The sequence below is a fragment of the Serpula lacrymans genome (genome assembly GCF_000218685.1).
Source record: "Serpula lacrymans var. lacrymans S7.9 unplaced genomic scaffold SERLAscaffold_1, whole genome shotgun sequence".
Taxonomy (NCBI): Eukaryota; Fungi; Basidiomycota; class Agaricomycetes; order Boletales; family Serpulaceae; genus Serpula; species Serpula lacrymans.
Window position 1 is genome coordinate 1,572,595 of NW_006763290.1, and position 71,067 is coordinate 1,643,661.

General features: G+C 42.6%; 13 protein-coding genes across 13 annotated transcripts in view; 5 read left to right on the forward strand and 8 right to left on the reverse strand.

Annotated features, from left to right (window-relative positions):
• SERLADRAFT_431918 (uncharacterized protein) overlaps positions 1–682 on the reverse strand; it is a gene marked incomplete at both ends in the record, with an annotated part of 878 nt that extends 196 nt beyond the window's left edge. The window contains one exon of the mRNA XM_007312205.1: positions 1–682. This exon is cut by the window's left edge and continues 111 nt beyond it. Within this exon, the coding sequence (XP_007312267.1) occupies positions 1–682 (682 nt within the window).
• A 2,556-nt stretch (positions 683–3,238) lies between these two features.
• On the reverse strand, positions 3,239–5,217 carry SERLADRAFT_431919 (uncharacterized protein; the record flags this gene model as incomplete). The annotated part of the gene is made up of 4 exons (XM_007312206.1): positions 3,239–3,380; positions 3,432–3,603; positions 3,658–3,749; positions 4,670–5,217. 4 exons carry the CDS (start codon positions 5,215–5,217, stop codon positions 3,239–3,241), a joined length of 954 nt encoding a protein of 317 aa, XP_007312268.1.
• A 1,363-nt stretch (positions 5,218–6,580) lies between these two features.
• On the reverse strand, positions 6,581–8,758 carry SERLADRAFT_404579 (uncharacterized protein; the record flags this gene model as incomplete). Its single annotated transcript, XM_007312207.1, has 10 exons — positions 6,581–6,674; positions 6,713–6,798; positions 6,854–6,877; positions 6,939–7,161; positions 7,336–7,380; positions 7,459–7,585; positions 8,088–8,274; positions 8,325–8,523; positions 8,575–8,669; positions 8,750–8,758. The coding sequence occupies 10 exons, from the start codon at positions 8,756–8,758 to the stop codon at positions 6,581–6,583; spliced, it is 1,089 nt and encodes a 362-aa protein (XP_007312269.1).
• A 1,508-nt stretch (positions 8,759–10,266) lies between these two features.
• On the reverse strand, positions 10,267–10,488 carry SERLADRAFT_345264 (uncharacterized protein; the record flags this gene model as incomplete). The annotated part of the gene is made up of 1 exon (XM_007312208.1): positions 10,267–10,488. A coding segment is annotated over one exon (222 nt), but the record flags the coding sequence as incomplete, so codon positions are not given.
• An 8,943-nt stretch (positions 10,489–19,431) lies between these two features.
• SERLADRAFT_345304 (uncharacterized protein) lies at positions 19,432–19,656 on the forward strand (the record flags this gene model as incomplete). The annotated part of the gene is made up of 1 exon (XM_007312209.1): positions 19,432–19,656. A coding segment is annotated over one exon (225 nt), but the record flags the coding sequence as incomplete, so codon positions are not given.
• A 3,699-nt stretch (positions 19,657–23,355) lies between these two features.
• On the forward strand, positions 23,356–23,823 carry SERLADRAFT_431923 (uncharacterized protein; the record flags this gene model as incomplete). Its single annotated transcript, XM_007312210.1, has 2 exons — positions 23,356–23,372; positions 23,544–23,823. 2 exons carry the CDS (start codon positions 23,356–23,358, stop codon positions 23,821–23,823), a joined length of 297 nt encoding a protein of 98 aa, XP_007312272.1.
• Positions 23,824–26,529: 2,706 nt separating this feature from the next.
• On the forward strand, positions 26,530–26,988 carry SERLADRAFT_338141 (uncharacterized protein; the record flags this gene model as incomplete). The annotated part of the gene is made up of 2 exons (XM_007312211.1): positions 26,530–26,659; positions 26,681–26,988. Coding segments are annotated over 2 exons (438 nt in total), but the record flags the coding sequence as incomplete, so codon positions are not given.
• A 3,614-nt stretch (positions 26,989–30,602) lies between these two features.
• SERLADRAFT_343542 (uncharacterized protein) lies at positions 30,603–30,809 on the reverse strand (the record flags this gene model as incomplete). Its single annotated transcript, XM_007312212.1, has 1 exon — positions 30,603–30,809. A coding segment is annotated over one exon (207 nt), but the record flags the coding sequence as incomplete, so codon positions are not given.
• A 601-nt stretch (positions 30,810–31,410) lies between these two features.
• On the reverse strand, positions 31,411–31,843 carry SERLADRAFT_431927 (uncharacterized protein; the record flags this gene model as incomplete). Its single annotated transcript, XM_007312213.1, has 2 exons — positions 31,411–31,575; positions 31,631–31,843. 2 exons carry the CDS (start codon positions 31,841–31,843, stop codon positions 31,411–31,413), a joined length of 378 nt encoding a protein of 125 aa, XP_007312275.1.
• A 116-nt stretch (positions 31,844–31,959) lies between these two features.
• On the reverse strand, positions 31,960–32,359 carry SERLADRAFT_431928 (uncharacterized protein; the record flags this gene model as incomplete). Its single annotated transcript, XM_007312214.1, has 2 exons — positions 31,960–32,177; positions 32,236–32,359. 2 exons carry the CDS (start codon positions 32,357–32,359, stop codon positions 31,960–31,962), a joined length of 342 nt encoding a protein of 113 aa, XP_007312276.1.
• A 6,161-nt stretch (positions 32,360–38,520) lies between these two features.
• Positions 38,521–39,081, forward strand: SERLADRAFT_431929 (uncharacterized protein; the record flags this gene model as incomplete). The annotated part of the gene is made up of 1 exon (XM_007312215.1): positions 38,521–39,081. One exon carries the CDS (start codon positions 38,521–38,523, stop codon positions 39,079–39,081), a length of 561 nt encoding a protein of 186 aa, XP_007312277.1.
• An 11,204-nt stretch (positions 39,082–50,285) lies between these two features.
• On the reverse strand, positions 50,286–51,044 carry SERLADRAFT_431931 (uncharacterized protein; the record flags this gene model as incomplete). Its single annotated transcript, XM_007312216.1, has 2 exons — positions 50,286–50,543; positions 50,625–51,044. 2 exons carry the CDS (start codon positions 51,042–51,044, stop codon positions 50,286–50,288), a joined length of 678 nt encoding a protein of 225 aa, XP_007312278.1.
• Positions 51,045–54,269: 3,225 nt separating this feature from the next.
• Positions 54,270–56,286, forward strand: SERLADRAFT_454714 (uncharacterized protein; the record flags this gene model as incomplete). Its single annotated transcript, XM_007312217.1, has 6 exons — positions 54,270–54,298; positions 54,360–54,776; positions 54,832–55,049; positions 55,104–55,224; positions 55,284–55,795; positions 55,846–56,286. 6 exons carry the CDS (start codon positions 54,296–54,298, stop codon positions 56,093–56,095), a joined length of 1,521 nt encoding a protein of 506 aa, XP_007312279.1.
• Positions 56,287–71,067: the final 14,781 nt, after the last annotated feature.

The following is a 71,067-nucleotide window of genomic DNA, read 5'->3' on the forward strand; positions in this document are numbered from 1 at the left end:
GTTTGGTGGACCCGCCACCTTGGTGCATAGCGTAGAGCTCCATGGCCCTACCGACTCGTCGGACTTCCTCGGCTGCCAGAGCCAGGTCGTCACTTCTTGTATCCTGCAGGTAGATCTGCTCTGCAATGCGAGGGTTCACATTGCGTTCCAACAGTTCTACTGCGTGTTCGTTACCTAACCCTCCTTGGATGGAGAGGGCCAGGAACCGGGTGACATAATCATCCGTCCTCATGTTTCCTTGTTTGAAGTAACGGATTTGCTGACGCGCCCAGTCTCGCTCAGCTTGCGGTTTGAAATATTTTTCGATCTCTTTCTTGAGATCGTCCCAGGTAGGCCACACACCCGCGGTGTAGCATTCCTGGAGTCTTACTTGGGTGTATCGACCCGCCACAGGTCCTTTTAGGCGAGATAGCACCGCAGTGGCTACCTCAAAATCGTCGGCGAAAGCGTCCCAGTTCGCCTTGACCCAAATCTGGAGTTTGATCCACCATTTGGCAAATCGCGCTCGGTCTCCTTCGAAGGCGCCAGGGTCAGCGACGACTTCGACTTTCTTGTTAAACTTTTTCTCTACCGAGGGGGTTGCTACAGGGGGGTTGGCCTGTATCTCGGCGAGCTGCGAGGTTAATTCCGCTATCTGCACACGCATTGCGTGCAGTAGCGCATTCATATCTTGCGACGACATGTCGACTTGTTCTCTTTGGGTAACGTAAAAATAGGTAACTGGGGGTCCCCGCTTGCTATCTGCGGATCAACCTCTTCCCAGCTGAGTATTGGATCTCAATCTCCGACTACCCACACTATAGTATTTGAAAAAGTATATAAAAATGTAAAAGTAATAAACCCTGGTCCGAACGGTTGTCAGGGGGTGGTCTGCTTGTTAAGCTGTCAACCCTTCTCCAGACTGGCGGAGGCAAGTGCCCGGCCTGGTCAGAGGTATTCGAAAGTGAAAGTTTGTATTTTAAATCTAATCAACAGTGGTTCCACACCGACTGCTGAGCTAAGGTACTCCCCTTAATGCTGGGGGCCGCGTATCAAAGGTTTTGGGTTCTTCTCCCAAAGCACTACAAGGCCGTCGCTAGGAGCGCACCTATCTGCTATGTGGGATATTCCTAACCGCTAACCAATCTCCTTCACCCTGGAGTCCGGGTGCCCAAATGATGGGACTTCTGCACACACGTGCGAGAGAGTAGAAAGAGCGAGTCCTAATGTAACAACCAAGAGTTAGTTACTCTGGCGCACACAGGAACACACTATAAAGGTAGTGGAAGATGGGGAGTGGGTACCCCTTGGGCTGCAGTGAGTTAGTTGGTATACAACAGGAGGACTCGCTGAGGAGTCTCCTGGATCTATTGGGGTATATATACTACTACAGGTTTGTTTGTACATGTGTACTATACAGTTGATGAAGGCAGTGGCTGATGATGTCATAGGGCCTAGCCCGTATGGCCAGCTCCACTGCGTGAGAGAGTTAAGTCTAAAAGTAAAAGAAAGGCAACGCGGCGCGAGAAAGGGAAATGCCGCGTGGCACTTAAAGTATAAAGTTAAAGCGGAGAATAAAAGGAAAGGAGATGTCTGGAAATTGTGTTATCGTAACAACGAGTGAGATCATTAGAAGATGAGAATACATGCTCACAACCCTTGCCTTGACTGTGTCCTGTGCCTTCAATGTACAGTGAATGCCAATCCAGCTGGCATTTGCGATTGTGAGTGTGGCCATGGAAAACACCAACCATCATTCGAAGGTTGTGATCCCGAGCTCTCAGTCCAAGGGAACTGTTTTGCAGAGTGGTAGAAAATGCACAACCTATATCATACGCACATCCACCATTTTTGCTGTACACAGATAATAATTTATGTATAATTGCCAGTGGATATTTTGCTCTAATAAATGTGTCACTATCCGACTCATATACAAAATGGGCACTCACAATTCACCGCTTGCAATTATATCTCAAACAGAAAGTATAATCCTGTGACAACATGTTGCAATGAATATGCCGGTCTCGTCAAATATACTGAACATTTTTTTCTTCTGTTCAGGACCGGCATTCCTCCATCAATTGATGCAAATGAATGATTCTGACTCGGGTTGTTTTTGTTCTATCCCAGCATCAACCCAGTTATCTGCTCCTTCACTCCCTTGCTTTGTTGTGTTACCTTTTACCTCATTCTGGAAAAGATTGACGCTTGACTCGTCAATCCAATAATCTGTTGGAGGTTTCCTTGTATCAGTGTAATCTGCTTTACCGTATACAGTAGACTTGAACCGCTTTAAGCTGCTGTTCCCATCCATAGTTGCAAGCCACTCAAAATTGAGTGCAGGTTCATCCCACAGCTTATAAAAGCATGCAGGACACGAGTGCAGCATGCGCCAGTTTGGTGTATCATGTTTAAAGGCCACTTGAAGGAGTTTGTCGACATGATGTAGTATTTCCAAATAAACGTCAAAGGCGGCAAAAAACTGCATTTCAAGATAAGGATAATAAGGAATCTATGATAAATGATTAAGCTCCGAGGATGTCTATCAGCTGTTATAACTTACATTATGTAGATGGCACATAGCTTTACATTGAGCCTGAATGGTGAACCGGGGACAAGCCCTGTGTGTTTGTTGATAGGCAGCAAGTGTGCAAATTGAGATAGCAACATTAGGATACAATGGGGAACAACCTAAATATCCATAATAGATTAGTGCCTCATTGGGATACTTGTGATAGGATTGTGGGGTTAAACAAGTATGTCAACGGACAAAAATGTCAACCATTTCAATACCCTCAAGTGAAGGGCAGGTTGTGTGGTCGGGAACATGCATATTGCTATCATCAATATGGGGAATTCCATCACCGCTGTGTTACGCACAAAGTGCTTAACAAAGTCTGAGGGTTCTTCGAGGTTTGTAAAGAGACTTATCCAAAGACAAGTTCGAGAACATAGTTCTGAGTGGAGTTCTTCCAACTAGAGTTGGTCTTCTTCTGAGTAGAAGTCTGATCTTAGGAGTCTAGCTTTGTAAGCGTAAACTGCGTAGAATTGTATTAGAGAATACTACTGCTGTTACATGGTATTTATAATGGAAAGGAATCAGTGATAGGAGTTAGGTCCTATCTAGGGCAAGTCCGTCCGTTGAGGACTAAGTACTATAATAGGTACTGCGAATGCAAGAGGAATGGAAGTGTATGTGAAGGAAATGAGTCATTGGTCTGATGGTATAACCGATGAGTAAAAAAGAAATGAGTAGTCCTTAAATGTCCAATAGAGATTGTAACATGCTGTCCATGTGCCTGTATGTTAGATAGGCCTGCACAAGATAATCCATCTGAAGATCCCATTGAGAATTTTGCACTTCCGTACAATCACGATGAGTGCACGGGTCCATGTATGCACTAATATTTATGAGTAATGAACGTAAAACAAATTTATAAAATTTTACATACTATCCTGTTGTATCCGCCATTTCATGTGCCAAATCCTCCAAATATTCCTCGTCATTTTCATCATAGTGCGCACTCAAATCTCTAGCAGGTTCTGACAGATTGGAATCAATGTCGGCCATGGCATGATCAGACAACATATTCTCTATCATTAGACCATCATCCTTCAAAAGATCTTTATGTATATTCCTGAGATACAATAAATATGATAATATAGAGAACAGCTCACCTCTGATTTGATGCAACCTTTTTTCATTAGCCTCTTTGACACGGTGCGCCTGTTTTCCAGCCTTCTGAACCTTGGAGGTACGCCCAAAACACCTATGGGTATGGGTGATAATAGACTTTGATAAACCACTGTGTTCCGTTGAAGTACTAGGCATTAGTAAAGTGATAGAATAAAACTTGAAAGGAAAAGCTTATCTTCCAATAAAAATTGAGGAGAGACAATTGTGAGATGACAACAATGATGGGGAGGCGACAACAATGATGGGGAGGCGACAACAATGACAGTGGGTAGGGAGGTGATGACAGCAACAATGGGGAGACGACAATGATAATGATGGTGGGGAGAAGACGACAACGAGAAACAAGGAAACAGCGTGGGAAGAGCTGGTCCTGAAAGTCGTCGTATATATTGTGTATGCGGAGGCCCTCAGAATCGATAAGCAAAACCCAAATAACTCTGCCAACGGCTAGTTCTGGATCTCGGGCAGGATTTAATGCTGGTGTCTGGAGCTCTCCATCTCCATACGAGAGCCTTGTAATAATCGGCCCAGTCAGTAACCATCCATTATTAGAAGGCTGACTAACTGGGAGGACCAGGTGTGTATAACAGTCAAATGAGTGTAATAGTCACTGAACGTCACACAAATGGAAATGGAAAGATGAGAGATGTCTCGAGCGCACCAGGGATCACAGTTTTAGGTCTGCTATTCCTAACAACACTGGGCTCCCTGGGATGAGTCAGAGAGCCCTTAGATACATGAACCGGTGTCGGAGTCTAAGGAAATCTAAATAAACTAATGAGCAACAGTAGTTCTACGAGCAATAAAAGAGTGTTAAAATTATGGTAAATAAACAAAAAAGGAAATGTGACGGTAACAAGTAACAAAGTAACACGTATCCGTTACAATAAGAGTACAGTACAGTAAAATATGCAGGCTCAAATGAGGTAATGAAAGGCGATGATGCTGTAGAAAACTAGTAAAGAACAGAACACAGGAAGTAAGAGAACATACGCAGGAACCAAGATATTCAAAAGGCCAATATCTCTTTGGGGGAGGTGTGTGGCGGTGGAAGGATCTGAATGGGAGTGCTTGATGATAACAATTCCACCACGCCATTTGCAATGGTCATGGTAAAAATGCAGGTGGGTGTCGAGCAGGTCATTTACGATTTTGTTCTTGATGGTAGATATGGTTGATTGCTTGTGAAACAACATAGTGAACTTATTGTTGAGGTAAATGATGGGAGTTGTAAAAGAAGGTACTCTGTCGAGAGTTATGGAGTGGATATGGGTGCTTGGCTCACGCTCAAAAGACAGAATGGGTAGGATGTCATCATTGTATTCAGGTATTGGAGTAGATGCTTCTTCATCTAGTGTGTCATGGATGTCCCAGTAAGTTTTATGTAGTTCTTCTCGTGCAGCAAGGATGGTGGGTGGAAAGAACAAGTGGTAATTGAGTTGAGTGATATGAGTGCAGGAGCATTCGTGATGCAACAAAGAAGGCACATTGATAATCACAGGGCAAGCACCATCTGTTGGGAAACAAGCGGCTTTGTACATGTGTGAGTAGCACTGGTAAGGGAGATGCCAGCGTTGTCAGTGTGAGCAAGACAAGATACAATAGACCTACATGCATGTGAGAATGTATAGTATGAGAAACATGAGTTGTGGCATCTGAGTCACTAGGAGGCATTGAGGTCAAAGTTTTGCAGTAAAGAGAGGATGGAGTGTTCTTGAGCAATAGAAGATGGGGAGTTTCCACTGTGAAAATACCACCAGATATTGTGCGTGATGTCCTGAGAAGTGATACATGCATTTTTAACCCAGTTGGATGAAATTGGTCCATTTTTCAGGATAAAGATTTTGCCTGTAAGTAAGGGCCTTTTTTTTTCATGCACAAATAAGAGATTGGCAATGTCATTTGGGATCTGTGGTGAAGTTGAAGAGGCAATCGACCCATATAACTGATAGTAGGAACAATCACACTGAGGGAATCAATCATAAAAACACCCCAAATCATGCACGGTAGATTTCCCTGGCAATGATTCCAAGTAGTGGAGCATGGCAGGATCATCGGGGGAGTAAGGCATGGAGATCCCCTGAATACCTCTTTCAAGACATTCACGTGTCATGTTTTGGATTTGCAATATGACCAGCTTCAGTCAGAAACAGGTAAATAATTGAGGCTTTTGTTGTTGTTGTTGGTCAATGTTGACCCAGAGTTTGCAAAATTGCTGTGTACATGTGGAAGTTCAGTGAGATGTGCAGATGCTGGAGGGTATGATGTTGGAGAGACTCACTCGCAAGCTGACCTTCCACAAAGGGTTCCATTCAAGTAACAGTTGATGCCCTCAATGTAATCCAATGCATGGTATAATCACATGTAGAAGTTGAGCTGCTTCTTGCACTTCCTGGTCGGAGGGGAGTTGATAGCGCATGGAGGTCAAGAGCAAGGAGTGAAATTTCAAGATTTGTAATGATGGTATCCAATGAAGGATATTTGAATAAGAGAGGCCAAGGGATTGGCAACTAACAAAGGACCATTCAAACAGAAGAGTGGCCAATGGGGGTGGCATCAGACAAAGGACCATTTAATATTGAAAAAAAGAGGTGTGGACAACAGATCACCATTGAATTAAGGACTGTTCAATATTGAAGAATGTGCGTTACATGGTCATATATACAATATATATATCAACGTGTATTTGCAACCATATCAGAAGGGAAAGGTGTGTGCAAAAGAATGAAACAGAGGAGGAATGGAAAGCAAAACACTGTCAAATGTTAATGCTGGCTGAACAAGAGTGGATGACAGACAGTTGTTGTAGTTCTAGGAAAACATTCCAACTTTGCCAATGGTTGGCAGTTTTGTCACGTTTGTAGTGTTTGATGTAGACTTCTATGAGGCCTACATCATTTATGCTCACACAGTGAGTGGGATAGGCCTCCATGTCGCATTTTTCAGTGAACGAGTTACGAGCATCGTAGCAGGCTGTGAAGGGGACAGCCTGAAACATCTGTGAGCCAAGAGGTTAAGCAGGTTATAGAAACTCACTGTTTGATGATTTCCTTGTCGGTAAAAAGGAGTTTGATGGTGCCAGGCCATGATGTTAGTATCACCCCAATCATTGGCTTCTGTACCTAGACAAAACACAATTAGAACATGTGAAGTTTCATGCGGACATTGAAAACTAACCTTCCTGAGGTTCTTGTAAGGAACCTATAAGAGCACGAGAAAGAGCAAGTGCAGTTGTGCTAAATGGCTCTATAGTGACATTTACTTGAGGGTGTGGGGCTCCGTTTGGCCCAGGCGCAAAGAACCAGACCTTGCTGATGAGACCAACTACCCATATTGTATAAGGTGTGTTACTTCTAGGGTGGCAAATGTAGTGTGACCAGTCCTTGTTGTGCTTCTTCACTCCCCAAGCGTTGATGGGAGGTAATTGTTTGATGCTGTAAGTGTAGTTTTCTGAGTTGGAGTAATTAACAAAGTTTCTGATGCGCCTGGAATGAAAGTATATAAAGAGTGTGGATAGTATAGATATTGTTTATGCACTGGATTAGTTTCTCATGATACATTGATATCACAGCATGGTACAAAGAGACAGTGACAGGATGTGCGCTGAAAAATTACATTCAGCGGGTGTAGCGCAAAGAAGGTGTTGCCAAACCCCTTACATGGCCTTTGAATGCACATTGTCTTCCTGCTTTTCTCGGTACAATCTGTTGAGCAGCGAGTTCACTTGTTGTACATTGTATCAGTTTCATTTTCAAAGGAGAACAATTAATAAGGTGGCACACCTGTCCGCAGATGTTGTAGCAACATGTTCTGAGCATGCCTGCTGATCTACACATCCACTTGTTTTACTTTTTTTGGCCAGGAGTTCGTCAGGAGCAGGAGAGTTGGTAGGCGCATTGCGTTTAGTTGCTGGGATTGTAGATTGACAAATGATAACTTCCGGTATGCAGACAGGGACATTTGGGAGCAACAAAGGGAAACAGAGTTAATAAGACAGAACTCGTTGCAGGGGATGGATGAATGATGGGTTTGCAGAGACTACTCAGATTTCAAGGGTTCAGATCAGAGCACAGCCTGCATTTCCAGAAAAGAAAGGGGGCACAACATATTTGAAATGTTGATAGGAGACAAGAAAGTTGGACAAAAATAAGTATTGTAGTGTATTTACAAATAAAAAACCTTCATTCAGTATCCAAGGCCAAAGATTGTACAGCAATTGATGAAGTATTGGAGGTGTTGGCTGCCAATTAGTGTTCCTTGGAGTCGGACTTTATGCCGAGCTTGATAACAAATTATTACAAAGTGGTGTATGCAGAAGAAGCAAGTTGCAAGGCATGTTTGAGGTTCAAGTGGGCACGAATAGAACACTTGCCTGTATGAGCTCTATAAACACTAATGTTGAGGGATACACCAACATCTACAAAATCCCCCTTCCAAAATAAAGTGTGTGAGCAGGAAACTACTTTTCCTTGCAAATCTTTGCGGGCAAGGGTGATTTTTTGCAGAACACGCCACTTATCATTTATGAGATCTGCTTTATGGGAAGGATTGTTTGTTGCATGTAGGGCCAATGACACTTTGCAATGAGTGGCCGTTATCTAGAACACCATCAGGAAAGGAGGCATATTCAGTAAGTAGAGTGACACACCTTAGAAAACACTTGGCGTTGCATGTACAAGCTGCACATAGCAGTGATAGGAGGCTCTGTGTAGCCATTCTCACCCAAGCTGATGTGTACTAGTTGACACAACTTGTGTATAGCCAGCAACAAGGATTCCCATTGGTCTTTGAAGGGTCCACTACCCAACATAATATTCTGTGTAGCAGATAGTGCAAAATGCAAAGTGCTGCAAAGTATGACATTAATTAGTGAGAGTGTGCTTAGTATTGTACCATACCCGTCCCAAGAACCAAGCGCTGACAACAAGCTCTTCTCTAGGATACCTTGAATCCGAATGCAGAGAGGGTATAATGTGTTATTGTTGATTTTATTCTGAGGATTTTTATAGAGCAAGAGGTGTGCGTGATTGCAATCTGATGACAAAGGATTTTTGGCCACATATGCCCACTCACAGACTTCATGGTAGGTGATAGGTACCAAAACTGAGTTGTCTGGTTCAGGCTCAATTGCTTTTGCAAGTGTCTCAGTGAGTTGATGAGGCGAGTTTTTTAATAGAACATTGTTGTTGCTATCTGCAAAGATGTGAAGTTGTGAACAGCAGAAAGACAATTGTAAGAAGAGTATACCTTAAATAAGAGACATTGGAGTGCAGTAATGAGAGGATAGATGCGTTGGGAAGAAGTTGAGGAGACAAGGGAGGAAAAGAGAGGGATGGATAGCCATTTGAAATACAGGTTGCAATTTAAAATAAATAAAAAAAGCAAGAGAGGCCAAGAGTGCTGATTAAAGTGTTTCAGGAACAGAGGATTTGTGGTCAGGTGGTTGTCATGCAGGAGCTCCCATAAAAAGTGAGCAGGAGTGGGCTATAGCGCACAACAAAGCAGAGATTTCATCCGTCAAACAATCCACCGCCCATGAATTAGATGCAGACCCATTGCAACGCAGCTCATGTGATGGGCGCCTTGTGGTGTCTTGTGCACCAGAGCTTGTTGAACGTGTATTGGCTTTGTTGTCTGTTGCAGATGCCATGTTATATGGAGGACTCTCTTGCACCAATTATTGTATTGTGAACACACACCTTAGGCATTGTTTATTCAAGATCCTGAGGTGGTTTGTGCGCTATCCCTGCCCATTTCTTGCTATCTTGCAGCAGTTCAAAAGTGTGGTGTCTGGATCTGTTGCTCTCAAGTTTTTTGCAGGAAGTAGTGGGTGGGAGCCGGATGATATGGATCTATACATGTCATTCATGTGGAGGAACAGAATGCTGCACTATCTACAGCATTCAGAAGGTTATGCTGTTGTGGACATGGAGTTGTGGAAAAGGGAAGTGTATGTGGCCGATGTGGAGATTCAAGAGGTAGTGAAGGTCTCAATGGTGATATGGCTATTGATGTTGTGATTGCTACATCCCACATCAGCGTAGCGCCAATCTTTTGCTTTCATTTGACAGCCATTATGAATTTTATCTTAGAAGATGGGTTCTTCAGCACATATCCAAAACTCACTTCTTGTGTGCAAGCACTTATCAACGCCAATCACTATAAGCCGTTTGAGTACACCACCCCTCACATGGCAACTGTACGGGCATATGTGAATTACATAGATCAAGGCTACAATTTACGCATTAGCCCTCAATTCTGGGAGAACAACGATCCGCATGAAATAGCGCACATCTGTTGCAAGGACAATATCTGTCCGCATACTCTGCGCAGTACAGCTGATTGAGGATATTTGTTTTGGCGCTTGCAAGATGGAGATGTTGGCGTGCAGAAAACAAAAAGTAATGAGGAGGTGCAATGTTATGACAGTGCATTAGTATGGTACTTGGGAGGACCAAGCTACACGGGGCATTATCAGATGTTACGCCCTTTTGCTATGTCTTGTGGGAGCTGCTCTCCGTATTGATAAAGGTCTGTGGGGTTGGGAGGTTGTTGTATGCTGCTTTTGTAGCGTTATCCAATTCCTTTAGTCATTGAAACTTGTCTTGGAATTCTTGTGTCATATGTTGATTGATTTTTTTGCCTGTAAAAGATCTTAAGATAGCAATACCAGTGAGAAAAGTGGCACAAGATAGCATGACGTAAACACTTTGCAGAGACCTGCAACCAGCAAGATCAAGTATTACTCTTTTTAGAGAACGACCTTGAACCTTATAATCAGTGTAAGCATAAGCTGGAAGAAGAGGTAGTTGTGTTTAAACAATATTACAACTCTTGAGAGGCATTGAAGAGCCATCCGTACTGGAAAGTTTGGGATTGTAAGTGAATCTCGTAGGAGTGGGCAAAATTGGTACAATGTCAGTAGGCAAACCGGACAATTGTAAGTTAGAGTCCTTAATTTTCCACTTCAGTCACCCCCAAAACATAAGCATTTAGCTTCAACTATCTGTGTAAATGTATAAAGCTAAGAGCTTGTTTTTCCTGGTATCATCCCAAGTGCTCCAGCAAGGATGGGATCATCCCAGAAGCGGAATAATACCACCCTTCTGGGATTTTCCCATGGTATCAGACCATGTACCATAGTGGGATTATCCCTCAGATGGGATAATCCCAATAACCTGTCACATGTCACATGGTATCAGGGGGATTGGTGCTAATACTAACATGTGAGAATGCTGGGCCAACTAGTGAAGATATTTCCAGTCTTTTCCACCTGAATAATGGTACTTTAGCCCAATATAATCAAGACTATTTTGAAATATATGAGTTACAAGTTCCTCATTGTAGCTTACTGCAAATTTGGGGAGAAGCATTCCCTTTTTTTTAAATGTGGAACATTATCAATTTCTAGATATAATCAATTGCAGGAACCATACACTAGAAAGATGCTGTTGTCCTTGCTGATAGATGTGATATGTGAGTTCTGCTTTTTTGCAAGGTTTATTATACCCTTAACTGAAGTAAAAACTAGGAAACACAACACAAATGCTGTGACAACAAAGTAATCTGCAGAAGGACATCGAATATTAGATTTACACTAGATCTGGCATATTCTGTGAGGAAAATCCTGACCTTGTAGAAAGTAAAACATAGTAAAAAGAAACATAAAGTCATGTTCTTGCAAAAACATGAATTTACCACTTTTGTGGCACTACCAAGGTATTTGATACCTTATATTGTACATTCTCTGAGAGTGGTTCCTGGGGGCTGCTGGCTGAAGGTCTATGGGGAGAGGGGGATGCTTGCTATGTACAGTATAATACACAAGATCTCCATTTTGATACTCCTACACTAGATGACTTGAGTGTGAGGATTAATTAGGCACTGCTTAGGTATTTAATACCTTGAGTTGTGCCATTTCTGGGAGCTACCAGCTGAAGGTCTAAGGGGTGACTGGTGCCTATATGCTGACTGTGTATAGTACAGTATCTAAGTCCACAAAGAATCTGAGTGCTGTAAAGGTATTCTTTTTTTAGATTCTTGAGAAATTGAAATGAATCCGGAAAATATTTTTTCATGCCAAGTAAGGTTTCTGCCAACATTCTCTGTCTCTCATATGATAGTGATGCTGTCTCACACCACTCTTTTTGGATTATCATTTTTATGGCAATATGTAGAACTCAGGTAATTTCCTTCAAAACTGATTCTGACCATTGACATTGCCCAACTTTTGATTTTTTTTACTGAGGATCATCCCACACTGATCTGGACAAATCCCTGAAATAGGGTGTGATCATCCCAGTTAAATCTGTACATGTCCCCACGTAACATGGGGTTACCCACTTCTCACATGGACAAATACCAGAAGGGGGTGGGATCATCCCAGTTCAATATGGACAAATACCATAAAGGGATGGGATGATCCCAGCTCAATGTGGACAAATACCAAAGAGGATGGGATGATCCCAATCCACTCTGGGAAAATCCCAGCCAGAGATGGGATGATACCAGTTTAACATGGGCAAATACCAAAAGAGGATGGGATGATCCCAATTGAATGTGGGAAAATCCCACCAAAGGATGGGATGATCCCAGTTAAGCATGGACAAATACTAAATAAGATGAGATGATCCCAGCTCAACATGGACTAATACCAAAAGAGGATGGGATGATCCCAAACCAATCTGGGAAAATCCCAGCCAGAGATGGGATGATCCCAGCTCAACATGGACAAATACCAAAAGAGGATGGGATGATCCCAAATCAATCTGGGAAAATCTCAGTTCAACATGGACAAATACCAAGGGGGGATAGGGTCATCTCAAACCAATCTGGGAAAATCCCAGCAAAAAAGGGGATGATCCCAGTTAAATGTGGACAAATACCAAATGGGATGGGATCATCACAATTTGATATGGACCAATGCCTGAAGGGTAAAGCATCATCCCAAACCAGCCAAGGAAAGTCTTGGAAAGAGATGGGATCATTCCAGTTCAATCTGATCTAGAAAAATCTCCAAATTACATAGGATCATCTCACTACATCACAGACAAATCCAAGCAGGGGACAAGATCACCCTGAGTCAGAATAGGACAGGGAGATCCCACAACAGGAACAGAATTATCGAATAGCATGCTTAGGCTGCTGGTGACTCAGCATGACAGGGGAAAATACTCCTGAAATGCACTAAGGTTATTCTGTAACATATAATCATAGGTAAGTTCCCAGCAGCTTAAAATATTATTGTCCTTTTCCAGCAGTTTCCATTTTTTACATGTTGCAGTATTTTGTTTGTAAACCAACTATTATGTTATGGTAGGACCTGGATGAACCTAAGGTTGAACTGGGACAGTGATTCAGAGTAGCCCTCACGTAGGTTCATCCCAAGTCACATGAAATTGCATAAGCATGCAGAGCACACCTTTCAGCCATTTTTGTTTTCACAAAAATTTATAATCAATTGTATGCGTGGGGACATATAGTGGATAAAATGGGTGTTGGCTTGTGGATGCTGGGCTGCCACAAAGAGCCAGCAATTTGTCTCATGCAAGACATGTTCTGCCTTTGACAATGATGCAGCAGAGGGAAGGATAATGAATATGTAGTACTTACTCGGACTGGTATCTTTGTGCATTTTTCAGTTCAGGCACTTGGATAAAGCTGCACAATTCAAAAAAATATCATATCTTTTGGATCAGCACATTAAATGGATTTGTGACATATCTTTGCCTGGTTGCAAGAGTGTTACATTATTTAAAGTTGGATGAGCCTGAATGAGAGGTATTGTAATCCTGCAGATGTATATGCTTGGTATTGTCAAACATCTTGTATTCCTTTGACTATAAGCCATTTTAAGTAACATTGATAGAAATCCAGGGTAGATAAATCTACTTTGTGATATGCAGTAAATTATATGATAAGTAGGAATGACAAAGTTATATAGTCAGTTAAGGAAAAGAGATATGGTTGAATTATCTCCTAATCAACTGAATTAAATCAGGTTAATTTGTAAATGGTTATATGTCACAATTAGTTACACTAACCTTTGGTCAAAGTCTCCTCCATCAATCTATAGTATATGATATTACACTAGAAGCTGGACAAATTAAGGTTCAATTGAGAGTAAACACCATTTGAAATTTGTATATATGTTATAAATGATGAAAGCAGGTAGTATTGTATTCTGCTTCATGGCTATTAGTACTATTGATAATGTATTGATGTTGGCTACATTTATGCAGGAACTATTTTTGCAGTAAAGCCCCCCTGACACCATGTGACATGTGGCAAATGTCTGGGATTATCCCACCATAACAAATGGTCTGATACCATGGGAAAATCCCAGAAGGGTGGTATTATCCCACTTCTGGGATGATCCCATCCTTGCTGGAGCACTTGGGATGATACCAGGAAAAACAAGCTCTTAGCTTTATACATTTACACAGATAGTTGAAGCTAAATGCTTATGTTTTGGGGGTGACTGAAGTGTAATTTTCACTTAAGCACATTCTGTGTAGCGTCAATCACTTTTGTCCACTGAAAATTTGATGTTTTCCAGCAAGCCCTTTGCTCCATTGACAACGTTACAGGAAATAACAATGTTTTCAGTAACCATGATGTGCATGCCTTGCACCAATGGCAATTTGCTTAAGCTGTTGTGTGTGATGCTTGATCCAATTTTGTCCCATGCAAAGTCTTGCATGTCTTGTGGCAGCTGTTGTTTTTTGACAAGGTCACTAGAATGATATATATGGCAAGCTTGGTTAGTTGAGCGAGCAAAGATCTGTACCTTCTTATCATTGATTGAATCTCTGAGTACCTTCTCACAGACGATTATTGGGGTGTTTTTGAAATCATCCAATGCTTTAGGCTGGTGTGTGGAAAGATATTACAAACAACAACTGTTGAGAGTGTCAAAGTCAAAAACAATGTAGTTAGAACCAGACCCTTTTTGTTGATAGGACAAGGGACTACTTGCATCCCAGGCAATACCTAGGTGAATGCAGTGCAAGAGATTTACAAATGCAGGATCACCATCAGCACACCAGTTCTTCTTCAATTCAACAACTTTGTTAACTTGCCGCCATAAAAAAGCTCTGTGCAGTGATGATTGGCCATATTCAGTTTGCGATGTGTTGGGTAATATGTGATTTACTAAGGAATACTGAACACCGCCGTCTCTTTTACGAGCTTCAGCTGACCAAAATCCCCTGTGAAAATGACGTTGATCCCTCCAAAAGGCTTGCTGGCATGAATAAGATTATACACTTTTGCAGAACATAAATGGTGTGAGATATTGCTCAACAGAGAGGTGGACACTATGGAGATCTTGTGAATGACAAGGTAATTAACATAACACTATATGTTTTCAAGTTCGGATTGATTTAGCTTATACTGAGACTCGGGTAAGAAGGTAAGAGTGTGGATGGTATAGCCACCAATCAGTACAGCAGCACATCCAGTAGGCGTGCTGAGTAGAATGTCATCAGCAGAGCCACATCTGTTAAAGAAGTCAATAATTGTTTTTATAACATGGCTTTTGCCTGATCCTCCAATTCCAGCAATATAAAGCATAAGTTGCTCTTCTTGCTTTGAAGTAAAATGCTTGCCAACCAAGGTCACAGTGTGCAACTGTTTTTTGTTACCGATTATGCCATTATCTACAATAATGTCCCAAAGAACATCATACAGAGTGCAAGGATTAATGTGCAGACTTTCTTCATTGTCAGAGCTTCCAGCAGCCCTGTTTGACATAACATTTATAGAGGTATTTGCAAAAGTTTCTCTTCTTTGTTTTTTGTGAACAGTGACATCTACTGATTTGGCAGTCAAATGATTTTTATCTGATACAACAGGTCTCTTTCTCTTTTTCATTCCCTTTATAAGCTCAGAATGGTGAGATATTAGTACCATGTCGTCAACAGTAGCTGCTGAAGGAGGACTATAGATAACTTTCAGATCGGCCATGTTGTGATCATCGAAGATACCAGCAAGTTTGAGAGCAGAAACAACCTGGCAGATATTATGATCTCACTTGCTTGGCAAACCGATACTTTCAAGAGTGGCAAGGGAGTCAAACGGTCCATCAATATGCATGGTTTGTTCATCTTGCATAGTAGCAAGTCACAAGATATCAATGTCATCCATGGTGTTCCATTCAGACTGTAAGGGCAAGGTTTGCTGTGACAAGGGATCATTGTGTCTTTTATCTTCATTCTTGTCACGGGAATCTTGGCACTCAAGTTTGACATTGATATTACAGATAATCTGTTGCAACTTTTCTTTGAATACATGTCAAACAAAAGCTGATTGCCATGTTTCGTTTTCATCCTTCAGATCAGACACTGACCGCCATGGCTTGAACAAAATCAACATCGCTCTACACCACAACTGAAACTCTACCTCGCCCCGGTCTTGTCTTGGTAGTGTGTTTCCCAATGACACAGGCACGAACAGGTTCTCTTGGATATGCACAAGGCAAGAATCTTTTTGTGGATGAGAAGGTAAAAAGTGGCCCCGCAGACAAGGGTGTTTTCCTCGTGATTGGTTCCCCATGATAGTATCAGTTTTGTTGTGCTCAGTATGTGCAGTGTATTTTTGTAACCTGGCATGCTCAGCACTGACAGAAATCTTTTGCACTTGCTTTGTATATTCCCACAATGACAAGTCCTGGAAGGGAACATCTTGACTTTGAAAACAATAATTGACAAGGTTGGAATTGGAAGTGAAACTTTGAACATTCCCCATCAAATTGACCAGTACATTGTCTTCATGGAATTCTTCTGTACTGGCATTGTTGCCTTCTTCCCCATCATCATCAGTGAGGTCATCTTCTTGTTCATAATTATTATCACTGTCCTCTGTACTAATGTTCTTTTCAACACTTTCTTCATTGCGCTCTTCCCTTAGTATGTATCAATCAAAATCACCCCATTGCAGCACTTTGAAAAAATGGCTTTTATAGCAACCACCTCCGCCTACCAAGTAGCTCATTACTTGTTGATGTGACAACTCTTGTTGTGCCATGATAGCATTGACAGCCTTGGTGAATAAACTATGATTTCTGAAGGTTGTCGACTCTTCTGATGACGCAAATTTTATCCCATTTTGCTTTACAGCATATCACAAGGCATCAAAACTGACATGTACTGGCAAAGTGCTTTTTGTCATGTAATCAGTTACATAATAGATGAGAGCCTTTGCGGCTTGGCCAGATCCAATATATTTGATGTCCATATTGCAGTGCATGAGGAAAAGAATAACTTCATTGAAGTCGTTGATCTGAGGATGCAATTGTTGAAGCAAGATGGACTCCGTTTCAGGATCAATTTCAGTGAGCAACCTTGTACTAGCATTGATACACATGCAGCGATGAGAATCATCCCTAGATTCCCCTACTTTGAGATGTTTCCAACAGGTATCTGTATGTTCATGCCAGTTGCACGCAATTGCCAACTCAGTAACAAGATCCTGGAAATCAGTCTGAAATTGACTATCATCAGAATCAGGGGAAAAACAAGGAGCATTTAGCATACGTGGGTCAATAGAATCAGGAGAACGAGGTGGTTTCTTCACTGGTGTCCCATCATCTGAAGTCAAAATGTTATTCATGCCAGGAAGCTCACACTTGATAATAGATTCCAACCATTCATTTGATCACAATAGACACTGTCAGCTCACATTTGATCACGCAACATTTGTGGATTGGGATTACCATGCAACCACAGCAATAGATGGCAATAAAGGGTGCCTTGCCCTTGGGCTTCAACCATAGTAGGTTTCACTGTGTCCAAACAAACCTGGAGAATCTGAGCCATGTTGAACAATAATTTGTAGAAAGCAAGTCATCATGACATGGAAAAACTGAGCAGTTGCTGCTGGGTTATTTGCTACAAATACACTACGCTCATACAATGACATAGCTTGCCAAGCTTCAGGGAGTAAACCACCGAGAATACCAACAAGGGGATGATGAAAATCAGAGGGATTAAGGGTAAGAAAAAGAGCAGGAGTTCTGAACCTCTTCAGTAGAGCACAAATCTCATTTCTGCAGCAGAGTTTGTAGCCAGTAGACCCTTTAACTTCTTTAGCAATAAGCTTGAGTTGATTTAACAAGTGTAACACTTTTTTTTGGTAGGCATTAGACACTTTTGCAGCAGGATTTTTCTCCCAGAGACAAATAAGATCAGTCAAACCAGGAGCATGTTCAGCAACCTGGGCACCAATTGACTCACATAAAAATGAGGATACACAAAAAAACACCTGCTGGTTGACCTCCTTCTTTTGCATAATGTTAAAACAGACCTAGGCAAAGTTGGCATCTGCTTGAAACCAACCATCATCCTGCATCAATAGATTATGGACTTGTCTTTGGAACAATATGTGTTGCTCTTCTGTGCAATCTGGGTGGTGAAAGCTGCCTATGCCCCATGGATCCAAATGGGGAAACAATAGCAATAACATTGAAGGATCTTCGTCATTCATCAACTTACTAGCACTCCGAACTTGTAGAAACCTATGGCCATCCAAACATGAAGTGAGCGCAGTGGCTTTCATCAATATGTAGCTTGCAGGTGAATGGTCGCCAGTAGTATAGCCAACTGCATCAAGTATATAGTCATCCTATGCAGGCGAGTTTGGTGAGTCAAGTTCTACTTGTGAACGATCTGTATAGTCTGAAGATGCAGAATTGCCATGAGATTCAGGAGCTACAAAATTCAAAGAGACAGCAGAGAGCAACTGATTGTTATTATTGCCACTATACAACTCATTCAAGTTGTGTTCACTAAACTGAACACCACTCCTTCGGTACCATGGATTATAAGAAAGCAAAAAGTCTAACCATGTTTTCACTGAAACCTTTATGTGCTTTTTCCTGGTGTGACTAGCCACAAAATGCTGAGTTCAAGCCAAATGTGCCCCTCATTGTGCCTTCTCTATTACTACCGAAGCGGGGGTTCCTGCCAAAGGTCCTTACTTCGGACCAGACTATCTGTATGGGAACAAAAATCTATTCTGATTTTTCTTAATTTGTGGCACCACAATAGATGCCATAGATCCTAGGTGGTGTTGTGCCAAATAATTAGAACTCAGATGATAACCTTGGCCTTACACTGGCAGTTGATAACATTGCAGCATATCACAGTACATTGCAGCACAATGGAGTCTGATCAGGATGGGGAACGGATGGATGAAGACCACCAAGAGAGTGAGGAGGGGGAGGATAGCGAGGCTACCAGGTTACATAGACATAGAGTTTTACTACTAACCTGTGCCCAACAGATATCATTCCTCATCGTCACGCTTCAGACTGTTATCCAGTTAGCCATTCTTGTCATCAATGACCGTGTAATTTCCAGTACTCCTATCCCATATCACACATTCATCCTGAGTGGTCACGGATGGGTCATGTGGCTTTTACATGGCCATCCTGATCAAAATCAATCTGAGCTAGGTGTTCAGCGACACATATTCCTCAGGCTAATCAAGCCCTTGTGGCGCCATCACTACACAAACTGGAGGCATGTTAACCTTGAGGATCAACTTGCCATATTCCTTTATGCATCCATCACTGGGCTTTCTGTCTGCCATCTTGGCAAGCATTTCCGGCGCTCAAATGATACAATCTTGCGGTGTGTGTCCCTCTGCTCTAATTTTTTTTGTTTTTATTTAGCTACTTCAAACAGATTTTATATGCAATCACGTCTCCTAAGATTTATGGGACCTATGTCTATCTACCAGGTGAGAACAACCCTTTCCCATTGTATATTATCAACAACCCCAAGTTCTGCCGCTTTGCTGGAGCAATTGAAGCTATCAATGGCATGCACATCGCGTGTATCCCATCTGCAGCTGAGCGTGATGCCTCTCAGAATTGCAAAGGTGGGCTATCACAACACTGCCTTGCCTGTTACAATTTTGACTTGAGGTTCACCCACATATTGAGTGGGTGGGAAGAGTCTGTAGCTGATGCAGTGTGATTTCATGACGCTCACTTGAGTAGTCTGTGTATTTTGCAAGGTAGATTCTACCTAGACAGGATCAGGAGCAGCCTTGGATTCCAGTGTAAGCCCAGTGACCAGATCTCTCTGTATCAGTCTCTTGACATCAGCATGATGGTGGTGAGCCAATCTGCGATGCCAGAGCATCAAATCAAGTGGTATAGTCGCAGTAAGATGTCCCAATTCAACACAAGCAGCAGTAGATCCATCAAGGAATGCTGCATTGTTGTCATTGATAGTTGCAGTGAACAAGAGAGTGTTGTCACGCATAAAGGACATGGAATGAGACGAAATAGTGACATTGAAACCACTTTGACGAGTTAAATACAAGACTGAGAGGAGATTATTTCGAAGATCTGGTACATGGAGCACTCTAGAGAATTCCACAGCCCTAGCCAATTTGCTATTCATCACAGGATTAAACACCACAGTACCAACACCAGCTGAATAGACAACAGTGTGATCAGCCAGCTTGATTGGCACACAATATGGGGTATAGTGGTGCATCCAATGACGATGAGGTGTCATATGAGAAGTGGCGCCTGTGTCTGCATTCCAATCAATGTCAGCATCAAGTTGGAGAGGGCAATGAGGATCAGAGGGATGAATGGAACAAAGACTTGCATTCCCAGCTGATTCAGTGACCACAGTAGATGAATTGGCATTGTTGGGCGAAGATTTGGGCTGCTGAGAGGTATTCTGAGAGTTGCTGGAGCCTGCCTAAGCCTTATTGCCACGCTTGTAGCGATTCTTAGCACCCTCCACTGCCTGTTGGCGACTAGCAATGTATCTGTGGCATTTGTCTTGGGTATGACCAAGTAAGCCACAGAAATCACACTGAACGCAAGTAGAGGTGGTGGATTGGTTGCAATGATGGCAGTTAGGATGGGTGCAGGTACTATTGGCAGTGGTAGACGAAGAATGCAAGGCAGAATCGACTTCAGCACAACGACGGCGATTGACTTCTTCAGCAAGGAAAGCATCCCTGAGCTGGGTCTTGTCCAAGGTGCCCAGAAGTAGTAGAGATGAAGTGAAGTGGGCATATTGATCAGGAAGCGCCCTAATCATGGCCATGCATGTCAATTCATCGTCCAATTCAGACAATGAGAAGCCAGTAGGACGAAGATTTTGAATTTGATGCATGCCTTTGTCAATTCTGGTCATGAGAGACTGTAGGGACTCGTCCTCCTTCTTTCTGATAGAGAAGAAGTTGTCATAGGCATTAAATCTCGTCCCAGGCTTTTTAGAGACGTGCACAATTGCCAGTTTCTCCCAGATCTTGACAGGATCATCAATGATGCCATCAAGATGGATGTGCTGCTCTTTGGTGACATTGAGGTATAATACACCAGCAGCCTTTTCAGCTCTCAACTCCCATTTCTCTATTGCTTCAGCGTCAGTCCCAGGACACTTTTCAGCGCCAGAGACGAGCCTCCACAGTCCCTTGGTCATCAACCAAGCTTGCATTTCACCACTCCACTGGGGGTAGTTAGTGCCAGACAAGGGATGGAACTTGGGATCAGAGTCAGACATGATGGGTGTTGTATAAGATAATAGAGCAATGATAAATGATGTAGGAGACAGCTATAGGCTATGGAATAGTGGCAAAGACAATGGGCAACAGTAGGAGGCGAGCAGATAAGATGGTGAGGCAGTAGAGAGAGGATATGGAGAGGGTCAGAAAGCGCAAGGATAGGTCCAAATAGGGCCCAAAAAGTGTCCAAAAGCAATCCAGGAGGGTGCTAAGGCTTCCTAGTGCTGCTACAGGGTTACGCCTGTGTTCCCCTTTCAATTCCACACTGATATTAACAGAGAAATCGCCTCGAGACAGTGTTGGTTAATAGGGCTTGTATATGAGTCAACAAAGTGCCTTAAGCTCCCCAAACACCGCAGACTGAGAGAGGCTCTAGGCAACAACAAACTGAGGCAATGCAGGCAAGCTTCACAGTCTATAGGCTTGTTCTATCTGATAATGGACAGAGTAGAGAAGATTGGAGCTTTATGCACACACCAGATATGCCAAAAAGCAAAAAATAGGGCAAAAAGTCGAAATTGATGCAGAGACAGATAAGATGGATGGATTGCCACCAAATCAGAGGTATAGGGAACATTTTTATAGAGTAATAGATGGCCCAAATATCACAAGAAGTGAAGCACAGGATGTGGAGATATGCAATAGGGGTCCAATAGGGGTGAAAGTGCCAAAAATGCGAACTTCACAGAGGATGATGGAGTGGATGGATTGCCCCCAAATTGAGGGTGTAAATTGCAATAGTATAGGGCAGTAGATGGCTCAAATAGGGCCAAGATCCGAGCACAGGATGTGGAGATATGGAATAGGGGGCCAAAAGGTGATCAAATGATGATGAAGGCTCACAGAAAGATCCAGCTCAAATCCAACCGCTCTGACAGGTCTCCTAGGGTTATTTAGGCCGTAGAAGACGATGGTAGAAGTTACAGGACAATCAGATAAGGATTGGGCGAGATATGGTGCAGATAAGACCAAAAAGCGTCCGAAATGGGGGTAACTGCAACAAGGAGTTGTTGTTGGAGATCAAGATGAGATCAGAGTAATCTGAGGTGATGGATGAGATAATAAGAGTCAGATATGAGGTCAGGAAGATGGCTAGAGCATAGGGCTCATAACCTTTTAATAACAAAGCTTGAAGGAAGTGTCTAGCCACTTGCTGAGAGCAATCAGGGACTGGAACTAGAGTCCAATGTGAGTAACTTTATTATTAGAGAGTATGACAGGTATACAGTACCTAGAGTCCAATGTGAGTAACTAGAGAATAGGAAGCATTGGACTCTGCAGTACTGTCCGAAGTTTTGTAAACAAAGGTAAACAAAGCAGCCACAAAGGCGAAATAATAGAGAACACAATCAATAGTGAATGATAGAAGAATAGATAGAGAAAGGAATGAAAATATATAGGTAGCACAAAGGTGCAGAATCACCAAAACTAACAATTGCTTCAATGCCTGATTGAGCCTCTCCGTTTGTCCATCAGTCTGCGGATGGAACACCGTCGATAATTTAGGTTTGATGTCCAGCATTTGGCATAACTCTTTTGTAAACTTGCTAGCAAATTGGGGTCCCCTATCAGAGATAACCATTTCCGGCAATCCATGCATAGACCATACAAAATCTTTAAATAGATCTGCCGTACCGGCGGCGGTAACAGTTTTGTTGGTGGGAATGAACACCACTTCTTTGGAGAAGCGATCTACTACCACTATTACTGAATCATACCTATTTGATTCAGGTAGATCCGTCGTGAAATCAACCGGTATATCTTGCCAGGGACCAGCTGGTATTGGATTTGGCATAAGTTTACCAGCCAGCGGTTGATGCGAATTCTTTGCCATGGCACATGTCAGACAGGATTTTACATACTCCTGTACGTCTTTGATCATGCCAGGCCACATGTAGTTTCTGGAGATCAACTCCATTGAGCATGACAGGATTGTGCAAGTGTAACAGGAACACACTATAAAGGTAGTGAATGGGGAGTGGTTACCCCTTAGGCTGCAGAGAGTTTGTTGGTTAACAACAGGAGGACTCGCTGAGGAGTCTCCTGGATCTATTGGGGTATATATACTAATACAGAGTATTTGTACTTATGTACTGTACAGTTGATAAAGTTAGTGGCTGATAATATCATGGGGCCTAGCCCGCATGACCAGCTCCACTGTGTGAGAGAGTTGTATCTAAAATAAGAATAAAACAATGCGGCGCGAAAAAGAGGAGTTTTGAATAAAAGGGGAAGTGCCGCGTGGCACTATGTGTGAAAGCTAAAGTGTACAAGGTTAAAGCGGAGAATGAAAAAGAAGGAAAGGTCCGAAAATTGTGTTACCGTTGTCTAGGTTTAATGATAAATTAATTCATAAGCCTGGAACTTTGATGGGGAAAGCGGACACTTTGTCCAGAAGAGAGGATCATGCCAACGGCATAGAAGATGACAACAAAGGCATCACCCTGATAGACCAATCAAGGGTTGCCAATGTTAGAATCTGGCAGGATTCTGATCTTTTGGAAGTCTTCAAGAAAGACATCTCCTCAGAAGAGAAGGCACACCTTGATGGCAATGAAAACTATTTATGGGAAGACGGGCTCTTCCATTTTAAAGACAATCTATGTGCCTGAGGGGTAACCACTCCCCATTCACTACCTTTATAGTGTGTTCCTGTTACACTTGCACAATCCTGTCATGCTCAATGGAGTTGATCTCCAGAAACTACATGTGGCCTGGCATGATCAAAGACGTACAGGAGTATGTAAAATCCTGTCTGACATGTGCCATGGCAAAGAATTCGCATCAACCGCTGGCTGGTAAACTTATGCCAAATCCAATACCAGCTGGTCCCTGGCAAGATATACCGGTTGATTTCACGACGGATCTACCTGAATCAAATAGGTATGATTCAGTAATAGTGGTAGTAGATCGCTTCTCCAAAGAAGTGGTGTTCATTCCCACCAACAAAACTGTTACCGCCGCCGGTACGGCAGATCTATTTAAAGATTTTGTATGGTCTATGCATGGATTGCCGGAAATGGTTATCTCTGATAGGGGACCCCAATTTGCTAGCAAGTTTACAAAAGAGTTATGCCAAATGCTGGACATCAAACCTAAATTATCGACGGTGTTCCATCCGCAGACTGATGGACAAACGGAGAGGCTCAATCAGGCATTGAAGCAATTGTTAGTTTTGGTGATTCTGCACCTTTGTGCTACCTATATATTTTCATTCCTTTCTCTATCTATTCTTCTATCATTCACTATTGATTGTGTTCTCTATTATTTCGCCTTTGTGGCTGCTTTGTTTACCTTTGTTTACAAAACTTCGGACAGTACTGCAGAGTCCAATGCTTCCTATTCTCTAGTTACTCACATTGGACTCTAGGTACTGTATACCTGTCATACTCTCTAATAATAAAGTTACTCACATTGGACTCTAGTTCCAGTCCCTGATTGCTCTCAGCAAGTGGCTAGACACTTCCTTCAAGCTTTGTTATTAAAAGGTTATGAGCCCTATGCTCTAGCCATCTTCCTGACCTCATATCTCACCATCCAAGCGTCCTACTGCTTACCCATCGTAACCATCGTCTTCTGGGACTCTTATTATCTCATCCATCACCTCAGATTACTCTGATCTCATCTTGATCTCCAACAACAACTCCTTGTTGCAAGTTACCCCCATTTCGGACGCTTTTTGGTCTTATCTGCACCATATCTCGCCCAATCCTTATCTGATTGTCCTGTAACTTCTACCATCGTCTTCTACGGCCTAAATAACCCTAGGAGACCTGTCAGAGCGGTTGGATTTGAGCTGGATCTTTCTGTGAGCCTTCATCATCATTTGATCACCTTTTGGCCCCCTATTCCATATCTCCACATCCTGTGCTCGGATCTTGGCCCTATTTGAGCCATCTACTGCCCTATACTATTGCAATTTACACCCTCAATTTGGGGGCAATCCATCCACTCCATCATCCTCTGTGAAGTTCGCATTTTTGGCACTTTCACCCCTATTGGACCCCTATTGCATATCTCCACATCCTGTGCTTCACTTCTTGTGATATTTGGGCCATCTATTACTCTATAAAAATGTTCCCTATACCTCTGATTTGGTGGCAATCCATCCATCTTATCTGTCTCTGCATCAATTTCGACTTTTTGCCCTATTTTTTGCTTTTTGGCATATCTGGTGTGTGCATAAAGCTCCAATCTTCTCTACTCTGTCCATTATCAGATAGAACAAGCCTATAGACTGTGAAGCTTGCCTGCATTGCCTCAGTTTGTTGTTGCCTAGAGCCTCTCTCAGTCTGCGGTGTTTGGGGAGCTTAAGGCACTTTGTTGACTCATATACAAGCCCTATTAACCAACACTGTCTCGAGGCGATTTCTCTGTTAATATCAGTGTGGAATTGAAAGGGGAACACAGGCGTAACCCTGTAGCAGCACTAGGAAGCCTTAGCACCCTCCTGGATTGCTTTTGGACACTTTTTGGGCCCTATTTGGACCTATCCTTGCGCTTTCTGACCCTCTCCATATCCTCTCTCTACTGCCTCACCATCTTATCTGCTCGCCTCCTACTGTTGCCCATTGTCTTTGCCACTATTCCATAGCCTATAGCTGTCTCCTACATCATTTATCATTGCTCTATTATCTTATACAACACCCATCATGTCTGACTCTGATCCCAAGTTCCATCCCTTGTCTGGCACTAACTACCCCCAGTGGAGTGGTGAAATGCAAGCTTGGTTGATGACCAAGGGACTGTGGAGGCTCGTCTCTGGCGCTGAAAAGTGTCCTGGGACTGACGCTGAAGCAATAGAGAAATGGGAGTTGAGAGCTGAAAAGGCTGCTGGTGTATTATACCTCAATGTCACCAAAGAGCAGCACATCCATCTTGATGGCATCATTGATGATCCTGTCAAGATCTGGGAGAAACTGGCAATTGTGCACGTCTCTAAAAAGCCTGGGACGAGATTTAATGCCTATGACAACTTCTTCTCTATCAGAAAGAAGGAGGACGAGTCCCTACAGTCTCTCATGACCAGAATTGACAAAGGCATGCATCAAATTCAAAATCTTCGTCCTACTGGCTTCTCATTGTCTGAATTGGACGATGAATTGACATGCATGGCCATGATTAGGGCGCTTCCTGATCAATATGCCCACTTCACTTCATCTCTACTACTTCTGGGCACCTTGGACAAGACCCAGCTCAGGGATGCTTTCCTTGCTGAAGAAGTCAATCGCCGTCGTTGTGCTGAAGTCGATTCTGCCTTGCATTCTTCGTCTACCACTGCCAATAGTACCTGCACCCATCCTAACTGCCATCATTGCAACCAATCCACCACCTCTACTTGCGTTCAGTGTGATTTCTGTGGCTTACTTGGTCATACCCAAGACAAATGCCACAGATACATTGCTAGTCGCCAACAGGCAGTGGAGGGTGCTAAGAATCGCTACAAGCGTGGCAATAAGGCTTAGGCAGGCTCCAGCAACTCTCAGAATACCTCTCAGCAGCCCAAATCTTCGCCCAACAATGCCAATTCATCTACTGTGGTCACTGAATCAGCTGGGAATGCAAGTCTTTGTTCCATTCATCCCTCTGATCCTCATTGCCCTCTCCAACTTGATGCTGACATTGATTGGAATGCAGACACAGGCGCCACTTCTCATATGACACCTCATCGTCATTGGATGCACCACTATACCCCATATTGTGTGCCAATCAAGCTGGCTGATCACACTGTTGTCTATTCAGCTGGTGTTGGTACTGTGGTGTTTAATCCTGTGATGAATAGCAAATTGGCTAGGGCTGTGGAATTCTCTAGAGTGCTCCATGTACCAGATCTTCGAAATAATCTCCTCTCAGTCTTGTATTTAACTCGTCAAAGTGGTTTCAATGTCACTATTTCGTCTCATTCCATGTCCTTTATGCGTGACAACACTCTCTTGTTCACTGCAACTATCAATGACAACAATGCAGCATTCCTTGATGGATCTACTGCTGCTTGTGTTGAATTGGGACATCTTACTGCGACTATACCACTTGATTTGATGCTCTGGCATCGCAGATTGGCTCACCACCATCATGCTGATGTCAAGAGACTGATACAGAGAGATCTGGTCACTGGGCTTACACTGGAATCCAAGGCTGCTCCTGATCCTGTCTGTGAACCGTGCTTGTCTGGCAAGATGCATGCCAATCCATTCCCCTCATCTGATACTCGCTCTGCTCATCCTTTGGATCTCATCCATTCTGATGTACACCAAATCTCTTCCCCCACATTCTCTGGTTATCGCTACTGGGTCACCTTCATTGACGATCACAGTCGATTCCGTGTTGTTGTGCCTCTCAAGGCCAAGTCAGATGTCTTTGATGCTTTCAAGAGATTCAAGGCTTATGCTGAGACTCAATTGGAGCGTAAAATCAAGGCTCTGCGCAATAACAAAGGGGGAGAGTACATGTCCAAGGAATTTGAGCAATTCACAGATGACCATGGGATTGTCAGACAGCATACCACCAGGAATCGTCATCAGCAGAATGGTGTGGCAGAGCGAGCAAACAGACTTCTGACTGAGCGTATCACTGCCATGTTATCAGAGTCTGCATTGCCTAACAGCTTCTGGGGTGAATGTCTGTCCGCTTTGGTGCATGTCTGGAACAGGTGTCCTACTGATGCAGTGGCCCATGCCACTCCATTTGAGTTGTGGTATGGACGCAAGCCTGACATGTCTCACCTTCGCGTTTGGGGCTGCACTGCCTATGTGCATGTGCAAAAGGACAAAAGAGGCGTCTTTGGCTCTCATATGGAGAAATGTGTGTTCATTGGTTACCCTGAGGGGTACAAGGGATGGAAATTCTACAATACTACCACCAAGCGCACTGTTATCTCTGAGAGAGCTGATTTTGATGAGCGCTACTTCCCTGGCTTGAAGAGGTCTTCTGACAATGTCCCGCCTCCACCTCCCACTCCACCTTCGCTATCCATGCCATTGGGCCTGATTGAGGATGTCCCTGCACCAGGTCCAGGGGGAGATATGGGCTCACCAGCTGCGCTTCAGCAGCCTCAGCCATTGCCTGACAATGGGCCTCATTTGGACCTTGATGCAAAACCACCTGTGAATCAACCTCCTGAGCTTCCAAATCACCCTCCTCATCGCTCACCTTCTCCTGACTTGCCTATTGCACTGAGACACCCTGTAAGGGCTAGGAGACCACCTAGACCATGGTGGCTTCAACACAGACAACCTACTCCTGCCATTGAGAGTGATGACAGTGATTCTGAGGCAGTTGATGATGAAGTGGCACACTTTGGAGACTCTGCTGAGCCTAGGTCATTTGCAGATGCAATAAAGCGTCCTGATGCAGATAAATGGAGAGAGGCAGCCATGGAAGAGCTTCAAGCTCATGAGCGCAATGGTACTTGGTCACTAGTGGAACTACCTCCTGGAGTCAAGGCTATTGGTGGCAAGTGGGTCTTCAAGATCAAGCGCAACTCAGATGGCACTGTTGAGCGCTACAAGGCCAGATATGTGGCCAAAGGTTATAACCAGCGCCCTGGCTTTGATTTCCTCGAAATATTTGCACCTACTGTCTGCATATCATCCATCAGAGTTGTCCTTGCCATTACAGGCATCCACAACCTCCATTTGCGCTCCATTGACATTTCCCATGCATTCCTGAATGGAGTCATGGATGTCAAGGTCTACATGCATCAGCCAGAGGGATTCCATCAGGGTCCTCGCAATCTTGTTTGCCAGTTGGACAAGGCCATCTATGGGACAAAGCAGGGAGGCAGAATGTGGAACCAGAAGATGCACACTGTGCTTGAAAAACTCGGATTCAAGTGTACTTATTCAGACTCTGCCATCTATGTCTTTAACAGAGCTGATGTGCGCATTATCCTGCCTGTCTTTGTTGATGACATGACACTGGCATCCACTTCTACTTCTGCACTTGACCAAGTTGTCAAGGACCTCTCCCTGCACTTTAAGCTTCGTGATCTTGGCCCTACTTCTTACCTACTTGGCATTTCCATCACTAGAGACCCAAGTAATCGCACCATCTCCCTCTCCCAACATCAGTACACTCTGGACATTCTGGAGCGCTTTGGCATGAAGGACTGCAAGCCTGTGTCCACTCCCATAGATCCTGGTTTGCGCCTCACCAAGGACATGTCTCCCAAAACATCCAGTGATGCTGCTTTGATGAAGGACATTCCCTACCTTGCTGTTGTTGGTGCTCTGATGTATCTGGCCACTACCACTCGTCCTGACATTGCCTACACTGTTGGAGTCCTTGCCAGATATAACTCTAATCCTGGTCTTACTCACTGGAGCGCTGTCAAGCACTTGTTCCACTACTTGCAAGGCACCCTTGATCATTCCCTTGTCCTTGGGTCCTGATCCCAATTCCACTGAACTCTTCACCACTTTCTCTGATGCTGATCATGGTGGTGACAAGGACTCTGGTCGTTCTATTGGTGCCTATATTGTCAAGATGGGATCTGGTGCTGTCTCCTGGAGCTCCAAGCTTCAGAACATTGTTGCTCTGTCCACCACTGAAGCAGAATACATTGCTGCTGTTGAGGCTGGCAAAGAGATTTGCTGGATGCGAAATTTGTTGAAGGAAATGGGCTATCCTATCACCTCTCCTTCCACTCTTCATATTAACAACCAATCTGCCATCTCTGTATCCAAGAACCCTGAGCACCATGGTCGGATGAAACACCTTGATCTGTGATGGCATTGGTTGAGAGATGTTGTTGACTCTGGGCAGATTGCTCCTACCTTTGTTCCCACTGCTGAGGTGCCTGCAGACTTGTTGACCAAGGCTCTTGCCAAGCCTAAAGTGGAAGTGTTCAGGAAGATGATGGGACTTATTAGATCAGGGGGGAGCTGATGCTTGGGAGGTGCAGCATCAGGGGGGAGTGTTAGTTTTGGTGATTCTGCACCTTTGTGCTACCTATATATTTTCATTCCTTTCTCTATCTATTCTTCTATCATTCACTATTGATTGTGTTCTCTATTATTTCGCCTTTGTGGCTGCTTTGTTTACCTTTGTTTACAAAACTTCGGACAGTACTGCAGAGTCCAACGCTTCCTATTCTCTAGTTACTCACATTGGACTCTAGGTACTGTATACCTGTCATACTCTCTAATAATAAAGTTACTCACATTGGACTCTAGTTCCAGTCCCTGATTGCTCTCAGCAAGTGGCTAGACACTTCCTTCAAGCCTTGTTCTTAATACTTAATCTCTTCCTCAGGTTTCACCTTGTCATCGTCATCATTGATCTTTTCTAAAGATCTGAGCTCATAAACGTGACCAGCGTTGATCTTTTCAAGACACTCAGTTTGACGGATGCGATTCAGTTTACCCAAACTTTTACATTCCTGAGGGCAACGTGACAATGTGACAACCCCTGTCTGCCAGTTGATCTCAGGATTGTGTTTAAATAGCCAGGTCCAGCCTAAGATTAAATTAATATTCCCTAGTTGGGTAGCTTTGGCAGTGACTCGTTCTCTATGTCCTTGGTACTCAACAACAAAAGAACATTTGTGTGTAATGCAGCCACTCGCATTAAGCATACCGTCAATGTTATAGATGGGAATAGATACATCTAGTTTTACAAGGGGGAGTCCAATTTGCTACACCCAGACCTGATCTATGAAGATGCCGTTAGCCCCCTGAATCAAGCAGTGCGCTGGTTCGGTGTACTATGCCCCGGGCAAAGTTTTCCACACCAACGTCTAAACAGATCTCTTTTTGGAATAAATATGTGCGCATCAACACATGCCTTGGGATTTCTGTGGAAAGTGGCTCCAAAGAAGAAGAAGAAGTTTCAAAAGAGATATGTTTTTCTACTTTAGTATTTTCTATATTTTTATTTCTATTTTTACCAGAATCAAGCACCCTGGTGAACTCGTTCATCATCTTGACCCACTTTTTCAGTGCTCAAAGCAGCTATATTGTCAGGAGGGTCCAAGACAAATCTACAGTCACAATGTTTTATACAGATACATACTTCCGATAACAAGTTAAGAAATCTATTTACAAATTGGGGAGCCACCCCCGTCTTTCCTTTATTGCTCGTGCAACACCCTGGAGCAGGGGCCACCTTGTTGTGGTTTACTTCATTGTTTGTAGGAGCGAAGGCACACAAGTGACCGAAGCTCCGAACTCTTTTCCCTGAACTTTCATCTCAGCGGCCTGCTAGTCGTAGAAGAAAGCCTGGATTTTGTCGTATGAACGACCAGCCAGAGTGTTGAGCTGATCGTCCGGCTTTTCTGTTTCTAATTGGCGTGCTTGGCACCCTTGGTTATTTTTGTTGTTGGGTAGCCCGCGCCCCATTTCTACAGTCTTTGGACATGTGTCTTTCTTGGCCGCAATTGTAGCAGTTCCCTTTGAATCTGCGCATCTGTCCACCCTAGACCGCACCAATATCCATAGGGGCTCCCTGCCCTTGTTGCAGCCCGAATAGCTTGAACCCGTGAGAATGATTATGCTGGTTTGATGACCCAGGGCGCCTCTGGGAATAGTTGTTTTTGGTGGTGGACCCACCACCTTGGTGCATTTTATAGAGCTTTATGGCCCTACCTATTTTATGAACCTCCTCCACTGCTTGGGAGAGGTTGTCACTTCTCATATTCTGCAGATAGAGAGGGCCAGGAACCGGGTTACAAAATCATCTGTCCTCATATTTCCTTGTTTGAAGGAACAGATTTGCTGACACACCCAGTCGCACTCAGCTTGCGGTTTGAATTATTTCTCAATTTCTACTTTGAGATCGTCCCAGGTGGGCCACACTCCCGCTGTGTAGCACTCCTGCAGTCTTACTTGGGTGTATCGACCCGCCACAGGTCCTTTTAGTCGAGATAGCACTGCGGTTGCTACCTCAAAATCATCGGCAAATACATCCCAGTTTGCTTTGACCCAAATCTGGAGCTTGATCCACCATTCGGCAAATTGTGATCTTTCTCCTTCGAAGGTGCCAGGGTCAGTGATGACTTCAACTTTCTTAGTGAACTTTTTTCCGACTGGGGGGGGTTGCTGTGGCTGGGTTCGCCTGCAGCTTGGCGAGTTGCGTGGTCAACGCCAAGATCTGTGCACGCATATTGTGCAACAGAGTATTGACGTCAGGTTGTTTACTTTGCGACAACATGTTGACATGTTCTGTTTGTAATGTAAGGTAAAAAAACGTAACAGAGGGTCCCCGCTTGCTATCTGCGGATCTACCTCTTCCCTGCTGAGTATCGGATGTCAATCTCCGACTACCCACACTATAGTATTTGAATTTGTATATAAAAGGTATTTGTAGTAAACCCTGATCCAAACGGTTGTCAGGGGGTGGTCCGCTTGTTAAGCTGTCAACCCTTCTCCAACTGGTGGAGGCAAGTGCCCGGCCTGGTCAGAGGTATTTGAAGAAGAAGTTTTGTATGTAAATTCTAATCAATGATAGTTCCACACTATTGCTGAGCTAAAGTACTCCCCTTAACACTGGGGGCTGTGTATCAAAATAAATGTGATTGTCCTTTCTCCCAGAGCACTACGGGGCCGTTGCAAAGAGCACACCCTTCTGCTATATGGGATATCCCTAAACAATAACACTATCCCCTTAACCCTGGGGTCCAGGTTTGCACAATGTGCGAGAGAGTAAACAGAGCGAGTCCTAATGTAACAACCAAGAGTTTGTTACTCTGGCACACAACTAGAACCAACTATAGAGATAAATGATGAGGGAGTGGTTACCCTTTAGGCTTCAACAAGTTGGTTGTGAGGATACAACAGGAGGACTCGCTGAGGAGTCTCCTGGATCTATTGAGGTATATATACTACTACAGTTTGTTTGTACATGTTGTACTATACAGTTGATAAAGCAGTGGCTGATGATGTCAGAGGGCGCAGCCCGTGTGACCAGCTCCACTGCGTGAGAGACTTGTAGCTAAAATAAGATGAAGGGCAGCGCAGCGTGAGAAAGAGGAGTTTGAACAAAAGGGAAAGTGCCACATGGCACAATGTGAAAAAACTACCGTAAAAGGTTAAAGAGGAGAATGAAAATTAAAGATCCAAAAATGTGTTATTGTAACAATAATAACCATTTGAATACCTTAACTCCATTTATCCTTATTTCTCTGGCGGAAGTATGGGATTGTAACAATACCCAAAGTTTTTAAACTCTGGTGCACACATTGAAACTCAAGGAAGTAGCAATGGAGTGAAGAGAGAGGTGGTAGACTCAAATAGTAAGAACAAGTTATTTGTTGGTATACAATAGGAGGATTCTCTGAGGAGTCTCTATCCATTGCAAGGGTATATATACAGTATGATCAACCACTTCATATCTTTAAATCTAGACCATTAACTGCACTAAGATACATGTGGTACTGTACAGTTGATATATTTATTTTTGTTGTTCTATGATATTCTATGTGATGTCAGTGATCATGTGACCTCTCATGTGATTGATCATGTGACTTCACCATGAGTCCAGCTTACTTAATATCCCCAAATAAAAGGTGCCATATAGCACAAACTCCAGAAAAGAAAGAAAATAGATGTTACAATACACAATTTTTGGACTTCTAACTTTCAGTCTCCACTTTAACTTTTTTTCTCTTTTTAATACTTGTGCCATGCGGCACTTTCCTATTATTTCAAACTCCACTTACCCTGTTACTTTCTCACGCTGCGCTGCCTTCTTTTATTTCTGCTTGTCTTTATTGTGCACCAGTGTTACGATCTCTATTGGACATTTAAGGACTACTCATTTCTTTTTACTCATTGGTTATACCATCAGACCAATGACTCATTTCCTTCATGTACACTTCCGTTCCTCTCACATTTGCAGTACCTATTATAGTACTTAGTCCTCAACGGACGGACCTGCCCTAGATAGGACCTAACTCCTATCATCGATTCCTTTCCATTATAAATACCATATAACAGCAGTAGTATTCTCTAATATGATTCTACGCAGTTTACGCTTACAAAGCTAGACTCCTAAGGTCAGACTTCTACTCAGAAGAAGACCAACTCTCGTTGGAAGAACTCCACTCAGAACTACGTCCTTGAACTTGTCTTCGGATAAGTCTCTTTACAAACCTCGAAGAACCCTCAGACTTTGTTAAGCACTTTGTGCGTAACAACCAGAGTATACAAACTTTGGTTGTAATATTGGGACTCACTCTTCTACTCTCTTGCATATTGTGCAAACCCGGACCACAGGGTTAAGGGGAGTCTTTTGAAAGATAAGACTTTTGAGCCAGACTGGCATTGAGCATTTGGTAGCCAGCAGAACAAAAACATGTATCCCAATCCTGTAGCAAGCTCTTCAGGATGAGATACTAGAAAGATCAGTTAAAAAACAAATATCACACAGCCCTCAGTGTTAAAAGGAGTATTTTAGCTCAGCAGTTGGTGTGGAACCACTGTTGATTAGAATACACTCACTATTTATTTTTGGATGTGAGGTTGCTCCAATCACAAGTGTAATTGAGATGGTCAATTCCACACTTAGCCCATGGCCTGAAATCCGTGGGGATGTCAAGTGCCCTACTAAGTTGGGTGAAATAGCAAATTTGCATTGTGTAAACTCATTGACTCTTTCCTTCGCCTGAGTGCATAGTGCACTCATCAGGTCCGAGTATGCAGTATTTATAGATTTCACATGTGAGTGTTGGGCCCCCTTGAGAGTTGCTACATGGCCAGTCCATAAGAGGCCTAGTTCTTACATCAGCCATTGCATGAATGGCTGCCTAGATAAAATTTGAGTTGGCTAGATTTCTAATCAATACTTTATTATCTCATTGTTTTAAGGATAGATTAGCGTTGAAAATATGTACAGTCAGGATAGTATGATTGCTATATCCTGCCTGAATATATAACATTTCAAATGCAGGAGATCATCTGCCAGTTGTCTTGGTCAATCATGCTGAAACTTTGAAAGTCAAAATAATGTGTAACTGCAAGCATCAAATATACATGTGTCAATTTTTTTTTATGGGTTATTATGGGATTAATTCCCATGGACTATTTAAAGGCCTACCTTATAATGTCTTACATCTTTCATCTATCCTATAAGAATCCAACACCCAATTGAGATTGTGTGTTATTCCTTTACAGGGATAATTCTACTGGCATTCTGCACCTAAACGTAGCTAATAAGCCAGTACCAGCACACACAAGGATGTAAGAAAACATGGGATAAATCCTTTTTAGTCTAATCCCAGCTAATATCCATGCTTTCAAAAGGTTGCACTATTTTGTCTAAATCTGCATTAGCGGAATCTTTGACTACATGGCTAAATCAGAGTAACTCGCTATGCCCATTGCTAGGCTTTTAAGCACTCAGTGAATTGTTCCAGGACACTGTGTTAAGAATTCCAAATGGGCCAGTTGCAGACAGTGTTCAAATAATTTATAAAATTGTAATTTGCTCCAATCAAGTAATCCAAGGTCTGTCTAGTGGAAGTAGTGTTCTAAGAACATCTCCAATACAATCTTTTCAGCTTGTTTGCTGGAATGAATGGATAGTATGACATTATGTTTCCCATCACTAAATATACTCATCTTTGTCTGGTATCTAAACAGTCACAAGCTATCACCATTTGTTTAGACAAAACTAAAAGGGTTTCTGATCCAGATATTAAGGGTTTAAGCATCTTGCTTACACACTTTGTCACTGGGTTCTGAATTACATTATAGCAGGGGATGATCAGTTACATTTTTGTTGGTGTTTTATGGATCTTTGGGATGCCATATCATTCCGGGATGCTATGTATACCACCTGTTAGTGTTTTCTGAGAAGTAAAGAAACCTTTTTAGCTGTTTTCCATATAGGCTTGTGCTAACCATACCACTGCATTCTTGCACAAGTACATATTGGTTGTTTAATATCATATATACCTCATTTTGACTTACAACTGTGCATTGAATGGGATTGGGTAATAGTGACAGAAATCTGTATATGAACCAGTCATTCTCAATAATGGCTATTCCAAGATTGTTATCTGTGATCATGACCATATTCCTGGTACCGTCAGGTTACCAGGTTTCAATCGTCAAAATGTCTATCTCATCTTTTACCAGACCATATATCTGAGAAACAAAGTAGGGGAGGTATCATTGCTCTTTCTCAAAGATACCTTAGAGGTAATGCAGCAATTTTACCCCAAGATTCTATGAGCCTCTGAGAGTTTTTACCACCTTCACATGAAAAAATATTGCAGTCCATATGTGCTTTGTTCGTTGTTTTGGATTCTCAAGTGATGCGCGAGAACATTTGGAGACTCTTTCCTGTTCTTGTGGGTAAACAAGCTGTACATGACATGGTTAATTTCTTGATAAAAGAAAATCCTTGGTACCACACTGCAGGGGTGCAGTTGGGTGAATACAACGTACAGGATGTATATCCTGGAATATCACAGACCGGTATGCCTGTTGCTGTCAATATCAATGTCCTTCCACTTGCTCCTGGAGGGGATGACAGCAGCGCAACAGCAGATTATACAGATTGTATGGACATCAATCCACCAGAGGAGAACTCTTCTGACATTTTTATAGAAGCAGTGGGATATACCTTAGGAGATTACTCACCTGAATCATATTGACTTATGAAAGCCAACTTGTGCATTGCCTTGATGGCAAGTGTTTCCTCCAGATGCGTAGTGGATCCAGATTTTTGAATGACCATGATCCTGGCATGTGCACTTCAGTGTTTCTGCACCTGGATCCTTGGGGTATAGGAGGCTTTGTTGAACCTAACAGGACAAAGGAAAAACATTTCATTTGCCAGGCAGCTTCGAAATTTACTTCTCCAACATGACTCGCCTTTTCAGGCAGATCCAAATTTTGCCTATGTTTGTTTCAACATTATCCAGAAGTGTGATGTCACACAACAGGCAATTTTCTGTGTCAGTTCTGAGCATTGTGAAAGAGTTGGTAGAGATATCGCTGAGTACAGTTCAACCTTGACCGACTTGATTAGAAAATGGGAGAGTAATCCCAACAACTTGCCATCAAACAAGCATCAGAAAAAAGCATTAAAACTGCTTATGCGATTAAAGTTGATGTCAAAAGAGGTGAAAGGCAGCACAGGGTATAAACTTTGTCGTCAGAATGAAGTATGTGCATTGATGAAGAAGTACGGAACACCAGCCCTGTGCATTAAAATCAACCCTAACAATGTCACCATTCTTTGCTCGGCTTTTTTGGAAACATTGTGCCCAATGATTGAAAAGCCATGACATCATATGAAAGGTTGGCATTTGTTGCCAGTAACCCTGGACCTGCGGCTAGATTTCTTGATTCAATGCTGCACAATTTCATCGATGTAATCCTTAAACATGGAAAGTCAGGCTGGATTTGTTACGATAACACAATTTTTGGACCTTTCCTTTAATTTTCATTCTCCGCTTTAACCTTTTACTATAGTTCACACTCCGTGCCATGCGGCACTTTCCTTTTTTGTTCTAACTCCACCTTCTTGCGCAGCGCTGCCTTTATTCTTCTTTTAGACTCAAACTCTCTCACGCAGTGGAGCTGGTCACATGGGCTGCGCCCTCTGACATCATCAGCCACTGTCTTTATCAACTGTACAGTATACTCACAGATCAAGGAGACTCCTCAGCAAGTCCTCCTGTTGTTAACCAACAAACTCTCTGCAGCCTAAGGGGTAACCACTCCCCATTCACTACCTTTATAGTGTGTTCCTGTGTGTGCCAGAGTAACTAACTCTTGGTTGTTATATGATTGTTTGGTCACAGTGAAGTGTACTATGGTATGGTAGAGGCTCAAGGTCGTGGCACCCTTCATTGTCAGATGCTGATCTAGTTAAAAGGCAATCCCAACCTGCAAGAATTACGTGATAAATTGCAAAAAGACGAGACCTACAAGTAACAAATCATTGCATGGCTAGAGTCTATTGTCTCTTGCGAACTGCCTGGGATAGAAGTGGTCTTACACGGACCAAATAGAACAAAATTGTCTAAACCACCGTGTCCAACAGGTATTGTAGACCCATGTCTTGAAGAAGGCGAAATTTTAGAAGATGACATCCAGAATGAGCTAGATTTTCAACAGGATTTCCAGGAAGTTGTTAAAGAGTTAGCTGTTCTTTGCAATTGGCACAAGCATACTGATACATGCTGGAAACACCTGAAAGCAGGGGATTCTTGAGACAACACACATTGTAGAATGAGGATTAATGGAATGACTAGATCATTTACAGAAATTGACCCTGTGTCGCAATTGATCCTGCTGAGATGTTTACATCCTCATATAAACAACTTTAATGATTTAGTGTTGTTCTTGATAAGATGCAACATGGATATTAAATATATTGGTTCTGGTCAGGCTGCCAAAGCACTTGTGTTTTATGTGACTGACTACATCACAAAAAGTTCTCTACCTGTGCATGTGGGGTTAGACACGTTGAAATATGCTATCAAACAAAATAATTTAAAATACATGGGCGTGTCGTCCACTAGCTCTGATAAAAACAAGAGTTTGTTCATGAAGAGTATGAATGCTATCATGGCTTGTCAAGAGTTGTCCCACCAACAAGCAATGAGTTACCCTGTGGGGGGAGGAGATTGTTGTTCAAGTTATGCATTCAAACTTTTGCGCTGGTATGAGTTTGAACATTATGTGAGAAAGGAACTTCATGAAGAAACTCCAGATATTACTCTTGGTAACAACAATTTGCAAAATGAGGATTACCACGCCTTTGACAAAACTGACGCAGTTGTTGATTCTGTGAGGCGTGATCAGAAGGAAGATCTACAGGGAGAGCAAGTCTTCCTGTCAGTAGAACCCAACAAAGTGACAATATCCAGTGAACTTACGGACTATTGTTATAGGAGTCACGAACAACTGTTTGATTGATTGTGCTTGTGGGACCACACAGAACTTGTCCAAAAAAACCCTTCATGCTTGTGAAGATATACGCCTCCAGAGTGTACAGGAGAACAACTCCCTAAGACAGGCTCATTCACACGCCAGACAGCGGCCTGGAAGGAAAGCGCTTCCGCAAGGTAAGTTAGATATAGATCATCCTCAACACAGGACATACCTTATGAGAATTTGAGATGACTCTGGTCCCAGTTTTAATCGGGACAGCAATGCCTAGACTGGATAAAATGCAAGATGAACATAATGCTTGGTGTTGCACAATGCTTATACTATTCAAACCATAAAGCAAACTGTTGGACCTGGAAAGCTGAACATCAGACATGGGAGGAAGTATTCACATCATATCAATTCAAACCTGTGGCGGAAATGAAAAAAAGAAAAAGACCACTTAATAAAGAACTAGATGTATATTCAGTAGAACCCACCTTACAGCATTGTCACAAACAACAATGGCTCAATCCTTCCACACTACTGATAGAATTGGCTGACAACAATTCTCCCCATTTGAACTATGCTGAAAGTGATGTTAGACAATATCCTGACAGGTTACTTAATTCTGTTGTAAGTGATATGGGCTTGAATGACAACAAAGAACAAGAACATGCATTTTGCATAGTCGGTCATGTATTACACAGGAAACCTGATCAATTGTTGCTCTACATTGCAGGGATAGGGGGACTGGCAAGAGTCACATTATTGAGTCCATTGTTGAACTGTTCAACCATTGCAAATTGTCAAATAAAATCTTACTGAGTGCACCTACAGGCTGTGCCACTGTGTTAATTGGTGGGTACACCATTCATGCTTTAACATTTTTACCTAGGTCAAAAAACAAACTGAATCAAAGCGAGCTGGAAAATATTTGAAGAAATGTGTGTTACCTTGTAATAGATGAAATTTTGATAGTATCCGCCCGACTTCTCAGTGATATATCTTGCCACATGTTGTTAGCAAAGAGTTATGACAGTCCCAATTGTGATAAACATTTTGATCAATATGATTTTCACAGGCGACTTTGGTCAGTTGAAGCCTGTGATACTTTGTGATGGTACCAGGTTTTTTTATATGTAGGATGATAATAAATTTATACAATCATTATAACACTTGGCCAGACTTCTGATTAAATATATAAGTACTAAATGCTATTAGTATTGTCCTAGACCATGTGCCTATCTCAAATTTTAAGGCGGCCAGATTGATTTTGTGGCCTTATACATTTAGGACCTAATGTTACCATTCCAACCCACCTGGCTATACACCTAAGTGTGGGGATGAAATTTCAATTTGTGCAAGAGCATGACACATGTTTGTTGTTATCTGCTTATGATGACTTGGAGGATCACCTTAGATAGTGACTCTTCTTTGGAGTTATAGAAAGTATAAACCCAAACAAAGACATGTACAATCCCAATTATGAGGTAGGGAAGGTTTGCCCCTCTGCTGAGTTATCATACTATGGCTACATTGAGCATGACTTTGATATCAGAGGAACCATTTTGCAAGACATGATGCTCACTATAGTGGTTGAGACACATGGCAGAGATAAATCTAAAATTACTCTAGATTCATAGATGGCCAAACTCAAAAGGTTTATGAACAATAATAACTATACACGGCCCTACGGGCATCCCTGGTACCGGGAGTTGATGGTCATGTGATCACTGGTGATGATCAAAATGATGATGTGAGAAGAATGAATGGATTGGAATTTAGACATTAAATGAAGACAATTTTGAACAATGGGGAAGGAAGCGTTATGCCACAACAATGTCTGAAAAGTGAGTAGCTAGTGTCCTTAACAGTAGAGAGCTCAATTTTTGTAGAGAACAAGGGTTATACTCTATTGACGGAGTGTCTGACAAGGTCTTTTGGGGACCAGGACCGTTGACACAGGCAGAAATCCCAGCTGTACTTTGTGAGTGTAGTACAGGAAAGCCAGTCACTGTGTGGCTTGAAGGACAAATCAAGGGGATTGAATTTCACAATGGCGAGTTATTTTTGGCAGTGAAACCGAGGGGAAACTCCATTGCTGAAGGAGCGCATGCGTTGCTTGGAAGGCTCTCCCATCCAAAATATGTAGAGTCCAGTGATGTATTTGTTGCAAGAGGTGGCATGCTGACCAAAGGAGTTGAAATAGATTCAAGCTACCAAAGCATAATTTTCCAGGAAAAAGTGGTTGATTTTGGAAGTTTGGAAGGGGGGAAACATCGTGAAAGTAATAGGAACTGTTCAGCGTAGGTGTATGCGAGGGGATGTCTCAAATTTGGAGTACACATGGCCAACAGGGTGGCTTGCATGGCAAGCTTATTTTAATATTCAGAGAAACTGCTGCATCAAAGTAGGGCATGTACTAGTATTAGCAAAATATGTTGTGAAGGAGAAACAATTGTTTGAATAGGAGAATAGGCTTCACATTAAAATATATAGCAGAGAAAAGAATTGCTACAAATGTTGTCTACATCAAGGCAATACATAGTGCACTATGGAACTGGAGAAAGTTTTTGAGCAAAACGTCACAATGACTTAAGTTAAACAAACCTGGCTAGTAGTATGTTTAGAAGGTGTAAGTCTTGTTCTACAATGTGGCTAGCGTTGTCGGGCTGTAAATGCATGTGCTTAATGGCTACAATAGGATCTATCCAGGGGGCAACATCTGCAAAGGGGAAATGTTGTTGACAAAACCGGATAAACCCGGTCTCTGCCGAAGCAGCCATTGTTCTCCATGGAGCATAGCCACCACTCCATGGAGTAACCATTGTTCTCCTAGGAGTCGTTATACTGTAGCGAGTAGCACCTCCGACTATAAGTAGTAGGGGGTTTAGTATAGGAGTACCTCAGTCATTTCTATAGCCTCTCGGGCAGCGGCTGAGGTATGTTACATTACATTTATTAGAGATTACCTTAAACTAACATCTATTGTAGTTTCACTTAGGTAAATAATAAAGTTGTTTCTATAGCCTCTTGGGCAGCTGAGTTTCACTTAGTTTTATTAGTTGTTTGACCAAGAAAACCAGCAACAAGTTTTTTTTGAGGCGGTTGTCAATTGCTAATTGGTCTGCATAAAAGAAAGTGAATCGGTTTTTGAGATAAAAATGAGTTGCATAGGAAGAAGGGAAGTGATGGACGGTATGACGCAATATAGGAATTTTGTCAGTTGCTTGTGGGAGATGGGTGGAAATCAAGTCGCCAGTTGATGAATGGTTGTTGACAAATGTAGTTTGAAAATGTGATTTGTCATTGTCAGAGTCAATCTCTATGTTTCCTTGTCGGTGCAGAGGGTTGAGAGCAGTGTCAAAGAGGGGAGGAAGATAAAGGTCTAAACAGATATAGGATACAGAGATTGGATGGAGAATGATGTTGTCATGGTCGGATGGGACATTGACGATGACAGGTTTCTAACAAGCTGGAAAGAATAGAGCAGCTTGAAAAAAAAGAGGAAATTGCTGGAAGGCAATGAGTGTACAAAGTTAAGTGAAGAAGTTACGGACATACTCTTTTTTGCAGGTGGACCATTTTTGAGATAATGTGAATAGTTTTGAGGGACATTAGAAATTGGAAAGGGTGTGAAAAAGGAGACAGTTTTGGTTTTCAACATTGGGGGAGGTACCACTTTTATAGTACCACCAAATGGTGTGCCAATCTTTTGGCCGTAAAACTGGGATTGTCAAACCATGAAGAATGTGAAAGTGGACCATTTTAATCACGTAGATGGGACCCCTGAGAGATGATGATGATGGTTGATGGGAAAAAACGGGGTTGGCTATGTCATTGTGCCTTTTATCATTGGCTGAAGCTGACAATGGGGGTTCTCCATATATCTGGTAATACCAATCATTAGTAGGTTAGGATCAAAAAAAGGACCAAGGTCGATGACTTCTGCAAAATCCGAAGCCTCCAAAAGTTCAAGTAGGATATGTGGATCTTCAACTCCAGTTTTGAGAGGGAAAGGGTAATGTTGGCAAGTACATTGTCACGAGTTAATGAAGAACCATGGATTAATGTAGATTGGATGCAAAAGCAAGCATAGGATAGAGAGGGTTCTGATTGGGGAGGAGGTTAGAATTTAAAATAAAGGGAAGGGATACAAGAACCGACCAAGGGGTGGATTGTGCAAAGCACTTATCCGCACGTGAGCGTTAGCACATGTATCTTGCTCAAACGGAACCAATGTGATTCTTCCTTGCAGAAGGGGAGGACCGAGAGGGCCCATGGCGTATAAGTTAATGTTGGACATTGTTCCTGCAACCCAAATTGTGAATGGGTTATTGGCTCCTTTTTTGCAAAGGTAATAGGTCCAATCTTTGTTACGTCTTTGGAGACCCTAGGTATCAATGTTTGGCAAAGTGTAAATGCTGTAAGTATGGGTTTCTTTGTTGGCATAATTGAGGAAGAGTTGAATGCGGCTGTAAGATATTTTTGAAAAGCAGTTTGTGTTGACAAGTGAAAAACAGATCATACAAGATTCACTGTTGATTACTCTGTTGCATTGCGTGGTTTGGCATCCTCAGTGCTGAGAAAATATCAGTAGGAACTTTCCAAGAAGAGGGTGAGATGTACATTGAGTGATTGTCAACCTTTTTAGAGGGAATGTCTTTACTCTCAACAAGCTTCTTATCACGCACGGATCAGTAGGCATAAGTTCCTTACTTCCAGTCTCCAGGCTGAAGAAGGAATAAGTAGTTGTGTTCAAAGTGTATTGTGAATGGCTTACAATGAGTGAGAATCAGTTTCTGGAGCAATGTCGCTGTTGTCAGAGTGATTGTGCATTTTAGAATGTAAAATGTCCAAATCAAAAACATGTTCAGAAAGTTCTGACACTTCTGACAAGGTGTTGCTGCTGCAAGGTATAATCAAAGATCATGGAGGGTAAAAATCCTTTACCTTTGTTCTTTAAAATCTTTTGTCAGTCTCGCCTTCTTTACATTAACTTTTGGAGGAGGAGTAGCAGTACATTTAGAGGCAAGCATGGTACTTTGAGAAGGGGGAAGATAGTGGTTGAGGCACAAGAAGAACAGTTGATTTGAGGTCAATTGTTGCAGCCAAACCAAAAGAGTGGAAGATTTGGCATGTTGCCATCTCATCAAGAAAGAAAAAATGAACAAGAGGGAAGTCTGAAAGAGTGATTGGAAAAAAACCCATGACAGGGGTGTTATGGGGTGTCGGTGTTGAAATGGGCCTGAATATGAAATAAGTGAATTGGAAAGCATAGGAGGCAGGAAGGAGTTATTGGTGACACAAGTAAGAAAAGACCATTGTATTGCTCAAAGAGTTGCTCTTTGTCTTAACAGTGAATGGTGAAGAAATTGAGAACATTGTAGAAAGTTTACAGTATTTATAAAAAGTGTTGTATTGTATAGTAAGATGAATTGTCAGTCGCGGACAATAGACTCAGTCCCTTCACCGCATGTTTTTACAGTCAAGGGGGAGCCGGATTACCCATCTTTGTGATGGCAGATGAAGGTTGAGTGGGTGATTTGGGGATGACTGTGCAGTTTGTGGGAGTTATGACACCAAGCTATAGGAGGATTGAGTATTTGAGAAAAAAAAATTGAACGCGGACAATAACTCACTTCACGAGCATCAGTGGCAGACATTAGCCGCCAGACATGTTAGATGTTGAGATGCGCATGGACCATCAGGAGAAACCCTTTTGCTATATAGCGCTATATAGCCACCACCTATATATATAAATGCATTCATAGAAACTATAGTAATATCAGTGTAATTATAGGTCTTATAGCTCTTATAGCACAGTAGTAGGCAAAATTTTAACCAAGGGGAGTAGTATCTATAATTTCCTCAAACTCTGGATTAATCTAATAAACCTGTTCAATAATAGACAGAGGCCAAAAGTGTTTGGAGTCAAGTATATTATTATAGGCAAGGTACTAAGTGCTCTTATAGCCTATAGCAGCCTACATAGCTTCTATAGCTGTAAAGGTCATAGTTATAATATAGTTTAAGCTGCTTAAAAGGGCTAATAAATCATATAGTATTAATTAATTATGTAGCCTGTATTAGTGAAATAGTAGTTTGTATCTCTGATATTTATAAAAATAAGAATGATGATTTATCCAAATATAAGTGGTGACGATGAGTAAAAAAATAACCTAAGTCCATGAAAGGTCAATATATAACACCTGTATAATACATTTTATAAGCTCTCATGGTGTAGTGGATAAATGTGTGATGTGTGGCTATAGGTTGCTTAGTCACCCAAAAGCTGATTAGCAGGTTGAGAGTTCAAATTCTGTCTGTGTTAATATTTTTTTATCAGCCACACAACAATTTCCAACATCTATAACAACATGTATAGAGCTATATTAGGCTCTATATATGGCAGAGGTTCTATAGCAGGTTTAACCACTATAACAGCTTTATGAGTACTTATAGTGCTATAGAGCTCTATATAGCTACCCTCATTTTTCCTGATGACCTTCCTTTCACCTATGCGAGAAGTCTTGACACTGATGTTGAACAATGCTCCGATGTCAACAAAGTTGCTATGAGAAAACACTGCTTGGGAACATGGTTGAACATCTCCATTTTGCTGTGTTCTTCCCATCTGAAGTTTCTCAGTCACACACCAAGTGTTGTCGACAGCATGAGCCCAATTGAAAGGATCGTCAGAAGGACATAAAACACTTTGGACGTGTACATTTGATGGTAACACCTAAAAAACAAACATCATGTTTTGCTATGAATAATGAAGGGGTTAATGGATGCCTTTGTAAAAAGACAACATTGCATTACAAGCTCCCCCTCCGGGTCAATATGGGAGTGTTCCCTCCCACTATTACCGAGGGAGATGTGTATGAATTGCTATACGTTACTGATTGTTTGTAGGGTATGTTCCCATAAGCCACTGTGGCCTCCAGATGTGAGGTGTAGAGTTTGTACGGCACCTGCAGCACAGGTATGTGCACTGTGAGAGGGAAACACTGAAAATAAGTATGGAAATGATATCATGCTGAAGATTTACCCGTTCCACGTTCCTAGAGGAGACAGTTGATGTCTGCCTAAAAATCCTTGCAGACGAACTGTGACAGGATATAATATTTTAGGACCAAGGTTAATGGTCTTGTACAAGAGAATGTGACTGTGGGTTCAGTCTGATGAACAAGGGTTTTGTTGAACACAGGCCCATTTGCTGATGTCCTCAAACATGGCTGGTACAATTTGCCAGGAGCTTAAGGGAAGATTGATGGTGTGAGTAATGTCTTCAGAAATGAAGTATATTACCTTGTAAATAGGACATGGCGATAAGATGCATTTTTTTGGGATGACAAAGAGAGCAAGGGAGGTTTTAAATGGATTGTGGCAAATGATTAAGAGGGGGGACAAAAAAAGGCAGCTGATAAGGTGTTGTGAAGGTACAATTGAATTTGCTATAATATAGGCTGATTCTTAAAAGCAGAAAAAGACACATGATAAAGCAGACAAAACCATCATCTGGAAAATCGAAACACCACCTGCAATGTCTTTATTTGTTAACCAAGATCCCTCTGGTTTTTTGATGTCTCAATGCTCTGTCAAAATTGTGGGATTGGTGTTCAATAGAATGTCAGTCCCCGACTTGGTTTTTGTTTGGAACAACCAGTCACAAGAACTACATGGCCGTCCAATGTTATCTGATCCACTGACTCCATGACACCGTCTATCCGTTCATCATTCATATACCTGAATTCCTTTGCATGTTGCGCCAATTTTGTAGCATGGTTTCAGGATCTGTTGCATTGCATTATTTTGAACCGGGTGGGTGGCAGCCGGGAGATATGGATATATATGTGCCATTAGAGTGCAAAAATAAGGTGTTGAGGCATCTAGACTACAAGGAGGGATACATGGTTATCATAGAGAAGGAAACGTACACAGAAGAAAAGAGACAGGAAACGGGGATTGCTGGGGTGTTTACTCTCTGCAATGTAGACAGGTGCATCAATATTGTGGTTGCCAGTGGATCGGCCAGCATTGCACCCATCTTTCACTTTCATCTGACAGCGGTGATGAACTGTATATCAGGCAATGGCTTCTTTTCTGCATATCCAACAACCACCAGCCAGCACCGAGCCGTTGTGAATGCAAATTGTATGGACAAATACTTTTCTGATCCATTGGAAAACCTGAGCTTAGCAAAGTACGCCTCTCACAGATACAATATCCTGGAGAACACATTGGGATGGGACAGTGAATACAAAATGCACCGGTGTCAGGTTAATTATGTCTGCCCACATACTATAGGCCACACATTTGACCGTGGTTGTTTGTTTGTCAAATTCCAACTGGACATATCATCGCAAATGAGACCACCAATGGAGGTAATAAGGAGGTGCTATGATCACAGCTTGGCTGTTGTTTGGTACTTGGGGGGCGCAAAGTGCAAAGAAGGATATGAGCTTTTAAAACCTTTTGTTACCGTGAAAGGAGCGGGGTCCATTTTTCTGTAGGCCGTGATAGAGTAGTGGCTCCAAATGTAAGATGTAGAGTGAACACAGTTTAATGACATATTGATCGATCAATACTGTGTGGGTTGATGATGACTTTCAAAGTCTATTAGCATTTTTGCATCCAGATCAGATAACCGCTGAAATTTGGGCCGGAAATTGTGAGCAAGTTGTCCAGTTACCTTAGACTTGGGAAATACCTGCAGAATCATTATGCCTGCCAGCTCCTTCACACAGGACAGCATAATATAGGCACTTTGAAGGCTGAAATGTCCTGCAAGGTCTACAATAACCTCACGCAAGGCTCTGCCTAGTACCTTGTAATCTGTAAAAGCATATGCGGGTAAAAGAGGTAACTGTTGTTGTACTATTGGAAACTTGATTCTGACGTCATTTACATAAGTGAACCTCGTCTTTGTTGGCAATATGGGTACCATTTCACAAGGTAGGAATGGAGCCTGCAATCCACAACCAGGTACATTAATGTACGCGCAATCTGCAAATCTTTGATCTCTCTCATCTTCTGAGTATTTTATGTTGCTCACCGTCCCTTTTGCGCCATTAACCAATTTACATTGTATAGCAGCATTTTCAGTTATCATCACAGGCATACCAACAACCATGGGAAGTATACCCAAGCTGTCATTTGATACGTTGGATGGTATAGTCTTCCAAGCTATTTTGCGGAGATCATCATCAAGTGGCTCTTTATGCATTACATCACTGGAGTGATAAAGGCCTAAAGATTGAGCAGTAGAAGCAGTGTAAGTTTTACATTTTGCATAATTAATTACATCTCTCACAATCTTTTAGGCAACAACAACGGGTGCATGTCTAAATCGTTTAACTTCATCGGGTTTGTGAGCCGCAAGACAAGGTATAATCCTCTGTTCAAGTACAGCAAAGTCTGATATGGAGTAGTTTACACTATTTCCTGTTTGTTCAATCATCATAGGTTGCAAACCGTCCCAAGTATGTCCTTCCTGAATCCTCTGTAACAGGTTCACAATTCCAAGTTTGCCCGTAATTTTTTTTTCAACTTCAACAACATCTGTCAGTTGTCACCATAAGAAAGCACCATGAAGAGCACTTTGACCAAGTTCATGCTGTGTTGTGTTTGGTGACAGGTTATGCAGCAACTTGTGGCTGAACAAAGCACTATCTTTCCATTCTTGGTAGTATACATCTCTAGGAAAGGGTGAACTATTTCCACCTAGAGATTTATTTTTATGACTATCAAAGATGTATGTTATTACTTGGGGGCCTTCTTTTTGCATATCCTGTCCTTCTTTGCTGTGTTGATCTTCCCCTTGTATGGTACATTGCCTTTTTTGCCTTTTTTGCAAAAAAGTTGTTCATCATGCATTGGAAGGTGGCTGGGGAATTGCACATGCCAAAGAACATGACCATGGGTTTGAAGAGTCTTTTTCTGGTTTTAAACACCGCTTTCTATTTGTCTCCTTCCTTTATCTTGAGATTGTTATATCCCCAATGTAGATATAATTTTGTGAAATGTGATGCTCCACAGAGTTTGTCTATGAGGTTGGGGATCACGGGCAGTGGGTAGGGATCTCAGATTGTTTGTTCATTGGTTGACAGTAATCCTGGCATGGTCGTAAAGATCTGTCCTTCTTGTCTATGTAAAAGAAGGGGGAAGCCATCAGAGATTTGCTTGGTCTGATGTATCCTTTCCAAAGGTTGTTGTTAAAGAATTCTTCTAGTGCTGTGTTTTCTTTTGGTGATAGGGGATAGATTTTACAATCTTTGGGTCTAAATTCCAGTTTTAGGTTTATGGTGTGTGTTACGATAACACAATTTTCGGACCTTTCCTTCTTTTTTATTCTCCACTTTAACCTTGTACACTTTAGCTTTCACACATGGTGCCACGCAACACTTCCCCTTTTGTTCAAACTCCTCTTTCTCGCGCTGCGTTGCCTTCTTCTTATTTTAGATACAACTCTCTCACACAGTGGAGCTGGTCATACGGGCTAGGCCCCATGACATCATCAGCCACTGACTTTATCAACTGTACAGTACATAAGTACAAACACTCTGTATTAGTATATATACCCCAATAGATCCAGGAGACTCCTCAGCGAGTCCTCCTGTTGTTAACCAACAAACTCTCTGCAGCCTAAGGGGTAACCACTCCCCATTCACTACCTTTATAGTGTGTTCCTGTGTGCGCCAGAGTAACTAACTCTTGGTTGTTACAGCGTGATTGTAAATCCTTCTTTTGGGTAGTCTTTCAGAAGCCTTCTTGTCAAAGACTTGTGCAAATTCTTTGTAGACTTCGGGTAGTTCTGTTATCTTTTTCCCAGCACTATTTTGGATGGCTAGCTCTATTGCAGTGTTAGTTTTCGCAAAAATCTGTGTTTTGTGTACATAGTTAATTAATAATTCTGGTTGATCAATTGTGATGGTGCGAATCATGGATCGGTTGGAATGGGATCAGATTATGTGAATGGCATGTTGGGTGTCTATGCTTTTTGATGTCCAGTCTATAGTGGGGTTGACCTTATGAAGCCATGGGTATCCAAGGAGAATGTCTTCTCCTCCTAATCCGGTGATGAGGAATTTGCACATGGCATTCCTTCCTCCTGCTTCTATCCATTGATAGGTGTTGGCTCAATCTGCTTCACTGAGTTCTCTCCACATTTTGAGGATGTGGGAAATTCCTTTTCCATCTTCCACCACAGTTTCTGCTTCATCTTTTTCTGCAACTTCTGCCGTTCAAATTCTCCGGTCTGGTTGTTTCCCTTTCTTCTTTTCTGGACAGAACTGTAAAATATGTCCTTGTTCTTTGCATATGAAGCATTGCCCTTCTTGTTTGAGAGAATCTTCTTTGTCTTTGGTTAAACATTTTGCCGAGGACGACTGGCTTCTTCCACCTTTTTCCTCTTTCTTCTTCTCTCCCTTCTTTCCCCACTTTCCTTTGCTGATACTGTTCGAGTTTGTCCAGTTAGCATCTAGGCCAGTGACAGTGCTCATCTATCCTGCAATATTTTTGGATTGTATGGAGGAGTTAAGTACATTTTGAAGGAAGTATGGGCATATGGAACTTTTATACACCATGATTAGTCCTTCGTCACTTAAGCCGCTCTTTCCTGCTTCTACCATAAAGTGGGAGTTGAACTTTACTGCTGTTTCTCCTGTTTCCATTTTCATCGTCATGAAGGCCATGTTGGTCGTGCCTTTTACGTCTGTGGTAATAAATGGCCCGTTAAAATCGGTTTTGAAGTCCATCCATTTTGGGTATTTGCCCAATCCTGTGTATTCCGTTAATTTGGTTTCTTTCCACACTAGGTCTGCTCCTTCTTTCATGTGGGAAAGTGCTTCAAAAACCTTTTTTTTATCTGAGTCATACATGGCATCATTTACGTCAAAATATGCTTTGACCGACAACATCCATCCACTGGCTTGGTCTGGCATTCCATCAAAATCATCTATCTGTCCAAACTTGGTGGGCTTGGATGCTGCAGTGTTAGACATGGTGCGTGTTGGTGGAATTGGAGATGGATTAGAAGTATCTGTGGTGTGGGAGGTGGTATTGGTTGACCTTCTGCTGCAAAGTCTTCAAAATTGTTTTTGTCATAGACATCTGATTCAACTACTGGGTTCCGGGTATTAGCTGTGGGTGGCTTCCTGTGTAATACTGTAGCCAACGTGTTCTGGCTCCGTAGAATGTGTCTGCTTGTTCTCTGGTGTGCACTTGAGTGATGTTGGGTTGGGGAAAGGGAAGTGGTGCTGCTGTCCTTCCTTGTCTAGACAATACTGGGGGTGTTGCTGTCTGGGTTGGTTCTGCTCTGGTTTGTGCCCTGATGTTGGGCCTTCTTCCTTGCGACATTTTGTCATCTTTTTTGTCCCTTCACTATAAAGCGTGGGATAAGGATATGGAATACAATTGTTTTGTTACACTTAGAATGTACAAGCCTGGTAACACGGGGGTTCCTAGAGGTGAAGTGATTTCTGATAAGCCCGTTTATAAATGGGTTTAAGACATATTCTGATGATGAGGTCCAAACTGATGAATACCAAGTTGCACTGTTGAAGTGTACAATCATATTGGAGATGTTAACTACAATACAGGCATATATATATACTGTCCACTTTAGGGTAGGTGTTTGTGTTGAACAAACAATGACAGGTGAGACCATAATAGGTAACAAGTGTGGGAAAGTATAAATGGGTAGTAGTGTGTAGCTACTCTAGAAACGAAATGAAGTCCTTAGAGAACACAGTTTGTAACACTTGTCCCCTTAAAAGTTTGTTAATATTGTCTTATCCAACTGTAAAGGTTTCATATCTAATCAAACCACAAGTGCACAAGACCTTGTTCTATTGCTGTAATAGATAGTACAATATATGCAATGCAGTGGTATTGATTTTAGATGATTGTCTAGGTAAGGTTATTACATAATGCTTGAAAAGCGGAAATGTGGCTGTAAGTATTAGGTACAAACTAGGAAGGGTGCTATCCATCACCGACACCAAGACTACTGGAGAGACAACTCCTTCGTTGGGTATAATGCCCTATCACCTGCTAAGTATTGTTCTCTAGACATTGTACCGTATGACAACTTACTTGTTTCTCCCACCACCAATCTGCTGTCCACATGTCATCAAATATATGCTCCTGAGCACTCTTGTCTGCATATGCACGCTCTGGAACATACACCATTGAGTCCTTGAAAAGAGGATTACCTATAAAGTCTTTGATAATCTCCATAGGGTCTCTTACCCACAATTCATACTCTTCTAACCTGATCTGGCTGTTACCGTCCTGTAGATCGCCCGTCACTGACACTTTCTTGCAGGTCCATCCAGGAACACTTGGTAGACTATCTACTTGCTGCAAAAAAGACCGCGTATTATGAAATGATAAGTGTGATTGCCAAGATGGCACTCCTCTCACCAATACAATATAACTAATTTCATGGGCCATGTGCAAACTCAAAAACTTCATGTAGGTCTTCCCCTTTGTCTTCTACTCCCATCTCAACCTCACAAGTTTCACCAGTGTTTCCCAATGTCTGAGCCATCTCAAGCAATTCAGCCTTAGAGTGCTCGCCAGCAACGGCAGACTGAAAAAGAGAACCAACGAGGTATTTTTATTATTTTATCTTGCCTGCTACTACGTGTACTCATGTTGTGACCCATGTGAGTGGGAGAGGCTCTGGAGATGTCGCAAAAAAAGCCAGCAAGGCTTAGAAGGCTCAAAAATCTGCCAGACGCGCTAACAGACAGCTTGACATTGACACTTTAGATGTCACTCCATCCCAGTATCAAACATTACAGGAATTATCTGTGGATGGACCCAAATATACTGGCAGCAACCTAGATGATCATGAGGACACCATGGTAGGTTGACCAGTCCACCCCAGTCTATGCAACAATACTGACAAGTCTGCCAGTTTGATGACAGGACTGTGATGAGCAAACACTCTGCTCACAATTTGAAAGCAGTGCAGTTTTGTTTTACAAAACTGCCTGTTGTGCAGCAGAGTGTTCTGAGTCCTCTATTTAACATGAGGACTCCAAGTGATCAGCAGGGAAGCAACAACCTTGGTGCCAGTCATAGGGCCATCAATTCAGACCGAGAAGGAACCGCATTTGTCACCATTGGCCACAAGTGCCAACTGTTTGTGAGTCCATTGGACAACGACACTGACAATGAGGCAGATACCCAGGCCACCATGACCCTGCACATATAGACTTCTTCACAGCCCAGCCATAGTTGGGTTCGTGATTATGCACTGAATGCCAAAGAAGTCCTATGAATTGCCATCGCAGTTTTCAGGTGCCTGGTTTGTACCAGGTACCCATTTCCAGAGTCAGTGTTAGTAGAGAGTGAGATGGCCAAACAAGCTTGGCAGAAGGCTAACATTGGAGTCAGCTTGAACCTAGCTCTAACCCCGGACATCTTCAAATTGGTATGTGAATCGTTTGTATGTTGTTGAATTGCTGACATCAATCCTCAGATCATGAAGAGGACATCACATGTCCAGGGGGAACTCGAGACAAAAGTCTGTGGTCGAGATGGCACTTATTATGGATTCTGCGCAAGCTCATCTCCAAAAGTTATCGCACAGAATTGCCAACTGGCGATGGACCTGAAGGAAAATGTATTGTTTGTTTACAGAGTGAGTTTATCTGCCTATGATTCAACATTGTACTGACTATTGAGCAGGATTTGAAGGCCCGAAAGGGCCTGTATAAGGCTGAAATAATTCAAATTATATTAGATGACATGTGGTTCGCCAACCGCAATGATGAGGGTGTGGCCTACCACAAGTATTTCAACCCTGTCTCATTGGAGACAGTGGCTTTAATTCTTACCATGGTGAGTGCTTATAATAACCTTGCAGTATATCCTAGTGTATAACTACTGTTGTCTTCATGGCCTTATAGATTGAATGTGCTATAGATGAGTGGGCAACAGGAATTCAGGAAGAAGTTACTTTCGCCGCCGCTGCTTATGGCAAAATTTATTATAGTCATCTGGTCTGTTTGAAAGAGTTCAGTAAACACATAGCTGAATATAAGAGCAATAGTATATTTTGCCCACCGATTTGCAATTTGACAGCAATTATGGAGTTATCTCAAAATTGTTGCCTAAATGAGATACTATGTGCTCGGCATTTTCCTGATGTTGTTTGGCCCTATTGGTTGTCTCCTCGCTGGTATTGCAAGCACACTAACACGACTGGTGTTTTCGAGAACTGTTGACATTATCGACAATCATGGTCAGTCAGTTCTTTGTATTTCCCTGCTTCTTGCCTGAACAGCTCTAATTCTGACATGTAGCCAATATTTCAAGATGTCCACGGCCTTGCTGTAAAGTTCTTCATACAAAAGGACCTCGCCCAAGGAATCCAAGCAGAACTCTGTGAGACTATTACGGTTGGTTCACGTATCAGATCTTCTTGTTCTTCTTCTAAGGCACTCCAGTCTCTCGGTGGCAGAGTGGAAACCAAGGTGCCGAGGCAAGGATATGTTCTTGTCCAAAATGGCAGCACTGAAGAAGAGCGTCTTCGGTTGTGCTGGGCTAGTCCAGATCGTCCTGAGAGGCACTTCGTGCCGTACACGTATGTAGAGGCGTGTAAAATCGCCGGTATATTGCTTAAGCAGATATTTGCCCACGACGGAGAGCCTATCAAGATGCACATTCATCCGAGCATTGCTAATGTCAACGCCAGAATGGCGCTCAGTCAACGTATCATGGTGCGTTCAGTCAGTAGTATCTTTGTATTGTCTCAACATAATCACTGTGACCAAGCATTCGGGTGGCGACCCGACTGCCTCTGTGCAATCAGCACGTATCATCCTTGCTGACCCCAATACGGAGGTCTTTCAACATCTTGTCAAAGTTTATCAAGGTGTTCCTAACAAATATGTTGAATCTTATTTATGGGTCAAGAAATGTATTGAAAAAGGTGTCCTGGTCTACACACCTCTCGTATATAAAAACCCTGGCGGCCGGAGGCCTGGAGAAGAGTAAGAATAGTCCACTATCGTTTAATAAAGCGGGGTTAATTATTTTTGGAACAGAAGGACCCAGTTCACTGACGAGGATGAGGCGCATTTATGCGCTTGGATCGCGGCCAAAATCCCCTTCAAAGAGACAGGTGGCCGAACAGGAAACCGACTTTATCAACAACTTTGCGAAATGGTGACATCGTATCCATGGGATTTTGTAAGGCTCTAACTCCAACTATAATGATTTTTCAGGCCGCAGATCCGGAGTATACTTGGGTTACAAGGCATACCTGGCAGTCATGGCGTGAACGTTACAAGAAAAATGCTGCACGATTAGATGCTCTGATTGCTGCGATTGTAGACCAGAGAAAACCTTCTCAAGGGGAAAAGGGCCAATACGGATACGTCCGCAAGACTGAAGACAAACCAAAGCGAAGTAGGCGCAAGCGTAGCCGCAATACGGACCACTTCCACCCATCTGATGACGAATTCTTGAGCGCGTTTGAGGATAACTCAGGAAAGAGCCCTGCAATGTCCACTCCTTCAGTCTTATACGCATCTATTGAGCACCTAGCTATTCCTGGCGCAAGATGCCTTGATAGGACGTCAGAGAACATTATATTTGAAGAACTCGGGGCTCTTGATGAAATTGGCGAGTGTGCTCAAGCCTCAGGTGACAATGAACTTGCACCTGCTTGCGGCAAGAGAAAGGTAGACGAAGAATCAGAGGGGGTTACCAACAACAACAAAAAATCTAGACATGGGTTTGATTTGGCCTTTAACCTACTTGCTCAGTTCCTTACGTGTCTCCTAGCAGCGAAAAAAAACAACCTGAAATAAGCATCCTACATGTACCTTTGGCAACGTCTACCAACGGATCATTTTATCCGGGCAGTTTACATGTAATTGATCAAACTCTTCAAGATATAGCGAGGGACAATAGGTTCACTGTTGAGGAAGTGCAAGAGTATTATGACAAGTGTGGGGAAATGGAACGTACCAGGGCTAGGTTCGATAAAATGAGAAAGGAACTATCCATTAAATTCAAGGAAGATGACAAATGACAAATGACTTTGGGGTAATGATACAGTCTCCTTTTCTTTTTCTTATACCTTTGATTCCATGATATTTATGGAGCATGCCTTCATGCATGTCAGGTACAAGAATGTTATGTGTATATATGTCGGTGGTAGTCAACACATAAGTGACCCTTCGCACACTTCACAGTGAGGAGAGTTTCGTCGTCCCAAAAATGATATAGAAAATTACAAATAAAACATTAAATTTCGCATCAGCATTTTGATTACATGAAAGAAAGAATGTTGAGCGACATCTACAGAGGCTCCTCCACAGCCACTGTTTCGAGAGGAGCACTTAATCCTAGAGCCACAAAATAATGATGAAATTAGATATGATTAGATATGATAAGATAGTAATTCAAAATCAGCACAACTTTATTCCTCGCTCTCTCTCCACAGCGGCTGCAAATTAACATTTGTAAACAAAGGCTTGCCACTGACGAGTCTGTCGGACATCAAAAAACAATTGCAGACCAATTAATAATGTTTTACCACATGCCAATTTAGGCAAGTAAGTTCGAAGCACTGGCAATTGGTAATCTCAGTATTCATGTTCATTTTTGCCAGTGTCTCCACCATCTGCTGCCCAAGTTTACTGCCATTTTTGCATGTCTTTGGGCCTAAATATGAGAGGTATCATAAATGCTGGTGTTGTTCCCAAACCTGACCTGCAATCAATATAACATCATTCCCTCCTTAGCAAGCACTTGTCCAACTTTGGCCTGCCAAAAACATGGATAGGAGCCTGGCTTTTGCTGGGTTATCCTACAGATGCCAGTAAAGGAGTTTAAATCCTGCCTGGCCATCAACATACACCACTGGACTGCATCACACAGGCCCATCTGTATTGAGTACTTGTAGATACTAAATTAGTAACTGTACTGTAATTCAAAAAATGTTAATCATTTTTCAATGTCCAACAATGATGCTCGTCACTGTTACTGTGGCAAGCCATTGTTTACAAATGTTAATTTGCAGCCACTGTGGAGAGAGAGTGAGGAATAAAGTTGTACTGACTTTGAAATTATCATAATCATGTGACTATCTATTAATAAGCCTTGTCCTGAACTCCCTAGCACTCATCCTTCTCGCTCAAAACAGTGGCTGTGGAGGAGCCTGCATCTACAACTGATTTCATAACAATAGACCTATCCAATGACTTAGTGTACCGAGCGGAACTACAACTAAGCTTAAAATGTAGTAAATCTAAAATTTAGGGAGACTATAATATTTAGCTCAGTATCGAGTGTGGCTGGTGTGATAAGTGTGATAGCCCAAGTCTTTGAAAAATTTGGTGTGGACTATTCGGTAAAGTGCTCAAAAAGAAAAAAATATATAATTGGCTAGAAATGAGGATCATTCAATAATTGTTACAATTGACTTACCAGTACCTACTTACGCTTCGCTTGTTTGTACTTTTACTTTTACTTTTTCCAAGTCACATGACCAGTCATGTGACACAACACCTGACCAATGTCTAGACTCATCATGTGACCGGTTACATGCTAAACATCGGACTTTAAACTATATTTAAGACTGTACAGTACCTCATGTATTTTAGTATATATACAGGAGCAATACATGGGGAAGGACTCAGTGAGTCCTCCTGTTGTCTACCAACAACCAACTTGGTCCTACCCTACCAAGTCTGTGTGAGGGCTTACCCACTACCTCAGCGACTTTGACTGGTCAGCGGTACATACTGCTGATTGGTATCCCTTTTTCTTCTTCTTCTTTTGAAGTGTTGTTTTGTCGTGCTCCAGTGCCCCAAGACTGTGTCTTGTTGGTGTTGTCACAATAATAGGTATTGCCTAAGGCCAAGAGGCTGTTAGTGTAAGAGTCAGGAGACACAAAAAATATATATACCTCCTATGTCTTCTCAACAAAGCTTTTGTCATTTTTCCCTTGATGAAATGCATGGTGCACCCATATTCCAAAGGGCTTATCAACAAGCTCCCCATCCCCCAGCAGGCTACACTGGGTACAACAGTCAGGCAAGTGCATCGACAATCAGATACCAACCTCATCATTTTGCCATGCACTATCATCCCCCACACTTGATGCAACCGGCACACAATATGTATCAGTATAGACAACTTAGGGTGCCCCTAAAACTGCCTGTGCCACTGCCTGAGCAACATTATGTGCAGCCTGCACCCTCACACCCTATGCAGCTGCCCTCCAAGCCACCCGCAAATAATCAGCCGCCCCCCAGTACACAATGTGTTTGGCCTAATGTGGAGGTCCTTACAGGTGATCAGTCATGTCTATTATATTGGCCACTACCAACATGGACTGGGTTCAGTTTCAGCGCCAAGTCTTTATCCTGCTTGATGGGCCTGAGCAAGACACTTAGCTGGCATATAAGTTGTCAGGTGACACAGGTAAGCCATCACATATGAACAACCACCACAATTTTACAGCTGCAATGGACCGACTTGTAAACAAAGCACAAGTTGCTCAAATACAAGTGGTAATGCTGGAAATCAAGAACATAGTAAGCTGTTTCTTATATTATATGTGAAACGCTCACCAAATTTGTTGTTGTGCCAGACTAAGCCAACAGCATTGGTTTCAAAAGGAAAGAAATGAAGTAAGACAGAGGATATACCACCACCATTGAGTGACAAAATGTCATCACAGTTAAAGGCATTCAAGCAGCTGGAGAAGGCTACTCAGTGTGAGCTGCACCAAGGTCACTGCTTTATTGACGGGCCAAGTGGACGTGATGTCCACTGCCGTCTCGGCCATGATGAAATGACCTTGTGGGCCAAGAAAATTGTGAGTCCTTGGGTTCAGTCATTTGTTTCTAGGGTGCTGACACTCAGTATAGTTTCTGGGGCAAGCAACAGTCTATAGTGCACCCCATTGTTTGAACTTTGATCGCATGCTCACAAAAAAAGCTCGTCTATTGCAAGGAAATTCACTCAATGTGCATGTCACAATCAAGAACATTACACCAAGTGCTTCAGGCTCCTCTTTTTCCGACTTTAGCAATAGATCTACACTGACCCCCTGCTCCAAGTACACAGCCAAGACAAAAGTATCCTAGTCTTGAGAAGTTATCTTTGCTGCCGCTGTCCCCCAACCGTAAGTTAACACCTGAAGATGGCCCTATTGTTGAATATCCGCCTATTGGGGACTTGGTTGAGTTGATTGATGTCAAATTTCCACACTTTAAAGTTAACCAAGTGTTAAATGCATTATTTACAGCTGGCATCTGTCATATCCGTACTGGAAGATAGAATTCCGGAATCTCTGAAGGAAGCATTCCTCAAGTCTCAACCCCCCAAGCCTTTGGTACTCTTGGGATTATGCTCCTTGTGTCTTGCCGGTCGGCATAACCCTGTGCCCCATCTCCACATTGTACTCCAAACATCCACCCTGATCCTCCTACACAGGACTTCTAGTCCGCCATACATGTTCCTACGCATGTTTTTGTGCTCCTCATGGACTCTGTAGTTTAGACCTTATGGTACACTCCTTGCACATACATTTTCCCTTCACTAGATTTTGTCTGCATGGAACTTCATACCTACATTACAAGTTACTCCTTACAAGCTCTTATTTCTCCCAACAGTATATCAACTAGATTCCCTCGCCTTTTTACAAATCCCTTTAAGTCCCGGTCCTTCTCTGAAAGGCCTTTACTCTGCTCCTTTTTCATCCTCTACTCTCATCCGTTCATTCCAACAAGGTCCATGGAAGGATCTAGCACACAAGCTAAGTCAATTCCTAACCTCGTACTCCATTACTTTTCCACTTCACCCCTGCACTCCATTACTCTATTACTCTGAAAGGTCACAGGTTTGATAGCATCCAAACATCCAAACAAGTTGCTGGTATGCCCGTCAAAAAGCTGAGCTGTGTAGGAAAAATGGGTGAAAAAAGGGCTAGGATCATACAATCCTATGCTAAATGTTGCATCCTGTCAGTTTTGGGGTTGAAAAGAGAGGGTAAGGAAACAGTGATAGAAATTGCAGCTACTCTGCAACGCTATCGTAAACATCCAAAGCATGAGGATGACAATGAGATTGAAATAATTGATCTAGGCTGCAAAGATATGATTAATGTGGATGGGGAAAATGAGGTAATTGATGGGGATGTTGAAGATGAGGGTGAGGATAACCAGTACTTGCCATCAGCAGAGGGGGAGGAGGAAATCAGCTACTGAACAACATATAAATGAACTGATCTTTTGATCTTTTTGAAAACATTTTCAGCTAGAAAGTAATAGGGCTTGAACATCAGTAAACACGGTATAAATATTTTATATAATATACTTGCTATCTCTAAACCACCCTCTGGCTTTCTTGGGTGTGATTACCTCATATACTGCCTCCCAAATCAATGCGTATGGATAGCAACCGGGCCCTTCTGTCTCACCAAGGACATAATCACAATTGTTCCTGAGCCAAGCTTTGACAGCTGAAAAAGCCTTTTCGATGAGATTCAAATCCAGGGAATAGGAAGGGAGATATAAGAGCTGCATATCCCTGGCCAAACATTAATAGAGTAAACTGATAGAAAACTATGTACTCACCTGTCCTCAACAAGCTTGCGGATGCCAGGAACTTTATGCAGTGTAGCATTGTTGATTACAAGCACATAATTTGGCAGAGGTTAAGGCTGCAAGGTTGCATCTGATTGAGGACTCCCTCCACAAACTCGGAAAAGTCCTTACGGTATCCCGAAAAATGGTGTTGTGTAAAAGGCAATACATCTGATTTTTGGCTTCTTATCCAGGGCTAGCTCAGGCTCCTAGAGCCACAATAATGATGAGATTATATATGATTAGATATGATAAGATAATAATTTGCTGCCGACCAGCAGACCACGAGGAACATAATCCTAAATATACCGATAGTTCTGGGGGTTTGGGGCTTGGAGAATAACTTCTTTGGAAATGCCGGAGTTCTGTCTTCCGGTACGGATATGACAGTGCCACATCCAGAACATTCATGATGCCAGTCGTGATCTGCAATTTTGCATCTGATTGGGTGTTGCCAATTGATGCATATGATTTGTCCCATTGGCCCTTGAAGTTGTCCTTTGTCTCCTCAGGAACATAGAGTGGGTGAACCATCCCAAAAGTTAGGTTTGACACATTTGTGTACATTGTGTATGTTTGTCCCCAGGCAGACTGCACATACTGTTGATTGTTCCATGGCTCGACGAAAGGAATCACTATGTTCAGATTGATAATAGTCATTTTGATAGCATGAAGGTGATCTCTTCTGCCTGTTGTAGAGTTGGGGTGGCGGTGGGGAATGGGAGCACCAGCATTAGTTTTGTTGAGAGGGATCTGAAGCCCTAGTGTACATGGTGTGTTTGTTTGGATTGTTATTGTGAGTTTGTGATGCAATCATGTTGTTCAACTGTGGAGGAAATATGTTTGTTGGTTTGTGTGTTTGTTGGTGTGTTTGTTTTTGGTATGTTTGTGTTAAAATTTAAGGAGGAAATAGAAGGAATTAGTTATGATGTTGGTAGTGGGTGATAATAAAGTACTTGCCTGACTTCATTTCTGTGTTTGTAGAGCTGTGAGGTGTTTATTGGTAAAATTCTCCAATAGGGTTGAGTTGATTATTGCAATGTTAAATTGTTGTTCCATTTTGAACAAATTGTGCCATTTGCTTTGAACGCGGGCTTAATATTGTATCAGGATGTTGTTGCCAAAAGGGTTTTTTGTGATTTGTGTGCTTCAAGTTGTAGGAAGAACATGGCCAGCGTGTTGCAATGCCGTGTGGGCCATCCCAATTGTTCTATGTTTCTGAGCATTGAAGTTTTGGCGATCAAAATCTGTTGCATGTTGAGTTGCTCATCAGCTAATGCATTACCTGAAGCTCTGAATGAGGATGTGGGACGCAGGCAACAGTGTCGTCAACTTTTGGGATGCTGTAGGAATTGGCACTGGATTTGTGAATTGAAGTTGTGTCCACGCAGCTTTCCTGGGTGAAATACCAGAGTTTGATGTAGGATTGCTTTTCAATCTTGTACAATGCATATGGTGAAGGCTGGTCAAGGAGTATGGCAGGGACAGAAAGGTCGTCAATGAAGTCAGCTAGTTTCAGTTTTTTCTTTGAAGTCTGGACTGGACTGGCGGTGGGATTTCAGCAGGAGGTTTGGCAATGGGTTTGTCTTGATATTGTTGTTGCCTTTCCCATTCTGCCCTCTTTGCAAGATTCTCTGCTCTCCAAGCTGCTTTGAGTTTGAGAGTTGCCTGTTCCAGTGTGATGTTGCTGGTTAGTGTAACAACCACGAGTTAGTTACTCTGGCGCACACAGGAACACACTATAAAGGTAGTGGATGGGGAGTGGTTACCCCTTAGGCTGCAGAGAGTTTGTTGGTTAACAACAGGAGGACTTGCTGAGAAGTCTCCTGGATCTATTGGGGTATATATACTAATACAGAGTGTTTGTACTTATGTACTGTACAGTTGATAAAGTTAGTGGCTGATGATGTCATGGGGCCTAGCCCGCATGACCAGCTCCACTGTGTGAGAGAGTTGTATCTAAAATAAGAAGAAGGCAATGCGGCACAAGAAAGTGGTGTTTTGAACAAAAGGGGAAGTGCCGCGTGGCACCATGTGTGAAAGCTAAAGTATACAAGGTTAAAGCGGAGAATGAAAATGAAGGAAAGGTCCAAAAATTGTGTTATCGTAACAGGCTAGTATAAGTTTTGTGGAAGATAGGTGAATTGAAGTTGGGATATATGTCTAATGCTAGATTATAGGTTAGCGGGGGCATAATGAGATTTTGGTTTTACGTCTGGATGATGAATAAATGACTAGATGCTTAAGTTTTGAAAGACTAAGAATATTGTGGTCTTGTGGAGTATGAATAATTGTGTGAAATCTGGATGATTGTTGGTGGATGTATGAAGGTGTCATATCCATTCCAGAAAGCATAGCTCCAGACTTCTGAAGAGAACAAATTCTCAAGTCCGAACCCCCAAATCTTTGGTACTCTTGGGATTACTGTTACGATACACAATTTTCGGATCTTTAATTTTCATTCTCCTCTGTAACTTTATACTGTAGTTTTCACACCCTGTGCCATGCGGCACTTTCTCTTTTGTTTAAACTCCTTTTTCTCGCGCTGCACAACCTTTCTTCTTATTTTAGCTACAAGTTTCTCATGCAGTGGAGCTGGTCACACGGGCTATGCCCACAACATCATCAGCCACTGCCTTCATCAACTGTATAGTACATATGTACAAACAAACCTGTAGTGATATATATACCCCAATAGATCAAGGAGACTCCTCAGCGAGTCCTCCTGTTGTATCCTCACAACTAACTTGTTGAAGCCTAAAGGGTAACCACTCCCTCATCATCATCTCTATAGCTTGTCTGAGTTGTGCGCCAGAGTAACAAGCTCTTGGTTGTTACAATTATGCTCTTTGTGTTCTGCTGTTTGGCATAACCCTGTACCCAACCTCCACATGGTACTCCAGATATCCGCTCTGATACTCCTGCACCAGATTTCTAGTCTGCCATACGTTTCCTCCGCACATTCTCATATTCCTCATGGACTCTGTAGCTTAGACCTTATGGTACACTCCTCTCACATACAATTTCCCCTTGCTAGATAGTTGTCCGCATGGAACTCCGTACATAAATTATGAATTACTCCTTACAAACTCCCATTCCTCCAATAGTATATAAGTTGTGGCTCCTGTGTTCTGTTCCTGCAGTTCAAACATCAACTAGTTTCCCTTACCTTTATTCAAGTCCATTTCTAAGTTTTCCGGTCCTTCTCCGAAGAACCTTTACTCCACTCCGCCTTTCATCCTCTACTCTCACCTGCTCACTCCAACAAGTTAGGGACTAAGGTCCACAGAAGGGCCTAGCACATGAGCTAAGTCAATCCCCAACGTTGTACTCCGTTCAACTCTCCACTCCATCTCTGCACTCCAACTCCGCTTTTCCCAAGGTCACAGTTCTGACAGAAGGAGAAAATGAAAATGACGGCTGAAGTGAAGTAATGGATGGATTAAAGGTGGATGAATAAATGAAGTTGTTGTTAGAGAATTCTTATGCAAGCTTTAAGGAATGTGAGTTATGGTATGGGTCGGAGGGAGGCTGCTTAGTCATCCCATGCATTGAAGCAAAGGTAGTATTCTACTTTCTTACAAGTGCCTTGTGGCGCTACTAAAACTGGTAAATGCCCTAATGTTATGATACACAAATTTTTGGACCTTTAACTTTCATCCTCAGTTTTCACACACTGTGTCAATTGTAACACATACCAGCACCTACTTATGCTTCACTTTTTGTACTTTTACTTTTCATTTTCCACGTCACATGACTGATCATGTGACAAAACCGGATAAACCCGGTCTCTGCCAAAGCAGCCATTGTCCTCCATGGAGCATAGCCACCACTCCATGGAGTAACCATTGTTCTCCTAGGAGCACAATTGTACTCCTAGGAGTCATTATACTGTAGCAAGTAGCACCTCCGACTATAAGTAGTAGGGGGTTTAGTATAGGAATACCTCAGTCGTTTCTATAGCCTCTCGGGCAGCGGCTGAGGTATGTTACATTATATTTATTAGAGATCAGCTTAAACTAACATCTATTGTATTTTCACTTAGGTAAATAATAAAGTTGTTTCTATAGCCTCTCGGGCAGCGGCTGAGTTTCACTGAGTTTTATTAGGTTATGAGCCCTGGTGCGCAAAAGCTACGAAACGGCAACCTTGGAACCATGACCACAGCACGCGATACATCCGCATGTCCAGTTCTCACTGGACCCAACAATTTTCAGATATGGAAACTCTGGATCATCTCAAAGCTATGTCGGGAAAAAGGTTCTCCAGGTTGTTACCGGAGAGGAGCTTAAGCCCTCACCAGGAAACCCTACCTCCTCAGAGGATCCTGAGATCACCTGGATACTTAAGGATGAGAAGGCACATGGAATCATCCAGGACCACATCTCTGATGCCCTCCTAATGAGGACTGGAGACCTCACCAGCTCCAAGGAGTTATTTGATAAACTTGTCTCACTCCATCAAACATCCAACATTGCCTCGGCCTTCTATTCATTCCAGCAACTCACCAAATTGTCCTGGGATGGGACATCACCTATCCAGGACCACATTGCGAAAATCCGGACAATTGATTCACACCTCTCCGGAATGAAACTAGGAGTTGATACCAAACTCATGGCTTTCGCTCTTCTCCAATCTCTCCCATGCACTCCTGAGTGGCAAATATTTCAGTCATCAGTAATCAACACGATTGAAGAAAATAAACTTACCTTTGATGCAGTTGAGATCCGGATCACTGCAGAAGTTGCACGACAGTCAGGGAAGGCCCCTAGAGGTTCTGAATCAGCACTCAAATCCGAGGAAAAATGGTGTAACTTCCACAAAGCCAACACCTCGGAGTGTCGAACACTTCAGTCAGCTGAAAAAGGTCAAAGGAAGAAGGAAAAGGCAAATACAGCAGAGCAATCATCCGGATCTGACTCCAAGGAGGAACAGAGTCGTATTGCATTGGATCATGTACATATTTCCAAGCCCCTTGCTAAACGCATTCAAGCTTACCTTGTGTCGGAACCCAATAAGACCAAAACAACAATTATTATTAACTCCGGAGCAACATCCCACATGGTCCCTCACCCTCCTGGTTTGAGCCAGGAACATACCATGTTCTGCATCCTCCGAGGACAATCAGTTTTGGGGATGAATCCTCTGTAAATGCCATTGGCATTGGAACAGTAATCCTACAAGAAACTGCTGGCAAAAAGGACTACAATATTGCACTGTCAAATGTCTTACTTGTGCCAAACTTCACGTTAGCACTCGTTTCTGTCCACAAATTGTCCAAAACGGGGTTATCAACACTTTTTCCAGCAGGGTCAAATGCTTGTGAAGTTCGGAAAAAGGAGGAACTTATCCTCACTGCGTTACACAAGCGAGGACTTTATCACATCCAAGCAAAACCTGAAATCAACCTGGAGTCAGTTTTTGCAGCAGTATATGTAAATTTATTGCACAGGAGAATGGGACACATTGGAATGGACCGCTTGCAACAAATGGTTACAAAAAGACAGCTCCAGGACATAGACACCCTTACTGGAACCCCGGAGTTTTGTGAACCTTGTGCTTTAGGAAAGATGAAGAAATTACCTTTCAAGTCCACTGGAGGAAACCGAGCCAAGCGCCCCATACAAATTGTGCACACAGATGTTGGAGGACCAATCAAACCAACTTCCAGGGAGGGTTTTCGGTACTGGATTATCATTGTAGATGATTTCTCCACATTTCCATGGATATATTTCCTAAAACATAAAAGTGAAGCACTGGAATAATACAAGCAATGGAAAGAAGATGTCCAAACATTCTTCCGGACTCATTTGGGAGAAGAAAACTTCACTCCACTATACACAGAATTCCTCCGGAGCAATGGGGGAGGAGAATATACTGGCAATGCATTCAAAAATTAACTCCGAGGAGATGGTGTCATTCCAAGAAACTACAGCTGCAGATACTCCAGAACAAAATGGCATTGCAGAACGCATAAATCAGACATTGGCTACATTAGCAACCACTATGCTCCATGATTCCAAGCTCCCAAAGTCATTTTGGGTAGATGCCATGCAAACAGCTGCATATATCATAGCACGCAGCCCAGCATCAGGACTCCATGGAAAGACCCCATATGAAATACTGTTTAAAAGGAGAGTTGATCCAACTTTGTTTCGCCCTTTCGGATGCCAAGCATATGCCTTGATTCCGAAAGACAAAAGGCAAGGAAAGTTTTACTCCAAGGGGCGCAAAGCCATAATGATTGGCTACACACATGGAAATCAAGCCTACAAACTCCTAGACACTGAAAAACAGACTGTGTTTTCCAGTTGGTATGTCATATTCAATGAATCCGGAAAGGTACAAAAGGATGACACTGCTCCCTGGAACACAGACACTAGCACAGATCAGTGGGGGGGACTCATTCCAGAGAATGCTCACTATCCAGACCAAAAAAAATTGGAGGAGGATGATCCTGACCCTTGGATCCGAGATCCAAATGAATTGCAAATGGAACCACATCTCCAAGGAGATGTTCCACAAGCAATGGAACCATACCAGCATGAAGATGTTCCGAGAGCAGTGGGGCAATACCTCCGTGAAGACGTTCCGAGAGCAGTGGGAGCACCTGATCAGCTAAGACACCCTCCACAACAGTCTCTACAACCAAGACCTGAACACTGGCCATCTTCAGAACGGAAAGCCAAAGTAGAGTTACAGTCAGTGGGAGGACAGCCCCTCAACATACAGCCAGCTGATGTGGAAAAAGTCCGAATACAGCTAGACAGCCTGTCCATTGGATCAGCTTCTGGAAGGCATACAACACCTCCAAGGAGTCATCCAACACCTCCGAGGAGTGATTCAACACCTTCAGGAGTGAGTGGGGCAACAAATACACAAATATGTCTACTCCCTGAAGTACCTGCACAAGTTCCTAAAAGAGCAGTCATGCCTGCTGAAGTCCTAGGAGTACACAGAAGCAGTCGCCAGACCCGTCCTGCAGACAAAAACCAAGATTATCAAAGGACTCTAGATGAGGAACAGTCTCAAAAAAAGCAGCATGACAACTCCATGGAGAAACCTAACACTCCTGAGGTTCATGAAGAAACATCTGATACAGAGGAGACATTCTTTGCTGGAATAGCAAGTACCGGTCCATCTAACACAGACCTTCCAATGACACTAAAGGAAGCCTTATCACATCCGGATGGAGAATTATGGAAGTCTGCCTTGGAGAAGGAACTCCTAAGTCTCAATACTAATGCAGTATATGACACTGTTCCACTTCCGAAGGGAGTAAAACCCATCACATCAAAACCTGTGTTCTGGATCAAATTTGATCAAAACGGAAACATTGAGAGATACAAACTCCGGATTGTTGCACGAGGTTTTACTCAGAGGGAGGGGATTGATTACCAGGAGGTTTTTGCTCCGGTTGCAAACTTAGAGTCAATCCGAATTATTCTAGCCCTGGCAGCAAAGTACGACCTAGAACTTGATTAAATGGACGTATCCACAGCTTATCTCAATGGAGAACTTGAAGAAGAACTGTACATGCTTCCTCCAGGGGGTGTTCCTATCCAACCTGGATACTGCTAGAGATTGAAGAAATCCATCTACAGGTTAAAACAAGCTGGTTGTACATGGAACAAAACTTTTGATCACAAGCTCCAGGAGCTCGGTTTCACAAGACTAAATGCAGAAACATGTCTCTATGTATTCCGGGACAACAAACAAATATGCTTTGTTGTTGTCTATGTAGATGACCTCCTCCTAGGAGCTTCATCCCAAAAATTCATGGATATCACAAAAGCCAAACCCGAATCCATATTCAAAATGCGGGACCTTGGAGAAGCAAAATACATCCTCGGAATAGACATCCAACGTGATTGTTCAAACAAAACAATATCCCTATTGCAACACCAATACATTGATACAGTCCTGGAGTATACTGGAATGAAGAACTGCAAACTAGTGTGGACACCAATGGCCCATGGATCAAAACTCCTTGCAAATGCTCCAGGGGAAGATATTGTGCAGCACGAGATGCATATTGAAGGGCGTCAAGTGTCATACCTCTCAATTGTAGGCTCCCTCATGTATGCCATGCTCGGAACCCGCCCAGACATTGCCTATGTCGTTGGAATACTAAGCAGGCATAGCTCAGCTCCAAGGAGCCATCACTGGGAAGCTGCAAAATGTGTCCTCCAATATCTGAAAGCAACCAGGGACATAGAACTACAATATAATGGCACAGATGTCTCCATGGACATGGATTTCTATGGATATTCAGATGCAGATTGGTCTGGAGACCCAGACACGTCTCGATCAACATCAGGGTTTGTCTTTATCACCATCCGAGGAGCAATTTTTTGGACAAGCAAAAGACAAAGCATGGTAGCTTTATCCTCCACGGAGTCAGAGTACATTGGATTGAGCAATGCTGGACAACACCTTGCATGGCTTCGGACATTTTTTGAAGAAATTGGACATGCTCAAAATGGACCTACAACATTGCACTGTGACAATCAAGCAGCTATCATTCTTACACGAGATCCACAGTTCTGTGCTTGCACAAAACACTTTCAACGGAAATATCATTTTATCTGAGATGACTTAGTATCAAAGGGAGAGGCAGTAATCAGATACATTCCTACAGGAGATATGGTTGCAGACATTCTCACTAAACCCCTCACTCATGAAAAACACTGGAAATTCTCTAAAGCTATGGGACTATGGTTGCACTTGAGTGGGAGTGACAAAACCGGATAAACCCAGTCTCTGCCGAAGCAGCCATTGTTCTCCATGGAGCATAGCCACCACTCCATGGAGTAACCATTGTTCTCCTAGGAGCACAATTGTACTCCTAGGGGTCATTATACTGTAGCAAGTAGCACCTCCGACTATAAGTAGTAAGGGGTTTAGTATAGGAATACCTCAGTCGTTTCTATAGCCTCTTGGGCAGTGGCTGAGGTATGTTACATTACATTTATTAGAGATCAGCTTAAACTAACATCTATTGTATTTTCACTTAGGTAAATAATAAAGTTGTTTCTATAGCCTCTCGGGCAGTGGCTGAGTTTCACTTAGTTTTATTAGTAAGTTGGGTGGAATCTGACGGAAACATGAAACCAGCCACCACACGTTGCACCTGGGCTCTGGTGGGGATCTTTAAAGTTCATGATGAGCTTTCAGAAATGCATCCAAAGTATAAGCCTTGCTGTGGTCTCAAACTTTGTGCAATTGATCACTTGGATGCCAGAACAGTTTGTATGGCTCATAATTAAAAAGCTGGTCATCACGAGGGTTTGCGAGCTTATTGCGAAGGATCTGAATGAGTGAATGATGGAACAAATCAGTAACATGATGGTCATGAGTCCCAGGGTCTGCTGATCTGCTATAAAATGGAACTGAAATGGTTACAGGTGTTTTTGCCAGCCTGCATCCTGATCCAGCCATTCACCATTGAGATTATTGAGGCCCAAGTCCTTGTTGATTTTGCTCCACTTCACATTTTGAACATCTTCAGGACAAAAGGATGGGTTTCCAATGATATCAATGAGCTGCCTGAAATATTCCTGCGACTTCTGAACACTATAATTCCAATACCAGTCTCCCAGACGAAAGCAACTTTTGTTTGGGTACAGGCTGAAAGAATAATCACTATGCCCTTCAACTCAAAATGGAGTGGGCGTGTCTTCCGAGGTATCCAAGTCTTCTCAGTCCTCAGGGTCATGTGATGGTAGCTCCTCTCTGTGAAATCGGCAAAATAGTCCAAATATGTTCCGTGGTGTGTCAAAAAATCTTTTGACACGATCATGAATGGACTGCATGCATATACTAGCTGGAGGGTGAGAGCTAATGTTCGCAGTAAATGGTTCAAGATGAGAATTATTGGCTTCGAGAACTGAGATGGTCGGGTTGGATGATTGGGATAATAGAGTAGTACATAAAGGAGGAGGAGACTCAGGGAGAAAATCTCAGAAGCGCAGTGGCAGACGTTGATCTGCTCTGCGTGTTCTGCGCTGCGCAAGTGGTAAGTTGTTTGAAGACCTGTCCCAGTCTTCACTTGGCTCTATAGGCTGCAGAGTGATCACATTACAGTAGGAACCAATAGTGTTGAGAATACTATGATTCTTACCACTGGGTTTATATCAGAGGAGCTGGATTGAAGCAATTCAAAGGCAGAACCACTGGCAAGATTACTGGGCTCCCCAGACCCCTGCCGCCATCTACTTGTTCCAATGAAGTTCCTTCAAACTCCAGTGTGACATGGCTTGACTGGAATTCCAACCGGTGTTTCTTGTTGTTAAAGGCTTCCTTTGCCCTGGTCAGGGCTCCTGAGAGCCGTTTTTTTCCCCTCAAGCACGATTTTTAATGCCTAGTAAACGGTCCTATATGAGAAAAAGAACAACCACAAATG